The sequence below is a fragment of the Chrysemys picta genome, chromosome 1, assembly GCF_011386835.1.
Source record: "Chrysemys picta bellii isolate R12L10 chromosome 1, ASM1138683v2, whole genome shotgun sequence".
NCBI classification, from domain to species: domain Eukaryota; kingdom Metazoa; phylum Chordata; order Testudines; family Emydidae; genus Chrysemys; species Chrysemys picta.
The window spans coordinates 331191206-331263294 of NC_088791.1; the positions used below are offsets into that span (position 1 = coordinate 331191206).

Here is a 72089-nt window from a genome sequence, read left to right on the forward strand (position 1 = left end):
ACCCCCTGCCCCAGCCCTGAGCCCTCTCCCACATCCAAACTACTGCTGCTGCTGCTGGGGGCGGGACGGGACACAGTGGCCCGAGATTGCCCCAGTAACAGCCAGTGTGGCTGGCTCAGGGCTGCCTGAGCTGGTCAGGCAGCCTCGGAACCAGCTGCAGCAGCCACTGCAGAAGTCACAGAGGTCACGGAATCCATGCCCTCCATGACAGACACACAGTCTTAGTCGTCACTCACCTTAAATTGTGAAGATCTGCGATCCTGCTTCTCCGTTCTTACATGAGGAATACAAAAATGTTGGTATATAAATGGCCATCACTAGGCATCTGTGTTAACTCCTCACTGAGAAGAATGGGGCAGCTCAGAGCTTTGTGCAGACTCACTGAACATCTCTGCATCAGTTACAATCGGTTCATATTCTTGCGGTTTTCTTTGCAACCATGAGAGCTAGAGACTTCCTTAAGAAAGAAAGCTGAGATTCTGGAGGAAAAAAGACAGTAGCTTTGGAGGAGTTCTGGTAGGGCATATTGGTGCACACGAGCAGTTTCCAATCCTTTTGTAACACCCATTTACTGTCATGTAACTTGTTGACTCACTAACTTTATTGATTGATTAATTGATTGGCTTTTCTATAGCAATCATCACCATATTATCTGACCAATGCCTAAAATGAAACATCTTCATTCTACCCATTTCATTTCAGAAAAGCCAACTGCATGGAATTCTTTCAAAAGCAATTTGTGAGTGCTGTGATAATTTTTAAAAAAGGACCATGCCCTTCAGACATGGAACAACCTATGAATTCGATAAATAATTCAGCGTTAGGAAAAGAGGAGATGGTTAATGCTGATATAATCTTGTATTCAGAAAAAAAAGCATGATTTTAACTTAATGGTAGTGTCTTGCTGATGTACTGCTCTAACTCACGTAGAAAGTACAATGGATCATGGCCTTCCATACAAGTGTTTGCTCTATGGCATGATTTGAATAGCTAAGTGAAGTCCTCTCATCAAAATGGGTGTTTGTGTCAGGGAGCTTTTAATTCTCATTTTTAAAATAGGATTATTAATGCACTAATCTATTTTAAAATTTGGAATCTATTTCCACCTGATGTTTGGCTCTGTGTGGGAAGATCCCCTGCACATAGCCCCACTGATATCAATTAGTTCCATGCAGGGGCAGGATTTTACCCACAAGCCCTTCATTGCAGGATCAGGACCCAAGCTACAGTATTAAGTTACTTTAAGTCCTTCTCTATACTGTGACTTAACTGTGCTAGAAAAATGTTCCCAACCATTGTGGATAGGGGTGTTTCTGAGGTTAAATAAACCTTGCTATAGACTCCCCCTGAAAAATTGTCTATAGCCTGTTTTAGTAACAAAGTCAGAACATAATTCAGGGGAGGAAACTCATGCAAGCCACACCTCTGATAACATAATTTCAACTGTCATATGGACTAGGATTTCAATGTCTTAGTACCAATGCATGTTGAAATTCTAACCTACTTCAGAATAACCTTTGACACTTGACCACAGGAACAAATTAATAGCTACCTCTCTGGATTGAGCAAGAGATTGTTTGCATATTAATGCAAATGTCTTTTCTGATAAAATGTCTGTCTGCAAGTTAATTATAACTTAAACACAATAATTTAATCAATAGAGCTCTATAGCTGTGTTTGGTAAGTCAACAGCCATTCCATTACAGGTGTGTTTGACGAGTCAATAGTCAATTCACCCCAAGGAATGTCTTCATCAGAAGAACTTTAGAAATAGAGAGAAATCCAAACTAATGCAATCTTTCTTGTCTTAAGGAGAAAAGTGGAAGGAAATGCACAGCTTTCCCTAAAACAGTATATTTCTTGGTAAAAGGATGTTTCTGCTATGTGTTAGCACCCCCATAACAGAGTCAGTGAATGTGCCATGACAAATGAAGGAGATAATTTGTTAATGAAAGGTGAACTGTCTCTCTCTTATTTAGCAAGCTACAGATATCAAGATACAGCATAAGAAACAATCTATGATCTCAAAGTTTGGCAGAAGCCTAGGCTTAAAATTTCTTTTCTATAATTCATATTACTTTTAAAGAGAAAAATCTAAAGTACAAAATAGTACTGTGTCATTTGAGTTTTGTGTAAATCTTTTTTATTTTACTTCCTTCTCTGCTCTATATAATGCAAATTCTGTTGTATACTATTTGACTGAGAGCACAGTCCATGCCATCTAAGACATGTGAAGCAATCAGAAACTGCACTGATGGATGTTGTATAAAAACCTAGATAGGTAGTTAAGTGCATATGAGTACATGCATTTCTCATAGTCTCAATCAGTCTCTTTGACTAAAGCTACGGAAACCCAACTACTTTTGCATAAAGCCATTTCACCACCCAGGAAAATATTATTTACTTGTATTGCAGTAGCAACCAAAGACCTCGATGAGGATTGAGGCCCTACTGTATTAAGTGCTGTACAAAGACGTGATGAAATCCTGGGCCCAATTACTACTGACTTCAATGAGATCAGAACTTCATCCATGGTCCCTGGCCCAAAGTCTATGATCTCTGGCACTGATGTCAGAGCAATCCTAAAAAACACTACTGTAGACAGGATTACACATCTTCCCTCAAACTACTACATCTAGTTTGTTGCAGCTTTCTGTTCTTGTTATTTATAGAATGCCTGGCGTGTATGGAGCACCTACCAGGCCACTAAAAGTGACAAATTCCCACCACAAGGATTTTATACCTGAAACAGACGTAGCATAGCAAGAGATGACAATAAATATGGGTTGAGAATGGGGAATGCAAGTACTTGGATTACAAAGGTAAAGTAATATGAGAAACTATTATTGTCACATATGTTTTCATTTTTAAAATAATTTGTATTGACAATAAAATAATTAGTCTATATGTGTTTGTTAGAGGAGACACAGATTATTAAAAGCTGAACATTAAAGTACCAAATAATCTGATATTTTGTTTACAGTATGCTTATTCCCTGGATCTCATAGAAATAGACTGATGGACTAGTTAAGATGTATAGAATAAGGTCACGCACCAACAATAGAGAGAAAAGATTGTCTTGTGGTCCCTTCCAGTCCTACGATTCTATCATTTTTGAGTCTATTATTTTAAGAGGTCTCTGATGGCAAGAGTTTAGCAAGATTCAAAGAGGGATTGGACATTTTTATGACAAACTGGAATATCCAGCATTATAATAGCGAATACTAACAAGAATTTTGAAAGGGATATAAAACCTCATGCTTCAGGGCTTAAGCCAAACTCTGATTATTAGGGATTGGGATAAGACATTAATATGTGGCAAATTATCCTACCCCTACCTACTATGGAGTTTCTTGCACCTTTGGCCATTAGTATTGGCCACTGTCAGAGATAAGATACTGACTAGATGGATGCTGGGTCTACTCCAATATGTAAATTCCTATATTTCCTATGTTCCTAACCACTCTTTGCATCAGTTTTCTCGTCTGTGAAATAGGGTCACTAATACACCCTTCCTCACAGGTGTGTAGTGAGCACTTGGAGATCCTTGGCTGGTAAATGCTGTATAAGTGCAATTTATTTGTGTTCTAGAGATATGCAGGAATAAGAGTCACATGTTGTATACCCAAAGGTAACAATGCAAAGTCAATGCGTGGTTTGACAACACAGGATCGGGCCAAAGTTAACAACTGTTTGGATGGAGTATGTTGACTTTTCCCCTAAATTGTTGCCATTTCAGTCTGGCTGACTACAGTCAACATAGCAGCTATTTAGACTCTGGGTGTGTCCAAAACACAGTGAGGAGGGGTGATCCCAGCACATGAAGGCATACCCAAGCAAGCCGTGATTGAGACAGCTCACAAAAAATAGCAATGAAGCCAAGGCAGCACAGGGACGTTCCCCAGGCGGGCTTGTAAAGCTAATGCCATGCTGCTATGGCTTCACTGCTGTGTTTAGCAAGCTAGCCCAGTTAAAGAGAGGTATGCCACATGTGCTCAATCACACCTCCAATATACAGGGTGGGCATACCCTGTCAGTAAGATTTTGTCAGGCATATATTAAGTAAAAGTCACGGACAGGTCATGGGCAATAAAGAAAAATTCACAGGAGCCGTGACCTTTCCCTGACTTTTCCAAAAATATCTATGATAAAATGGGAAGGGGCTGGGCAGCTGGGGGTGGCTGGGAGCTCTGGGCCCCACCACCACTGTGGGGGCCTCAGAGCTCCAGGGTCCCCCCTGCCACCAGCGGTGGAAGGAAGCTGCAGGATCTCCCTGCCCCCTCCCCAGAGGTGGGGAGCTGTGGGAATCCCCCTGCCACCGCCACAGAGGGGAGCTGCAGGGTTCCCCCTGTCCCCGCACAGCAGCAGGGGAGCTGCGGGGGTCACCCTGCCCCACTGTGGTGGCGGGAAGCTGCAGGGATCCCCCTGCTGCTGCTGCAGTGGTGGGGAGCTGCAGAGATCCCCCTGCCACTGCTGCAGTGGAGAGCTGCTGGGGTCCTCCTGCCCCATGGTGGCAGTGGGATGCTGTGGGGGTCCTCCTGCCCCAGGGTGGTGGCTGGGGAGCTGCTGGGGTGCCCCTGCTGGCATGGCTGGTGGGGAACTGTGGGGATTCCCCCCCTGCCTGCGGCGGCGGCTGGGAGCTGTGGAGTACCCCCACTGCCCCTGGAGGCTGAAAGTTTGGGGTCCCGCTGCCTCAGGCGGCAAGGGTATCTCACAGCTCCCAGTGGCCAGGGCTGACATCACAGAGGTCTTTGGAAGTCACGGATTCCGTGCCTTCCGCGACCTCCATGACAAAGCCGTAGCCTATCAGTGTCATTGTTCCACATAGAAGGACTACAAACAAGAGTGGATTGAATTTTTTTGAAATAAAGGGTTTATTTTATCTTTAAAAACAAAAGAATTTCAAGAAAAACTATTGACTTTTTTGAAATTTTCCATTTTCACAAAAATTTTTGCAAAACTTTTAAATTCAATTTGTACAGAAGTTTTTATGAAAAATCTTATTGAAATGGTTATTGGAATGTTTTGTTTACTGAAAACCTGTATTTTAATAAATGAAAAAAATCACTAATCATTTAAATAAACATTTGGATAAAAACTTCTATGAAAAAATTTTAAAAAATTGAAAAAAGAATAAATGGATTATTTCAAACTTGGCAAAATGGAAATAACTTCAAAACTTTTTTTCCATTTAAATATTTATAAATATTCTCTATCAATCTATTTCCTATTTAAGTTCTCTTACCACATCCATTACCATATTTAAAAATCATCAATGATGGAAAATCCACCACGATCATTGGCAAGTTGTTCCATTTGTTAATTACTCTCATCGTTAAAAATTTACACCTTATTTCCAGTCTGAGTTTGTCTAGCTTCAACTTCCAGCCACTGGATTGTTTTCTACCCTTTTCTGCTAGACTGAAGAGCCCATTATTAAATAGTTGCCTCCATGCAGGTACTTACAGACTGTGCAATATTAATTTTATATCATTCTAGGTTTTTAATCAAAATGTTGTGTGGTACCAAGTCAAATGCCTTACAGAAGTCTAAGTATATTACTTCAACACTATTACCTTTATCAAAGAATCTTATAATCTCATCAAAAAAATATCAATTACTTCAACAAGATGTATTCCATAAAACCATGTTGATTTGCATTAATTACATTACCCTCATTTAATTCTTTGTTAATTGAGTCATGTATCAGCTGCTCCATTATCTTGCCTCGGATCCATGTCAGGCTGACATCCCATTTGCCCTTTTTAAATATTGGTACAACATTAGCTTTCTTGTAGTCTTCTAGAACTTTCCCAGTGCTCACAGACTTATTGAAAATCAGTATTAAGAGTCCAGTGAATTCCTCAGCAACTTATAAAACTCTTAGATGTAAGTTATCTGGACCTGCTAATTTGAAAATGTCTGTTTCTATTTAGTAGTTTCTATTTAACATCCTTCGGAGGTACTAGTGGAATGGAAAGAGTTTTATAATCACCATATAATAAGACTGTATCATCTGTTTTTCCTCAAATACAGAATAAAAATATTTACAGAACACTTCTGAATTTTCTGCATTATTACTGATAATTCTACCCTTTTCATCTACTAATGGACTGGGATTATTTTTGTTCTTAATATACTTAAAAAACTCCTTTTTATTGTCCTTAACACTGCTGGCCATAGAGAGCTTCTTGTGTCCCTTGGCTTCCCTTATCAATTTTCTACAATTCCTAACTTCTGATTACCATGATAGCTCTCAAAATGAAAGCCTAGGTCTCCTAGCCTAGGCAAATCGGACCACTCATACTGTGTAAAGTTAAGCATACATATATGTTTTTGCAGGGTTGAGGCTTTTGATTTTGGCAAACAGAGCAATGACCACCCACATCCATATTCTGCAATACTGTCCTGTTTCTCATGAGTGAAGTTTATCAGCATTCCAGGAAAATGCTGCTGGAACTGGTGTGCATCATGTTTCATTTTAGATTCCAGTTCTATGAACAGGAAGAACAACACTAAATCAGTTGTGTGGAGTGGCTATGAGCTTGTTTACCCTTAAACGGTATACAATCTTAACTATTCCAGTATAGTTAAAGTGGTACAAATCCTCTAATGTGGAAGCAGTGATATTGATCTAAAGATCATATATATAGTGGCGTAACTATTCCTATACGGGAAAGGGAATAAGTCACCTTTGTACTGGAATAACTTCATCCACATGAAGGCTTTTACTGGTATAACAATTATGCTAAAAAAAACGTGCATCCCTAACCATAGGTATATCAGTAAAACTTTTAAGTGTATACCAAGCCTTAGCCAAGCTGTGATGATCTGAAAGGAAATTTCTTTTTCTTCTTTTTTTTAATGCCTGGTATGTTGCGTGCTTGTTGAAACACACAGAGGGGGAAATATCCATTATTAAAGGATGAGTGTTCTTAAAAACTGCCTTAAATCTAATTCACACATGAGGGACTCTCGGTGCAACAAGCAGTGAAACATGGCCAGGGCTGTCTATTGCATTGTCTTCCATGCAAACCCTGTAGTCCCTGTGGTATTACTTAGCCCACAGACACCTCACACTAAACTCTGCAAAAAAAAAACCTTTATTGGAAGACTTTTCCTGCTTGATTTGCTCTCATATTTCTTTCATCCTCCAGCTCGGCTGGCTGCTGGATCTGGGCGTTGCTGCTTCTGTGATAGGGGAGAGAGCCTCCACCTCCCTTCACTTTTTCCCTCCCTGGTTCCTCACTCCCTCTCTCCCCCTCAGCCTGGCAGGATCCTACCAGCAGAGCATGCAATCAGGGAGCAGCAGCAGCAGGGAAGATGCAGAAGCCTAGTCAGAAAGAGCATCTCTACAAGCTACTGGTGATTGGGGACCTGGGTGTGGGCAAAACCAGCATCATCAAGCGCTACGTCCATCAGAACTTCTCCCCTCACTACCGGGCCACCATTGGGGTGGACTTTGCCTTGAAGGTGCTCAACTGGGATGCTGAGACGGTGGTACGGCTGCAGCTCTGGGATATTGCTGGTTAGTACAGAGGGGAAGGGAAGTGACAGAGGGAGGGGTCCAATTCCCTTGCTCCCACATCTGTCTAGTATTGCACAAAGTATTAACCCAAAACAGCATCAAGCCTTGAACTGGGAACTACTGATGCTTTAAAAACAATGGAGGAGACCTAGGAGAGAACATCTCAGGTTAGATCAAAACTTCAGAGCTCCCCCAAGGGTGGGGGAGGGAGGGTATGCCCTCCCCTTGGGGATTCAGTGGTAAGGCAGTTCTGTCTAGTCTCTCTCATCTTCTTCCCCAGCCATGTACATGCACACTGTGACAGGGGCACATTGACAGAGTCTCTCATCACTTTTATGATTTCCCCCTCTCATTCAAATTGTTCTCACCCACCTTGCCTGACAATCCTAAGAGGTTTTGGGGTTTGGGCTGTTTTTTTTTTGTGGGAGTGGGAAAAATGGTCTCCTCATTGTGCATTTTCTGGAGGAAGAAAAGGCTCATCAGGATTGTTCATGTGATTTTTGTAGTTATTAACCGAGGAAAAGCTATTGTTGGGTTATTTTAGCAAACTTCTTCGATTTTTTTCCTTTCTGTTCCTCCCCTCTCCCCCCCCACCCCGGTGCAATCAAATAGAGTTATTCACACTGTTTTTTAAAAAAAAAACACTATTTCTATCTGAGAAATAACCTCACTTGTCAATAAATGGTTTACTAATATTTCCTAGACATTTTACAGTAATATAAAGCAAAATTTGGTAAATTATTCTGCATCATGAAAAAAAGAATAAAAAAGGAACAACATCCTATCACGCCTATTTTATTTCCATTTTTTAAACAGAATAAGGCCACATCATTGCAATAGATATTTTGGGAAAGTTTTTTTTTTTTTTTGCATTGTCCTATATTTTGCTTCTAATTAAAATCATGAGTTTTCATTTTCACAGTCTCTCTTTATAACCATTAATTGGGTTTCAGTGTGCAAAATGTAAATATGTCTCAACTGCATATTTAGCATGTCAGTACCAATTTTTCATTTAGTCTATATAAGAGAGGAACCTTAAATACAACTACTATAACTCAGAATTTTTTATACTACTATAACACAAAGGAAGGCCTTTTTCATTCAAATGAATTAAGAAGTTATCTTTACAAGTAAGGAACTTCAGAGAAAATTTTATCTGCTCTACTTACATTCTGACTTCTGACCTGTATTTTAGGTTTATTGACTTACTCTAGAATTACACCTACTAAGGCCAGCGAAATAAGAAAATTCTTAGCATTCTTTTTGAATAAGGGGATTTTATATACTTGTGTATTTGGCATAGACAGATGAGCTAGCTCATATCTGAGCTCTGAATTTGGCACTGTACTATCAAAACTACTCAGGCCACAGAAGATGGTTTATGCACAATATTAAAACTGTTTAAATCCTTAAAAACAGATGCAGCATCTCTAATGAGACATGTACTCACCGTTTTTAAAAACTTCTTTTGCATGCCTTGTTCCAGAGACTATATTAAACTGCTAATCATGTGCTGTTGGATCATATGATGTAGCTTTCAGTCAGGCAGCAGAAGGTTTGAAAGCAATTACACCAAGCAGTAGTATTCAATGGCTAGCACAATCTCTGAGTGATCACACATGACAGAGAGAATTACAGTACTTAAACTTAAACTGAATTGCTAAACTCCAAAAATCTCAATGAAGGTCAGTACAGTGCTCAATAACAACCAGAAGTTACCATCTGAGTTCTAGTGTCTGGCTTCTAAGGAGTTTTAGTTGCTGACCAATGTAAAATAGAAAATAACTTCTGTAAGCTACACTTTAAATTCAAACCAGCACAATTCTGGTTTTAAAGCTACCATGAGTAAGGCAGCTGGCTGGTGTGAAAAACAAGTTGCTTGAAAATCAGAGGGAAATAAATTTGATTGGGGACGGACAGTAAACACAAGCAGTGTTTTGTTTTGATTTGTTTCTTTTATTCTGACTGCTGAGAACCACTGCAAGCAAAATACAAATATCCAAAGTATAAGAGGGGACAAATGAAATTCCAGAGCTGCTCTGGGTCTATTTTGGAAAATATCTTTATAAGGTAATGCTTAGCTTTGCAGAGGAAGCAATGCCCTTTATCCTACAAAACAAATGGATAGGTTTGGCTTTGTATTAGGGAAACACTAAAAGCAGAAGATCCTGCAGATTTATCAGTCTGAGTTCCTATACGCTCCCCATTTCAATGTCACTGAATGTACTACCAAACATAGTGCTTACTCGCATGAGTAGATCAATTGTCCATTTCAGTGGCGCTACACATGGTAGTAAATTGCAGGATCGAGCCCATAATTTGCTCAGCAGAAAAAGTAGCGTGGGGCTGGATTCGGAATGGTGCTGAGCATTGACAATTGCTATTACAGCACCACCGAAGATTAGAGCCCCTGGAGACTGCATTATTTCTAGCATGAATTTATACTTTCCAGTGAGGTGTTTGTGCACAGAATAGCTCATTGAGACATAGAAGTAAGAGATGGAAAAGACAAAACTACCTCATTCAGTGCCATCCCCTGCCACTGCAGGAATATCCCTGATGGTATATCTCTTAGTATTCTTAATGTAGCAGAAAAAAAGGCATAATGAGATCTAATAACTAGAAGCTGAAACTGGATTAAATTTAGACTAGAAATAAAGCACAAACTTTAAACAGGGAGGGTAATTAACTATTAGATCAATTTAACAAGGGATGAGGTGGATTCTCCGTCACTTGACGTCTTTAAGTTAAGATTGGATGCCTTTCTAAAAAATATGCTCTAGCGAAGTTATGGACTTGATGCAGGAATTACTGGGTGAAGCTGTACAGCCTGTTTTCTACAAAAGCTCTGACTAAGTGAGCATAATGGTCCACTTTGGCCTTTAAAAAAATCTATGAATTTAGTGTTTTAATCAAGGCAAGTTCTAAAAATTCCAAGCAACTGTGTTTCCAGCACATCCATGGGGAGGGTATTCCACAAACCAATACTCCAGGAAGTTTTTCCTAATACACAGCCTACCTTTTCCCTATCTTAACCTCATCCTATTACTCGTAGTTATATTTCAGAGTATGTCCCTACATAAATACTCTTGCAACTTGGATTTCACACCCTTCAAATAGTTGTAGTCTGTTATCCAATCCTCCTTTAGCTATTGATTAGCCAAGAGATAGATAATTAGCTTTGTTAATCTTCCAGTCCCTGCATGCCCCTTATCTTTTTGTTGTTCTTTTCTGAGCTCCCTCCAATTTGTCAGTATACTTTTGGAAGGTGGTGCCTAAACCTTAAACCAAAAATACCAGGCATAGTTTGAATCAGAGCCTTGGAGGCAGACACTATTATCTACTTGGCCTGCAGTGGTATGCTTGGCAAATACAGTCCAGAACTGTTTTGAAGCCACAATGTATTATGCTGCAAACTCATGTCTAATTTGCTGTTCACTATCACTCCCTAGGTCTCTTTCAGAATTATAGCTTCCAGGTTTCCCTGTCCCACTGAGCACATTGGTTTCAATATATTTCTCCGATATATTGGTTTGCATTTTCCTAGCTTGGATCGACTCCTGTTACTTTTGCCCGTGTCTGCCCCTCATATTGAAGACAGCAGCATTGTAGTACAAACGGGTTTGTTTCCCATCCATGCCATTTTCACCTTCAGAGACAGACACATTTGCACAGATACTGTTCAAATGTTTAAAAAGCTGTAAAGTCTATAACAGCATTAGGTTCTATCACGAGCAAACGAGCCTTTCATTAATGCTGAGCATATTACGTCCTCAGTAGATCATGCCCTTAGAAGGATGCCAATCATTTTGGGTCATATGCACAAAGAAGATAGTCATGGTGATTTCTCAGCTAAGCTCCCTTGAAATTACTGCTCTGCAGTCATAAAGAAGAAGTCCCATGTCCTTAAATGCGCTTCTTCTTTCACTCTTGCACAGAGACTGTCTGTGGTTTGTAATGTGATCTGTCATCATCTACGGGCCTGGGCCAGCCCACTATACTTGCAGCCTGATTTCCAAGCTGCTGAAGTCTCAGTTGATGGCAGAGACTAAATCCACTGCATGCCAATTTAGGGTCCAGTCCAGCCCCCACTGAAGCTAATGACAAAATTCCCACTGATTTAAATGGTGCAGAGTCTTCCCCATAACCAGAGAAAGGCCATTTTGAGGTGGAAAGTCCCAGACCAAAAGCTACTCACTGGGAAATGGGGGGAGAGGGGAGGGAGGGGAGGGGTGTGGAGGTTTCAGAGCTCCCTGAAGAAAGAAAGCTCTTGACCCTGTCCATTTTCCCAGCAAAGGTTGGTGGTTACTTAAACCATAGGGATGGAGGAATACATTTAATCTCTTGTAGCTCCTGGTGGGCAAGCAGATGGATCTGGGCCTGGTTTTGGACTGGATTTTTTGTTTTAATTTTTACTTGAAAGTGGAGGTAGAAGGAGATGTCCTGCCCCCCACTCGCCCCAGTCACCAGAGAATATGGGCAAAAAAGGGAATTTGGGCTCAACTATTTTTAAGCTGTGAGTGGAATTCTCACATTACCCTAGAGTCCATGGGAGGGGATTCCTATTTCCCTTCATCACCAACCATTTTATTTTCAAATCAGTGGGACCCTTTGCCTCTCACAAGGTGACAGGAACTGAGTTGTCTGAACCAGGAAAGCCTGATACATTCAGTCAGTGACCCTTTACATTTCGCTCCTTAGCCCACTGACTTTCCATTAGCTGTTCATTAGGGGAGGTCCAATACCCAAATTTACAAGTGGACTTTCAAAGGCTTTGAAAATGTGGCCACTATTGTAGTGTATAAGAATTAGATACTACCCAATTCCTGAATACAGAGACCATACAAACAATTTAAAGGGGTAATACCTGGATCCTATACACTACAACTACATTTTCCCTCAATATCCTAATGTAAGGAATGGGCATTTCTTAGGCTGAATGAATGTCCATGACCTAGCATGAGGCTTCGCAGTGAAATGATTTAAAAATGTACTGTAACATGGACAAAACAACATATTAGTCCCTAATCTTGTTTTCGCAAATGGCTGAACCATTTTTGCTGAAACTTGCCAAGAAAATTCAGCCTGATGCAGACACCCTGTATGAGAAATTTCAGCCCAAACTGTTAATTAATTTGTATTAATTAATGGAGATATCCCATCTCCTAGAACTGGAAGGGACCTTGAAAGGTCATCGAGTCCAGCCCCTTGCCTTCACTAGCAGGACCAAGTACTGATTTTGCCCCAGATCCCCAAGTGGCCCCCTCAAAGATTGAATTCACAACCCTGGGTTTAGCAGGCCAATGCTCAAACCACTGAGCTATCCCTCCCCCCTTAAAGTTTGGCAAAAACATAGGCAACTGAAAACAGGATCTTAGAATAGAAACTATCAGGAAACCTTAACTATAGGCAGCACTACTAGCTCTGCCTATAATGTATTTCCATTTTTTCTTTTGTTGTTGTTGTAATTATACAAATAAATATTGACTTCCCTCAACTATCCTTCAGTGTAGCCATCAACAGGTGCTGCAGAAGTTGCTCTTGGGAAGGGATTTGAAGAAAACGGGGGGGGAGAGTAGTTTTATGGCTCAGTTAAACAAGGGTATTTCATGTGAAAGAGCTTTTGTGGGAAGAGTGAATGAATGGGTGCTCAAAGCTGGCATTGTCGACGGAGTAAAAAGGGTGATGGGGTGATGTTATAAGAGGCAAGAGTGGACAAATAGGGAGGAGCAGAATTGTGACAGGCCCCGAAGGTGATGACAAAAAGCTTTATACTTGATATGAAGGAAGCCAGAATGTTGCCATAATCAACATGGGAGATGATGGCCTGAATGAGCTGTGTGGGCTGAAGGAAAGGGTTAGATTTTAGAAATGCTATGGCGGAAGAAGCAGTGGTGTTTGGATATGGCCTGGAATTGTTCAGGGAGATGGGTGAGGAGTGAAAGATGACTCCCAGCTCCCAGGCCTGGTTGAGAAGCAGGATAGTGGCACCAATGACAGGGAATGGGGTGAGTGGAGGTGGCTTTGGAGGAAAGATCAGTTCAGCTGTGACCTGGCTTTTAACCTTCCACAATCTCCTAGCCATGGAGATTCTCTGAAAAAGTATTTATCCAAGGACATTTGATATAGGGGCTTGAATGAGGGTGAGCTGACTGAAGCTCAAATCATGTAATATGGGAATGCTGATAACTGGCTGCAGGGAAATATCTGCTCTCCAGTATTTGACTTCCTCTTCACTTCCAGGTGCAATTGAAAAGGGTGCTAGTGACTTATATAGCACTGTGTGTTTGGGTACTATCTCCAGGGGCAGCAGGTATCATAGGCAGGGGAAGGCTGTGCCTTCCCAAACAGCCAGGCGTGGCCCTGCCCATGCTCTGCTCCCAGGCCCCCTCCTGCTTCCCGCTCTGGCTCTTCCTAGTTCTCCTGTGCCATGGCCCCAGCTTGGGCTGGGGCTGGGGCTGCATGCACCACCCGCCCTCCTGGAGCTCCGGGGGTGGGGGCACTAGCTTCAGGCAGGGGCCGGTGGCCGTGGGTGGTGGGCTCTGGACTCCGGTGGAAGGGGCGGGGTTGGGGATTAGCCTCCTTGAGCCGGAGGTACACACTCTGCCCATGACTATCTCCCCAAGAAGTCACCTCTCTCTTCATGATCTTCTGTTGCAGCCGAAATCAACTACACCGCTTGACCAAGATTTAAATGTCTGGGAATGGCTGGCAGGGGGTCTTTAGTGGAGGGCTCTCAATTCTGGAATTAATTTCCTCCACTGCTGATAGCTCAAGTGACGGCCTTAAGGGCACTGTGCAAAGCCTGCCTGTTCCACAGACTCTAGCCAGATACGCGATAGAATTGTGGAGCAGAGAGCGTTTGTTTTAACGTTCGGTTTATATTTTTCAGACTCTGAGCAGATACAGAGGCAGTTTTTAAAGTATAACTGATCAGCTACATGTTCATGGTTGCAGTATAAATTATGATGTGGTTGCTGGTGAGATTATGTAGGGTGCATTTTTAGAAATCAGTAAAGCCCAGATTTCGGTGTCCTTTATCTTTACTTGTGTCGAATGATACCTTACACCTCACTAGTGGTTCCACTGAGACCAATGGTACCATTTGTGGAGTGAGGTTGTATTCAGATCCTGATTGCTCAAGGTGTATATGACCTTACTCCAGTACCTTGAGCTCATTGGGGGTCACTTGTAGAGTAAAATACGTGAGTGAAGGTACTTTGAATATGGCCGTAAATAAATAAATTGTGTGATCTGGAAAGAGATGCACTGTTGTACCCATGAGCCAAACAAACAACTATTCCTTAAATTTCTGCTGCTTCTGATGACAAGTTACAGCCCAGCCCCCTTCTCCCCATCCCTGTAAAGGAGGAAACCAAAGATCCTGTGAGGAGCAGGAGATAATCCTGGTGTCTCGATCAACACTCCCTCTTGCAGTAAAACAGGTTCTAATGTTCAAGGCTGTGTTTGAGATACTGCTGAGTGCATAATGACTGGTCTGTTTGCTAACTCAGTCACTGCACTGTCTGTGTCTAACTCCCCACTTGTAAAGCCAGGTTCTGCTACCTACACTCACAATGAATGGGACTGTATTCCATGAGTAATCCCACCGACTGGGATTAGGTATACCTGCAGAGTAAGACATTAGTTGGTATATGTCAAAATCCTTGGGGTAAAGGAGTTTGGCTGGCACTCTAGCTATAACACCACTTCAAAGCACCATAAAAACATTAATGTAAGGGATCACTTTTCCTTAATGAGGATCACATCTTAATAAAACACATGTGTAGTTTGTGGAGAAACCTCCTTTCCCATTCACAATTATACAAAATCCTTACGGCATCTAATGTAATTGGAAAAAGAACATCAGGAAAGAATTTAGGTCCAGACCTTCAAAGGTATTTAGGCACCTAACTCCCATTGCCGTTCAGTGGGAGCTAGTTGCTTAAATAACTTTGAGGATCTGGGTCTTGGTTACTTTGCTCAGCCGTTGGCTCCAAGTCTGCACGGCTTCTTTTTCTCCTCCTCCTAATGTAATGAGGTTGCTAATGTGGTCTCCGCTTTGTGAATAGCTGCTTTCACATGCATCCAGGCTCTTCTTTGCAATGAAGAACTTGGACATCTGTTAAAGCAGCTGGAGCAGGAGGCAGGGTCAACACTGTAGCACTTGCCAGTTCTTCGGGGACCACCAGTGGTGAATGGAGCACACTTTGAGAGCCTCTGCATTAAGTAATTGTTTTGATTATTAGTGACTTTGACCCAGGGACCCCTTGATGCCAACCAGCAGCAGATACAGGGGAGTGCATAGGGTTTTACAGGGATTCCCTGGGTCAGATATCTGCATAAAAGCTCACCGAAGGGTGGCATGTGAGGCCTCTACCAAAAGTCCATAGCCAAATGGTCGTCATAATCATTGCAAAATGTATGCATAGATAATATTTAAGGACTTATGTATCTATACTGAAAATTTTGCTCTTAAGGTCTTGGAGATAAGGCAGGTCACCAGGAGCTGACATACCTGTGAGATTTCTTTTCAGTCAGCAGGTAACTGACACCTATCTCTCTGTCTGACCACTTGTGTATTGTATGCCTCACGTTGTATGACTATTTGCATCCTAAGCCAATTGCAAACTGAGACACTGTGAAATCTACAAGGAAGGAAATCTACAGGATGAAACAAACTGCAGAGGAGTATCCCATTTATGAATAAAGACAAAGGATGGGGTGGTATATCTTGGAGTGCAAAAAGACATACCTTCACCTAAGAGGCAAACTGATTACGTGCATGTCTCAGGAAAGAAGGGTCACAGCCTGTCTAGCTGTAAAGCATTGTAAGGGTTTGGGGTGAGCATGGGATTAGACATGAGAGTATCTTAATTAAGTCTAGGCTCTAGAATGTGTTATGTTGTATATAACCATTTTTTCCCAATATTTCTACTTCTTGCAGCTATAGTACTTGAATGTCCATGCTTTGTTAAATAATCATATACTTTATTTCACCATTAACATATCTAAGTGCTGTGTGTTAAGCGGAGCAGAGATCTGAGTTGGAACTGGTAAGCGGTGGTGTATTGATTCTTTGGAAGAAGTGGATCAAGTGTCTAAGGGTTGGACACTCCAGGGAGATGCAGGGAGGGATCGAGGGTTGGAATGTGCCAATTGCTAATCTGTAGAGTGACGGTGGAGCTGCCAGGCCTAGCGGGGAATGCTTGTGTTGCTTGCGGACAGTGGAATTGGGGAGCTGACAGATTCGGCTTCCTTATACTAAGGGCAAGAGTAGCCACATGCCTCACAACCCTGGGTAGCCCCAGGAAGCATCACAGTGACAAACAACCTTATGCTGCAACTGCACTACTCACAAATAGATCATAATGGATTAACTACAATAAAGTTTTCAAATTTAGCCCATAACGTCAGTGATTTATCCCAACAAAGTTTTTGAAATACATGCAACAACTGGACTGAATAATGAGGCCTTTAGTTACACTATCGCAACAGGAACAGAGTATATCTTGTGCCAATTTACCAGTCATTAGTGTTACACTTGTCAGTTTACTGGTACAATGACTTGATACAGTCATGGTGCAGTACTTTACAGTGTACAGAATATTTAACTCATAGTTTCCTTAGAAAATAATTGGAGTTTAGTGAAAGTGGTTTATTCTGTGTATATGATCACACTGTTTGGATACCTAGGACACAATTCTTGCCCATTGGTTCATGGGCTGGTGACCACCTAGGTTTCAAAGAAATAATGTGATTGTATGAAAGATGAAGGACAACCCTCTTTTTTTATGACACAAAAATGCATACTACCTTACATGCTCTTGCCAGGAGGGACTTGTCTGCTAGGAAAAGGACTTTGGCTAGTGGCTGCAGAGTAGCTGCTTCAAAAAGACTGAGTGGGTTATTGTGCACAGACCTGTGCTCTCAGTTGTCCAAGGTAACAAAAGTCCAGCTCATATTGTTATATTGCATTGTTTAGAAAAAGGTCCAAAAGTTAAAAGACAGACTAGATTAGTCTGAACAAAAATGTCTGCTGATCCCACCCAAGGATGGTGTTAAGAACATCACCAGTAAACAAGAGTCTGGAACTGGAAATTAATGGCCCAAAATGGCACGTCAGAAATTAGGCCTAATTGGTGAACAAAATTAGGGCATGGACCATTCCACCCATCGTCCCTTTTTGGAGTCTTTAAAAAAGAGATTTTTTGGGGGGGAGGAACAAAATGTGGAGGACAAGTGGGACAAAACCAGTGAGCTCTACCATGATGATTGCCATGCCAACCATCTCCTGGGACCCAAGGATCCACCATGACACTGTTGGGCCTTCATTGTCTTGACCAGACCGGGCCAGAGAGAGGGACCTAGATGATACTGCCACCTCCACCAGTGTTAGCTAAATCCTGAACACCTAGAATGTGAGCCTTGGTTTTCCTGCTTCCACCTCCTTCCTCATGTGTCATTTTCCTTCCCCACTTTATTTCTTCTCTTTCCCCTAACTCTCTTTTTGCCTTTTGTTTAATGAACACCTGGCTTAGCTGGCCAAGACTGCACCTTTTGCAACACTGCTGTGAGCCTGTGACTAGACAGGCAGCTAAAAACAATGCCCTAAGCAGACCAGTGCTGGTACAAGTTTGGCAGGTCTTGGTGTGTCTGACCAGACCATGTGTTGTGCCTGTGTTTCTCCAGCAATGAGGTTGTAAGTTAGAGTCAGCGCCAGATAGAAGCTGCATTTTCTGTCTTTGCTGCTCCCCTTTTGCGTGTGTTTATCTTCTTTTGCCTTCAAGGAAATGGAAGAACAGATTCATGAGGGATTCCCTGCAGAAAGGCTGCCAGGCCTCTGCCAGGCCTCTGCCTCTCTCCAGAGACTCTGTCCTTCATTGGTGAGCCTCTTTGGGATGCCCAGACCATCATCACACCAGTGAGGATGCTTGACCATCACCACTGGATCATGAAAGACCCCAGCCTCATACATGTGAAACCCTGCTCTGTCTTCCCATCCCTCGTGTTCCTTTCTATCCCCCAACTTCCTCCGGTCCTCTCTCTTGGCTTTTCACCTGATCCTGAGACCACCTATACTGCACAGCAATGGCACAATGGGATGAGTTTGCCCAGCCTGGCAAGGACCAGTGAAGGAGAGGAACCCGGTCAGGCCAGCCAAATGGCATCCCAGACTGGGGACATCAGGCAGGGTCCAGAGCAACAGTTGTCATGGCAGCTTACCATCCATGACTGACCAGCCACTTTGTATAGCCCTATTTTCCCACCTTCACTAGACTATCTCTTGTTTTGTGTCTGTCTGTTTTGTCAAAAGCAGGAAAAATAACCACTATTCACAGCAGTCATCTCAAAAATCAACGGAACTAACCCTTTCTTCCCCACTAAGAAGGATTGCTTGACAGAGTAAGGGACTGTAACTGACAGTCTCAGTCTGAAAAAGGGACTTTGATACATTTTGATTAAGTTTGTTTTGCATAGCCACTAAGTTTCAATTTCAAAATGTTTTGTTTAGTTTGCGGGGGGACCCAGTAGGCCAAAGCCTCTGTACTCAACCCCCTGAACTAGGGCTGACTTTTTTATTATTCTATGGTGACAGGATCATGTTAACAGCTTAGACTTGCTTTTATTCCATCAAAATTAACACACCAGGGAGTAAATCTCTTGGTCTGGAATTCTCACATTTTTTAGAACGTTGGCCAATTTTAGAACGTTGGCCACTCCACCCCCCTTCCATTTGCCAAAAGGCCGCATCCCTGCATCGTGGACAGGGGGAATGCTGCCTCAGGCGGTGGTCCATGTCTTATCCACAGTAAGTCTCCTAATGTGCTTCTGAAGTGGTAGCCAATGACTTGAAATCAGGTCTGGAGATGACCTCAGTTTATTAAAGGTGACCTGTGAAGGATTTTTAAAAATTGATCTTTTACCCTCTTTATGCTCATGATGTTTAATGAAGGCCTGACAAGCTTGTTTTTATCTTAGAAATATCAGGAAGCTCAACTCTGGTCTCCCCTAGTTTTGCTGGTTGACTCGTTAGAGACTATCTCAGAGGATGTAAATTGTTCTCCTCACCCCTGGTTTGAAGAGGTGAGAGGGTGCTGAATTTTTAACAAGGTTTCCACATCTTCAAAATGTTCATTAACCAAAATTTTAGGCAGCCTTGACTAAAGTTCCTTCCCTCTCTCATTTGTTCAGCTTTCACACGCTAGGTTACTGTGACATTATCCTTCGTTCTGCAATCAGAGAGTTTTCCAGGAAATTTTAATGTTAAAACACAAGCAGAAAATAAAACTTTGAAACAAAACCAAAAACCTTTCAGGCTTTTTTTTATCCCACAGAAAGAAGCAGAAAAAACCTCCTAAGTCCAGTTTTTTTTGTCCCACCCTCCCTGCTTTGCCGGACAACTTTTTAGTCTTCCATTTCTGACCCTTGCTCAGGGAGCTAGTGAGAGGCTTTCTGCCAGCGTAGATTCTTTGTCCAGCCAGGTTAGTGAGGCTGGTGGAATGAGACAGGAATGCCACACAGAAGCCTGTACCAGAGGAGAGGAAAGGCTCTTCTTTGCAAATGGCCATGAAGGTGGGCATTGACTGAGCTAGCCAGGGAAGAGCCATAGTGGTGAGCTGTAGGGCCATCATGGTGAGCTTCCCAATGCAAGGGCCGGAGAGGTTCATTGTGAAGGGCACGGTAAGCACCCCAGTGTTAAAGATCAATGAGGCCTTATTTACCCCTTGATGCATCAATGAACATTCATTCACTTTGCCCAACGTAGTCCAGTTTGCATTACTAGTTTTTTCCCGGGAAACAAGTCAAGGTTCTGCAGTATATTTTGCAAACGTAATTTAGTAACGTGGGGCCTCCCTCCTTGCAGCACCTTGCTGTGAAATCCTCACTGGAAGGTGGAAAGAGAGGCCAGCACTGGGGGTGAGTGAGATCTGCAGTAAGCACATAAGTGGATTTGCAAGGTCCTACTGGGACTGGAGGCATGTTATTTATATATTGCACTGAATCAGGGCTAGACTGCACTGCAATCAGGGCTAGACTGAACTGTTAGGCTCAGCCCAGAGTAAGAAGTGGGGAGGTATCTGCACCGCCCCAGGAGGAGACCTGGGAAGGAAATGTGCCTTGGAGGCACAGTCCCTCCCCTCTTCCCTTGCTTGCGGAGGAAGGAAGTTACTGCCCCCTGTGCTCCCACCTAATTACTCTGGCCAGTGAGTGCAGGGAGCAGGGTGGAACCAGGGGTCCTCTAAATCATTCTCCTCTCTGTCTCATCCCTGCTAACTTAGTGCCGAGGGGCATTATCTGGCATGCACCCTCATGGCCAGAACTGCAGTCTGAGCAGTCTTTACTCAGCCAAGTAGAGAGCATAGAAGGCAGGGAGACTACTTCCATGTGAAGGAAAGCAAGGGCTAGCCCTTGGCGAGCAAGAGACCATGAGCCTGGTGTATCGGTGCGGTCTATTCCCAGCTCTGCCATTGACTTGCAGTATGACCATTGGCAAGTTTCTGAAGGTGGCTGGGCCTCAGTTTACCCATCTGTAAAATGGATACAATCGTTACTCCCATCAGAATGACACTGCGAGGCACAAGTTTACTGATCTAGTTTTTATTTCATGCTTATCACCAGTGCCAACCCCTTGAGAGCCTTCCATGAAAAATAGGAAGTGTTACTGAGCCATGATACATGAACGTTATTTATATCTGTTGCTGTTGTCGATCCTAGGCTGTTGGACAGAAATTAACTTTTGTCTGAAAAAAAATCTTCCCAACAAGTAGATTATTGAATAACACATGACAGCCACTCATCTGATTAGCCCATTGAGAGAGATCATAAGACACTATTATAAAACATGTCCGTAATAATAGTTCAACATGACCTTATGTTTTCCAGCAATATGTCCAAGTCTTCTTTCATCAATGCAGAGCAGTGTTTGTTTAAGGTATACGAAACCAAGACTAATTTAGAAAAGATGGAAGTTCACTCTTGGCTTCTGTATCATGTGAATGAAGATCTCCTTGTTAGCCTGAATGTTAACCTAGAAAACAAAAGCTAAATATCACAGATCTGTGGTACTGTCTGCGTAATACACATTCTCAGAATTCCATGTGCTAGTGCTGGGTGTGCTTGCTCAATGTGACTTCCAAGAACTGGAAGATAGCATGGAAAGGCAATGGGGCCTAAGGATGAGAGTACGCGTTCCAGGAGCCAGGACTCCTGGGTTCTATTTCCAACTCTGTGGTTCAGGTTCAGGGTATGTCTCCTCTGCAGCTGGTGGTGTCATTTCTAGCCCAGGTAAAAGTAACCACTCAACCTTTGATTGCTCTAGTGTGCTAAAAATAGCAGTGCAGTTGCAGAAGCACAGGCAGTGGCTTGGGGTAGGCACCGAAGTACAATCCTGTCCAAGGTATTTGGTGCGTACTTGGGTGGCGAGGCTGAGCTGCTGCTCGTACCGCCATGGCTATCCTGCTATTTTTAAGTATCAGAGGGGTAGCCGTGTTAGTCTGAATCTGTAAAAAAGCAACAGAGGGTCCTGTGGCACCTTTAAGACTAACAGAAGTATTGGGAGCATAAGCTTTCGTGGGTAAGAACCTCACTTCTGAATTCGCACTTGCATCTGAAGAAGTAAGGTTCTTACCCACAAAAGCTTATGCTCCCAATACTTCTGTTAGTCTTAAAGGTGCCACAGGACCCTCTGTTGCTGCTATTTTTAGTGTTCTAGCTTGATCAAAGCTAGTATGTGTCCATCTACGTGAGCTGGACATCACATCTCCCGTGCAGTGGAGCCGTACTCTGCACCTGACCGCACTGTGTGACCTCACAAAATCCCTTCATGCAAAATTCTGCCTTGTTCTATGTAGGAGCAAAGAGCTAGGGAGGCTCCATGCCCTCCTATGCTACCCTCAGACGCATGCAACAGGGACAGGGCAGATTAGATTGAGCATTCCTCTGAGTGCTAGACAGGGCTCTGGTGTGATGAAGCAGGACTTTTTTGTAACATTTTGATGAAGCCTATTTGTGCCTCAGTTTCCCCCCATACTTTGCATTCCTACCCAGGGGTGGGGTAGTAGCATGCCCTGAAAACAAACTTCATTCTGCCAGGAGAGGAGGGATGTGTGTGTCACCTAGCTGTCTGAGTGGATTGAATGTGTCATTAAAAAAAAAAAGGCTGTCTGACCCTGAAAATCTGAGAAGACAATGGGAGCAACTAACCAACAACCCAGAGGGAGGAAGATTTCTCCACCTTTCATCAGGGAAGCTAAATACAGATCCCAGCTCTAGAACAAAGGACTGGGTGGAATGAGGCAGGATAAGTGCGAGCTCTGGAAGAAGCTTGGGCTCTCCGACTTTGGAAGTGACTAAGGTCTGGTCTACACTAGAAAATTGTCAGCTTTACTGTCACCCAGGCGTGTGAAAAATCCATACCTCCTGAGCAGCATAGCTGAGCCAGCCTATTTCCCAGTGTAGACAGTGACTCATAGACTCATAGACTCATAGACTTTAAGGTCAGAAGGGACCATTATGATCATCTGGTCTGACCCCCTGCATGCTGCAGGCCATAAAACCGTCCCTACCCCTTCCCTGGACTCTGCTGTTGAAGTCCCCAATCCTGTTTTTAGTGACTGCAATCGGCAGAGACCCTCCTGCTAGAGATCCCTGCCCCATGCTGCGGAGGAAGGCGAAAAACCTCCAGAGGCTCAGCCAATCTGCCCTGGAGGAAAATTCCTTCCCGACCCCAAATGTGGTGATCAGTAAGACCCCGAGCATATAGGCAAGAGTCTCCAGCCCGACCCCGTTAGCCATTATACTATTTACCCACCATTGCTTGGCTTTCCTTGACTACTATGTTTTACCATTAAACCATTCCCTCCATAAACTTATCTAACTTTATCTTAAAACCAGACAGGTCCGTCGCCCCCACCGTTTCCCTCGGTAGGCCGTTCCAATATTTCACCCCTCTGACGGTCAGAAACCTTCGTCTAATTTCAAGTCTGAACTTCCCCACGGCCAGTTTGTATCCATTCGTTCTGGTATCCACGTTAGTACTAAGCTGGAATAATTCTTCTCCCTCCCTTGTATTAATCCCTCTAATATATTTAAAGATAGCAATCATATCCCCTCTCAGCCTTCGCTTTGTCAGACTAAACAACCCAATCTCCTCTAGTCTCCTTTCGTACGACAGCTTTTCCATTCCTCTGATCATCCTAGTGGCCCTTCTCTGCACCCGTTCCAGTTTGAGTTCATCTTTTTTAAACATGGGAGACCAGAACTGCACACAGTACTCCAAATGAGGTCTCACCAGCGCCTTGTACAACGGAAGCAGGACCTCCTTATCCCTACTCGATATACCTCGCCTAATGCATCCCAAGACAGCATTGGCTTTTTTCACCGCCACGTCACATTGTCGACTCATAGTCATCCTGCGGTCTACAAGAACCCCTAGGTCCTTCTCCTCTTCCGTTACTTCTAACCAATGCGTCCCCATCTTGTAACTAAAATTGTTATTAGTCATCCCCAAATGCATCACCTTACACTTTTCACTATTAAATTTCATCTTATTTCTGATACTCCAATTCACAAGCTCATTCAAGTCTCCCTGCAGGATATCCCTGTCCTCCTCCGAATTTACAACGCCTCCCACCTTCGTATCATCCGCAAATTTTATCAGCCCACTCCTGCAATCGGTTCCGAGGTCAGTTATAAATAGATTAAATAAAATGGGTCCCAAAACCGAACCTTGAGGCACTCCACTAGTAACCTCCCTCCAACCCGACAGTTCACCCTTTAATACAACCCGCTGCTTTCTCCCCAGTAACCAATTCCTTATCCACTTCTGGATTTTCATATCGATCCCCCTGTTTTTCAGTTTAACCAATAATTCCTCATGGGGTACAGTATCAAACGCTTTACTGAAATCCAGGTATATTAGGTCCACCGCATTTCCCTTATCTAATAAATCCGTTACTTTCTCAAAGAAGGAGATCAGATTAGTTTGGCACGATCTGCCCTTCGTAAAACCATGTTGTAATTTATCGCAATTGCCACTACCCTAGGTCTATGGAAGAATTCTAGTGACCGCCTCTTGATGAGGTGGATTACCTATGCCAACTAGAGAACCTCAGAGTCTGCAAATGGAGTGTACCACAGCTTGGGTGGTGAATTGCTATAAGCTGACCAGAATGGACTATACTTGAATCTTTATTTCTCTCTGCTAACCTACGCACTGGCAATGCTGTGTTCCACCTGACTAAAAAACCCTACTCTGTTTTGAAAACAGTTTGGGGTGTCACTGTAAACACTGCCTGGGGTGCAGGCGAAGAATGTACAAGTCTCTACCAGGAGTCTCTCTCAGATGGACTCACTGGACAGAGCTCACTGTGTGAACAAGGAATGTGGGAGCCCAGTATCTCAGTCTAGGAGGCAGTGGGCTTGTATGGCCTACCCTGAAAGAAGAGTGAATCCTCTTGGTTCTTCCAAGAGACTGTCTAGAAGCACAGCACAGATACTGTGGATCCACAACACTTGGCTATTATAACAGTAGCACTCCAGATCTTCAAATGCACATGAACAAACAATTTGGCAGCATGACCAGGCATTAGTCTTGCACATATGCTCTTATTGTCATGAGGTGCATATTACTCCTTTTTGGAGCAGTAATCAGGGGCTTTACTATGGAGCACGTTGCTCCCGGGGCCCATGTGAACCATGCAACCCTTTGGTTAACCACGGCTGCTCTACCTTCCACAGTGCGTTTTATACTGTAAGGCTAGAATTTTGCCTTTAGTTTCTCTAGTACTTTTGTTTTCCCATCTGTAAAATGGGGATAACATTTATATGCCTTGTGAGATGTATTAATATCTGTAAAGCCTGCTAAGATCCTTGGTATTTTCCCATAGGCCTGGAAACCTACTGGCTTAATAGAACTCTAGCACTATTAATATTTGAGCTTATGATAAAGTTATTACATTTCCTTAGACTCTAGCCCTATTAAACGCTTTCTGCTCTCTACACTCACTGGCATTTTCACACAAATGAGTCTATCACTCTGTATTATTGTTTAGATGAATTGTAGCTTTCCAGCTTTACAGCATTAAACTGCAGGCTAGATAATGTTCTGCCAGATAACACACGGGCATGTGAAATATTGACTCAGCCTGGAAGTGATGATTCAAATGATTTTTTTCCCTCCCATCTTCATCATCACAGGTCAGGAAAGATTTGGAAACATGACAAGGGTCTATTACAGAGAAGCCATGGGAGCGTTTATTGTCTTTGACGTTACAAGACCAGCGACGTTTGAAGCGGTGACAAAATGGAAAGAGGATCTGGACTCTAAGTTGATTCTCCCGAATGGCAAACCCGTGGCGACCGTTCTCTTAGCAAACAAATGCGACCAGGGAAAAGATGTGCTTACGAACAACGGTCTCAAGATGGACCAGTTCTGCAAGGAGAATGGGTTTGTGGGATGGTTTGAAACATCGGCTAAGGTAATTACATTTCTTTTTTAATAAACCAAATGTGTGAGAAGCATTCCCCAAATGCAGAGACATTAACTACTAAAATGGGTTACTCAGTTGCAATGTGTACCTTGCAAAGCTCTTATCGCTGCTGAATTAATGAAGGGTAAACGGACGCACTTTTAAAAAACAATAACACCTTTTGAAGAGAATGTATATCTATACTGAAGCTTTCATCTCAAAGGATCTCACAGCACTTTAGAAGCTACATACAGCACTCTGAAATGCAGCCACTGCTAAGGTGTGTATCTGATGCACAGCATATGCATAACAGTGTGAGGAAGAAGCAGGGCCAGCTCTAGGCACCAGCAAACCAAGCCCGTGCTTGGGGCGGCACATTTTCAAGGCGGCATTCTGGCCATTTTTTTTTTTTGCTTCCGGCGGCAAAAGCTTAGAGCTGGCCCTGGCAGCTGCAGTGCGTCGTGCGCAGGGGGTGCCCTAGGGCTGCTGCGGTTCACGCCGCGGGGGAGCAGCGCCGCACCTTGTGGCTGGGCCGGGCAGGCTCTGAATGGGAGACACTCGGGCTGGGGCCCGCCCCGCGGGGCACATGGAGCCGCCTGCAGGTGCCACAGGGCAGCCGCGCCCCAGCGCCGCAGCCGAGGCTGGGTGAAGAGGCCCGAACTGCCCAGGGACTGTAGCAGGGCGGCCAGAAGCAGCAGCAGCAGCGGGGCCATAGAAGGCATGGCGCTGCTGTGCAGAGGGTATGGCGCTGCTGTGCGGGGCCCGCGTCCCGCTCTCCAGGGCTCCACTCCCTCTGGGGCTACCCTGCCCTGGCTCCTCAGCCCCATGCCGGGGCGGTCTCCCGGCTCTGCCCTCCCGGGTCCCGGCCGGTCCTGGAGGCGGGAGCCCTGGCTGGAGGGACCCTGGGCTGAGGCGCGGCCCGGGATCCCTGCTGCTTACCCCGACCCTGCCAGTGCCGGACTGGCTGGAGGCGAGGGGGGAGCGGGCAGAGTCAGCACTGGTGGTGGGGGAGCCCAGGGCTGGGGCGGTAGGGGGTGCGGGGGGCAGGGGAAGAGAGAGTCCAGCGCTGGGACGGCAGGAGGTGCGGGTGATGGGGGAAGAGAGAGCCCAGGGCTGGGGTGGGGGGGGGCAGCCAAGAATTTTTTTGCTTGGGGCGGCAAAAAGCCTAGAGCCGGCCCTGGGAAGAAGGCATATTGGCAATGGAGCTCCTCTTATGAAAGATGCCGTGAGCTCGTTCATTCCCACACAGAGAAGAGACAGCCTTTTTGTAAGCTATGGCAGTTCTAATATTCCCATCATTGTAAGTATTCAGTCTGAAAGATCTGAGCTGTCAGGTCCTCACATACAGAGAGAGTTTGGTTTTGTGGTAAAGGCATGAACTGTTTGAAAGGCATGGAGCACCTTACAAGCCTTGGGCTGTTGTTAGCACTGCTATTTACTGAACTATCTGTGTATTCAGTACTCCATAGTCTTTATCTTGTTAATAAGTAGATCATAAAACTAGTTCCAGTAGCCTGCTTTAAGGCAGTGGCTCTCAACCTTTCCAGACTACTGTACCCCTTTCAGGAGTCTAATTTGTCTTGTGCATCCCCAAGTTTCACATTAGTTAAAAACGATTTGCTTACAAAATCAGACATATAAATAAAAAAGTGTCACGGCACACTATTAATGAAAAATTGCTTACTTTCTCATTTTTACCATGTAATTATAAAATCAATTGGAATATAAATATTGTACTTACAGTTCAATGTACAGTATATAGAGCAGTATAAACAAGTCATTGTCTGTATGAAATTTTAGTTTGTACTGACTTTGCTAGTGCTTTTTATGTAGCCTGTTGTAAAACTAGGTAAATATCTAGACAAGCTAACATAGCCCCTGGAAGACCTCTGTGTACTCCCAGGGGTATGTGTGCCCCTGGTTGAGAACCACTGCTTTAAGGGAATCAGTTTGGCCAAAGTCTGTAGCTTGTCTTCTTACTTGTTAGAAGTATTTTTCCAGTGCTAAAATTTCTTGCATACTTAGGACTAGATACTCAGCTGGTGTAAGTTTGTGTAGCTCCATTGAAGTCAGTGGAGCTCTGCTAGCTTACTCTAGCTGAGGATCTGGCCACTAGAGTCCAGTGTTTCACTCCTGCTGGTGGTGGCAGTCGTTCAATAGCATCTAGTATTAGAGGGGTAGCCGTGTTAGCCTGAATCTGTAAAAAGCAACAGAGGGTCCTGTGGCACCTTTAAGACTAACAGAAGTATTGGGAGCATAAGCTTTCGTCGGTAAGAACCTCACTTCTTCAGATGCAAGAAGAAGATTGCATCTGAAGAAGTGAGGTTCTTACCCACGAAAGCTTATGCTCCCAATACATCTGTTAGTCTTAAAGGTGCCACAGGACCCTCTGTTGCTTTCAATAGCATCTAGTTTTTTATGGTATTTTGACACATCCACTTCCAGGCCAGACTGGAAACCAAGAGAAGAAAAACATGAAAAAGAAGTGTTATCTAAGTGTTAACAATAAAAATTGTTTGGGTTAGATTCAAGAGATGGGTGAAGATGTCTTACACAGGCTTCTGCACAATAACATTGGCAAAAGAAGAGAGGCCAGACAACACGTCTCGTGCATTCAAAAAACAAAGACAATAGAGGCATTAAGAACAGCAGCTGAAACAAGAAGGGGTGGAGGAGTTAGGGGTTTTAACTCAAGGGGAATTAGGCATTAGGCACTTTTGAAAATACCACTAGGTACCTATCTGCATCTTTAGGCACCCAAATACCTTGGTGTTTAGGGCCCAACTCAAAGGTGATGTGTAAGGTGAGGTATGCTAGACTTCTATAGACTCAAATTGTCTTACAACTACTTCCACCTTCGTACTGATGTGCCTGGGAATCTAAGGCTAAGTCTACACTACCCGCCTGAATCGGCGGGTAGAAATCGACCTCTCGGGGATCGAATTATTGCGTCTCGTCGGGACGCGACAATCGATCCCCGAATCGACGCTCTTACTCCACCAGCGGAGGTGGGAGTAAGCGCCGTCGACAGAAAGCCGCAGAAGTCGATTTTGCCGCCGTCCTCACAGCGGGGTAAGTCGGCTGCGATACGTCGAATTCAGCTACGCTATTCATGTAGCTGAATTTGCGTATCTTAAATCGACTCCCCCCTGTAGTGTAGATGTACCCTAAGTTCATATCATTTGCATGCTAGGGACAAGACATGTAAGTTTAAGTTAATGTCTGAAGACAAGAAAGACTCAAAAAGACTGTGATCAAGTATGAAAAGCAGCTAAATTTAAGTTCCCTGACCTAAAAGGCTTACTAATGAATATCAGTAGGAACAGGATGAGCCAAGTCATAATTTTTTAGACTATTCTGCCTTTCTTAGTTACAAACCTCTAGGTTACCAGTTCAGGTTAGCAAGGTAATTCATTTGATCACTGGTGTTTGACATGTGAGAAATGAGTTTGTGGTGTTAATCTGGTTCCTAGAAGTCAGGTGTCCCCATGGTAAAAATGAACATGGCAGTCGTCACCCAATTGTTGGCAGTCTGTTCAGAGAAGCCAAGCAAGCCCTCTGAACTCAGCATTCAGTCATGTTGATGGAGCATGAATGTACTGCTGAGCTCAAGGATGGTTCATCTGTGGCAAAGTTGAGCTATTTTGCCAGGGTGATGTTGGGAAGTTATTCTGGGTGGAACCTGGAAGAGCAGAGGACAATGAAAATGGAAGAATACCATGGGCGGAACATTAATCCAAACTCCTTTGAACCAAAAGAGGTTGGATTTTTATCTAATTCTAAATTAGAGAAAGCTCTGGTTCAGGCCTTATATTATTTAGTTCCCACATCTCTAATAGTCAAACAGTTCCCAAAGCATAGTTCGAACCATGTAGAGGTGGGGAAGACATCAAGTATGACTGAGTTTTGAGTCCTGCAGCCATGTTAAAGTGGACAACCAATTATTAATGGTCAGGGGGCACAACGCACATCATCCCTATCTTTTGTACCTGTAGACTAACGGATGACGATCTGATATCTTGAAATGTTCAGATACTTCCTTCACTCCCAACTGTGATTGGACACAGAAGTGCCACCATTATCCTGATAAGCTGTTCTTTGTAAATTTCCACACCAATTTTTCAGGCTTCGCTGGTAGAAATAATTCAGATAAACTTTGGATTTGTATCTGAACTTTGTGAACCTGATTGATTCATCTTAGGACCTCATCCTGCAAACACTCGCTCATGTAAGTAGTCTCATTAAATCCAATGAGACTACTCACATGAATAAAATGACTCACATGTTTACAGGACCTTAGAAAGTTTCAAATCAGGAGTGACTCCACTGAAATCAGGAGAGTCACACCAGTGTATAACTGGTGTAAGTGAGATCAGAATTGCTTCCCAGTTTGGTCTTAGTTCTGAATTTAAGGCCACGATGCAACTTTTTTTTTAAAGTTATGATTACAATTACTTTAAAACCAGGAAAGGCTCTAGTCTTTTTCAGCCAGGGGCAAATTAAATCATTGAACTCAGGGGTAGGGGAAATAAAAATCCACCTACATTTTACATAGCGAATAGAAATTATTTTCTGAAGTAGAATACTACTGACTGAGAATCCATCATACAGCAGCTAGCAGTTCAAACAGGTAATGACTCTTTTTTGCTCAATTCTGGTGTAATTAGCTCTCCAGAGGATTTTTTGGAAACATGCTTGGAATTGTTATAGCTTTCAGAGCAGAGTGAATATGATTCATGCCTTTTGGGAAAAGAAAGGTGATTATTTATAAAAATGCCCCCTTTAGTTCTGGATACATTGCAGAAGGCTGTGTGTTATATACATACCGATCATCTTTCAGGCTGTCAGGGAGTTTAAAAATCCATTTGAAACTGTTGGAGAATTATACCATAGGATATTGTTGTATCATTCCTTAGTGCTATTTTTTCTTAACTTAATGATCTTAAAAACAAAACATTTGGGGACACAGAATGTATTCATATTTTTTTTGGTTCTTTGATATTTTTAAGGGAAATATTTAATCCATTTCCGTTTTCAGGGTACTGAAAGGACTTGGAGATTCACTCTGACAGGGTGCTTTGCTGTGTAAGAACACAGTGCAAAACAGTGATAATTGATACTTATTGCTACATTCTCACTTGAGGGCCTGGTCTCTCTTTGATGTATGCTTATCTCCCAATATTTTATTTAGTTGTATAGATTTCAGTCTAAAAAACCCTCCACATTTTTTAGGCAATCCTGTCATAAATTTAAAGCCACAATATCATAGCAGTTGCAAAAGATGCATTGTCCAAAGCAGCAAGACTTCTCCTTCCTACCACACACCATTTAAATAGCCCTCGTATAACCAATAAAGCTGAAAACCTCCTCCATGCTTTGCTATCAGACAGAGATCCATGACTTTCAGCACACACCTACGCATCACCACTATTGCCTGTTCAAATAGATGGGCTTTAAACTGTGCCCGCAAGGGCAATAATTTCAGCCTCATTGTCACTTCCCAATGAAAATGGACATGATTTGTATGTGGAAACAAGCCAGGTCAGGCAAAACTAGGTATACTTTTAAGTCTTGGCTCGGAAATCACTTGAAAATGTATTGCAAGTTGCTAAAGTTTTGTGTGTGCTGTTTTGCAAAGAATTGCTCTAGTTCTAGTTTGATTACCTCCTCTATCCCCCTCCCCCCTATACATAATATCCGGCTGGCATTACTAATTTATGCAGGAGAAAGGAAATTAATTTTTGTCCTAAGTTGTCCAGTAAGTCTATTAATAAAGCGTTGCATATCTATAGTAACTTTCATCCAAAGAACTTTACAAACATTGAGTAGGTGTGCATTCATTCCATTGAGGTTATACATAGGTAATTTGAGGTTAAGTAACTTTCCTAAATTCATATAGTGACAAAGCTGGGATTATACCGAGGTTGACTAGTCCCCTACCCTAACCACTAAACAAAACCCCTGAGGTAAGAGTAGGAAGTGTGGTTAGGGTACCAGACTAGCAAGTGGGTGATTTGGGTTCACGTCTGGGATCTGCTACTGATTCCCTTGTGATCTTGGGGAAGTTATATAATTGTTCAGCTCTTCATCCCTAAACTAGGGATGATAATGGTAGTTCATTTGTCTATCAGGCTATGCACTTCCTCTCCATACTGTGTGTCCTAGTAGCAGCTAGTGTGCAAGACTGGGACTTGGGGGACCTGTGTTCTAGTCCTGTCATTGACCTACTGCGTGACTTTCAGCAAGTCACTTTCCTTAGAGCCTCAGTTTTCCCACCTATAAAATGGAGATTATGTACTGACCTCCTCTATAAAGCATTTTGAGATCTATGGATGAAAAGTGCCATATAAGAGCTAGGTATTATTTATTTAAGTAGTAAGCGCTTCTAAGTAGCAAACATGACTATTAAAAACAAGCCACATCGAAGATTTTCAATGGAACAGGGTAGCTAGTTTTGATTTCCACAAAGAAAAACTAGGCTGGGACATGTATTTGTCACATCAAATCTAATCTGTTCTTCAGTTAATTGAAACCAAAGTGTCCCATTTGAAATTGCCAGGCTGGATTCATGACACTCTCTTCCCTAATTTCTCCTTTTTAATTCATCCAAGGAAGTTTCTAGCACATGTGATCGCAAAAGTATCAGCTGCTGCTGTTATACACCGTCTACTGGAGCCAAACCAGTAACGGGGACTCTTTCATTTCAGCGGTACTCTTTGCAGAATTCCTGCAGACTCTGTTTCCCTCAAAACACAATATAAGAGCAAAAATCTCCTGTTGAGACCACAGGCCGGGTGGCTGCGCCACCCTGCCCTGGTGATTCTCTGCTGCATTTCTTGAAAGGGAGTATTATCTGGTTGCAGTGGGGACCGAGATCATGGGCTCCCAGGTGGCTGATTCACAGTCAGTCTGTTCCAGTGTTTGGTGGAGAAACTGTAGGAAAAAATGGTTAACTTGCACTAGATGAGTATGAATGTGGGTCTGTGCCCCCATCTAGTGGCTGGAGGTTTATGCATCTGCTACTGCTTGCAGTTAGAGGGAGGTATTTTCCTATCAGTTCCTTTAGCTCAAGTGATACAGGCTTGTACTCTTACCTCTGAAAGTCCAAAGGCCAGACCCAAGTGGGGTCAACTACACCTGCATGTGTCTAACTCTCATTTATAGATCCCTGCCGATTTCAGAAGCAACACATTTGCAGTCATAGAAAGAAGCTACTTGACAATAGAAATCTAGGAGTAATTTTGCACCCGAGGGCAACCCAGGCAATAAATCCAAGCTCTCCACATTGCAAAGAATAAAATGTTTCATTGGAAGTGTGAAAGGCCCATAAAACTAACAAAGGTCCTTTTTCATCAGTAAAGAAATAAAAGCCAGTCTAGTCCAAGCGGATTTATTTCAGATATTAAAACTGAATGCTCTTGATGTTAATGGTTCGCATTTGTGTTAGAATGAGATGACAGATGGGGGGCGGAAACAAGTCAGGAATACTAAGTAGCACGCTGAGACTGTGCAGTGCTCGGAGACCCTTCAATAAAGTGTTTATTTTCTCATTCGTTTAATGTTACATTTCTAGACAGGGACATTATTTCCTGTAGCAATTGGCTAAAAAGTTGTAAGTCATGTAAAACCCACAGAAAGCAGCACACAAATCCTTCCTTTATGGAGTTATAGTTAAAGGTGTACTGCAAAGCAAATTAAAATTTGGTATATGCCCTTTACTGCTCCCTTCTGCTGTTCAGCAATGGTCCCAAGTTTTTTTTCTCCTTGTTATTTTTAACATTAAAAATAAAGACTATCAGGTGCTAATCTTTACGGTTATATTCTTTCCTGGCAAAGTAGAGAAGAATGGAATATGTAGGGTGCTAGCCTGGGACTTGGAAAACCTGTGATCAGTTCTGTTCTGCCAATGAGTTCTTGTGTGACCTTAGACTGTAGACAAATCACTTAAGTTCTCTGTGCATGAGTAGCTCACCTGGTCAATGGAGATAATAGTACTTCCCTCGCTCACTGCGGGGTTGTGAGATTCTGCTATGGTGATGGGGCCATAGAAGTATCTTAGATAGCTAGAACTTCCATATTCTTTGGACAGCCATAAAGGTAACTTCACAGGAGGCTAAAATGGGAGTGGCAGCAATCCCAGGTGGGGAGTAGCATTCCCCACAGTATCCATGGGGCCAGGTCCATGATGATCTAAAGTGGCACTATCCCAGAGATGGGTTCTGTATTGCACCCTTTAGAATGAAGGGAAGAGCATACTCAACATGCAATTATAAGGTGATTAAAACATAAGGAAAAGCCAAGGGTGGTCTGAGTGTTTCAACATTTCTTTGTTTGAATTGCATTCAGAAGTGGGATTCCTGTGGCCTGTATTGTACAGAACAAAGGCAATCAATAAGGGAATGGTAAAGGAGGAGAATGGGAAGACACCACTTCAGTCTGTCAGTTGCTCCTCCTATGTTTTTTGTCTATTTTAGAAGACAATGAATGTTATTTCTTGTTATATTGTGAGCTGTTTCAGTACCAGCACTGGGGCATGTTTGATTATTCTAACCTGTCCATCATCACCATCTTATTGTGTGTTGTCTCTGGTAGTTATCTTTTCTTTTGCTTCTTTGAACACACCCTTCCCCTGATTTTTCAGCACATCCGACTCTCTAAAATCCATGAACCTGTGGGTGCCCATGTTGGGATAGCAGATCACCTTCTTTTGTCTACAGCTGCTTTGCAGTCTAGTGGGCTATTGATTTAGTTGCAGAACACATTGGGGGTGGGGGTGGAAATCAATATTTCATTAGGCAGACCAGAAGGCAGAAGTAATACAGCAGAGATCAATCCACGGCCCTAAGATGCTGGGTCAGGGTCACAACAAAAGGTTATATAAACGTAAGGAGGCAAGTGGTTAAGGAACTGAATTGGGACTTGGGAGCACTGGATTCACTTCCTGGCATTGCTACAGACTTCCTGTGTGACCTTGGGCATGTCACTTAACCTCTCTGTGCTGCAGTTCTCACCTGTACAATGGGGATAGGTAATACTGCCCTACTTCACAGAGGTGACATGAGGATAAATTCATTAAGGTTTATGAAATGCTCAGATTGGGCCACAGATATACTTGGGGGTTAATTAAAGTGGGTGGTTTAAGAGATATTTTGTGGTAACTAAAATGTTAATAAAGATGTTTAGAAAATTATATTTGAAAAATTAAATGATTAAAAACCAAGGACTCATTCTCTTCATCAGGCCACCGAATGTAGTAGCAGGGTGTTTATTTATGCTTTGGTTGAATTCAGAGATACAAAAGACTAAAGGCTGTATGGGGGCAGATGGTGTGTGAATGGTATATTTGAAATAAAATTAGGCACCTATTGTTATAATGAAACCGCTCTAAAATATACACCACCTGTCTAGAGCATATGTGCAAGGTACAAAATAAGAGGCCACCAGCTGTATAATACTGAGATTTGCAGGTTTGTTTATCCTCCAGCTTAGGGGCTGATCCATGAAGTCCATGGGAGTTTTTCCAAAGACGTCGATGTCTGAGACGCTAGGCACGTACTTGAGGCAGCTAGCCCCTCCCACTGCTCCATCGCTGTAGTGACACTCTATTTTTAGCATGCTAGCTCAATAGGAGCTAGTGCAAGTATGTCTCCTCGAGCCGGGAGTCACACCCCCTCTGCAGGTCAAAGTGTAGACACACCCTAAATCGACATATTTCAATTTAGTGTAAATGTGTTCCTAATTGACTTCATCTAAGTGAAATAACTGATTTAAAATGAAACCCGTGTGCCTGTGTAACCCACACACTTTCTGCATGTGGTGTTGTGTCCCATCTAATGGCACTGAGACCACTTAGAGAGAAAGAGAAAGCAATTCATGAGTCTGCTCTACAGCCTTAGCTAACAGCCAGTTGGCTTTTAGCTCATGCGCTAAGCTCCAGAGCAGGGCCGGCTCCAGGGTTTTTGCCGCCCCAAGCGGCGGGGGGGGGGTGGAGGGGGAAAGCTGCGATTGCGATCCGCAGCAGCTCCACTGCGCCACTTTCTTCTTCGGCGGCAATTCGGCGGCAGGTCCTTCCCTCCGAGAGGGACCGAGGGACCCTCCGCCGAATTGCCGCCAAAGAGCCCGAGATGCTGCCCCTTCCCCTTGGCCACCCCAAGCACCTGCTTGCTCAGCTGGTGCCTGGAGCCGGCCCTTCTACAGAGGTCCCAAGTTTGATCCCACCCACTGACAACCGGGGTCTGTCGACGTTACACATGTAGCCTGTTATGCCAATCTATCAGATTGGGTTTAAAATAAAATCTTGAGTTACAACAGTGGAATGCTGTATGTAGACAACCCTGCGTATCACCTCTGTAAAGCCAGTATAAGTAATGGTGCAATCAGTCCCCCACTCATCCAGAAACATACTAAGCATTTGTGTCCAGTAGACAGCACAGGAATATGCTCATCCTCAAAGAATGGACAAATATCAGGGTTGGAAGGGACCTCAGGAGGTCATCTAGTCCAACCCCCTGCTCAAAGCAGGACCAATCCCCAGACAGATTTTTGCCCCACATCCCTAAATGGCCCTTTCAAGGATTGAATTCATAACCCCTGGGTTTAGTAGGCCAATGCTCAAACCACTGAACTAGCTCTACTCCCACTTACTTAAACCTCACTTTATGCCTGTGGTTGCAAAAAGCACGTCTTCAGTTGTTTTTACAGAACGGGAAACTGAGGTAGGGAGGTTACTCCCTTTAATAATTTGCCTAAGGCCACAGAAGGAATCCATGAAAGGTTGAGACCACAGGCAGATTTTGTTTACCTCGTCTACTCATAGTGGAGATTCATCTTACGCCAGCAATAGAGTTCTTTTGCTGGTATAGCTTATACCAGATTCCCGAAAAAAAAACAAGCTATATATCAGCAAAAGGCCTTTTTTGCCAGTCTAACTGCATCTATACCAGGACTTTTGCCAGGATATTTGTTGGCTGGGGTATGATTTTTCCCCACACACGCTCCTAACTGATGGAGCTATGCTGGCGAAATATTCACACCTCCCTCTTGCTCATTTCCAGTGTTCCCTTCCCTTCTATCATCCCCTTAGGAAGCTTATTTTAAGCCACAAATAATGAGGCGTTTTGTTTACTGTTTTTAAATATTACTAGAGTTTAGGTAATTTTCAGATAGTTGATGAAGTATTCCTTAGAACTTCGTCCTGCCTCTCCAGAAGGGAGGCAGCCTGGGGGTAGATGGAATGTTTGTCACTTTATTAAGGACATCACATACCATGTGGCAGAAGTGTGTGTATGTGTGTGTGTGTGAGAGAGAGAGAGATTCTATTTCATCTTCTTTTTTTTAAACTGGCACTTTGAGATCATTTTCTTGTTGGCTATGTCTTCTAATTAAATTTCACAGTGCCCTGAAAATGACTTGTTGCATGGCTGAGGAATTTAGGAGTCTGGTCTCAGAAAATCATGTGATGCACTGTAGTTCTGAGGTTGCAGGTGGTGTATATTGATTCCCAGTTCTATACTAGCTGTTAGATTTATAAATGTCTTGTGTTATGATTTGTTTGTTTACAATCAAGGGATATTATTTAGAGGTCAAAGTTTAAATATTTAAGCACAGTCGCGCGCGCGCGTGTGTGTGTGTGTATGTGTGAGTGAGTGAGTGAGAGAGAGAGAGAGAGAGAAAAAGAAATCCTTTAAAACCCAGGAACCAATTAAAAGACTGATCAGCTCCCTAGATTTCAGCTCTTTATTGTAGTACAAAGGGATGAGACCTGGTTCCATTTTATCTATGGAGTGTTGCCGTCGGCTACAAGGGGAGCAGGACAACTAAAGACGTGAAGGCAAATGTATAAAGATATGCCGGGCTTCTGAGCCTAACTCCTCAGGATCGGGATCTCTATCTCTGAAGCTGGACTAAAAGTGATATTGCTTTCTGAGAATTCAATAGGTGCTAACTCTGTATCTATAACAGACAAAACAATGAACCCAAATATTGCATTACAGCATACTTGTATTAGGAGAAACTCAATTCTGTATCTGCGTATTCAGGGATCTTGTTCATCACGTATCGTTTTGGGCACTGGGCAGAAAAATCAACTGAAAAAATGGACAAGATTTTAAAACACAAATGCGATAGAAGGCAGTAATGACGGCTGAGTACTCAAGACTTTTGAAAATCAGGCTACTTATGCAGGTGCAAATATATGGCTATTTATTCAGGTGTACCCATTTTTGAAACTCTCTGCTGGTGTGTTATCCTTCATAAAGCAATACAAATGACCAATGATTTTCGTAGGCTAAATGGTATTGATGTGTGTTATTTAATAGATATTTGAGTGACAATGTATATAATGCCTAATTAATATAATCTGTACAAAACATTATTACATGCTGTCAATTTTTAAAGTCTGCTTTTATAGGAAAGTAAACGTTAGATGTTGCCCAGAATTGACCTTAGAATATAGAAGATATCCGACATGGTGTGCCTACTGTTTGGCTAATTAATTTCTCTCTCTCTTTCACCTGCAGGAAAACATAAATATAGACGAAGCTTCCAGATGCCTGGTGAAACACATAATTGCTAGTGAGAGTGATCTAATGCAGCCCATTGAACCAGATATTATAAAACCACACCTGAATTCTTCTAATATTGTCAGTTGTTCAGCTTGCTTTAAATCCTAAGGGACTCCCAGACTATTCCTGGATACTAGAGCTGAGCAAATAGTTAACAATGAATAATTTATCCAAAATACACAACCTGTTTTTCTGCTCACAGAATATCCATGAGCAGACTGCAATTTTCTCAAATGTATGTGTTTTTTAAAATTATTCAATGATTTTTTTGACTCTTTGGATTGATTGTGAACAGTTCACTTTAATAGTAACTATTCAAATTGTTTTGGTTAGTTGTGATTGGTCAGATAAGTCACATGGTGGTGTTCCTACTCCCTGATTAAATGAGTGAGCAAGACATGCTCAGGCAAGTGATTTTAAAATTTGGTTAGGACATAAAAATGGCCATACTGGGTCAGACCAATGGCCATCTAGCCTAGTATCCTGTCTTATGACCATGGGCAGTGCCAGACGCTTCAAAGAAAATCAACAGAACAGGGAAATTGCAAGTGATCCATCCCCTGTCATCTACTCCCAGCTTCTGGCAGTCAGAGGCTGAGGGATACCCAGAACATGGGGTTGCAGCCCTGACCATCTTTGTTAACAGCCACTGATGGACCTATCCTCCATGAACGTACCTAATTCTTTTTTGAACCCAGCTATAATTTTGGCCATCACAAATTTCCCTGGAAATGAGTTCCATGGGTTGACTGTGCGCTGTGTGAAGAAGTACTTCCTTATGTTTGTTTTAAATCTGCTGCCTATTAGTTTTATTGGGTGAGCCCTAGTTCTTGTGCTATGTGAGGGGATAAATCACACTTCCCTGTTCACTTTCTCCACATCATTCATGATTTTATAGACCTCTGTCATATCCCCCCCTAGTTGTCTTTTTTCTAAGCTGAACAGTCCTAGTCTTTTTAACCACTCCTTGGTTATTGCAAGTACTTACTCATACGACTTGGAAATTTGCTTTCTAACCATAATTTTCCAGTAAAACTTAAATGCATGAATGTTGACAGAAAGTAAAAACAAAGGGGGGCTGGAGTGACTATTCATAGGATGTTTTTTGCAGTATTTACCTAGCTCTCTTGGGTACCTATTATGAACACCACAATAACACATGAAATCTGAATTGTGGCAGTGTGGTCAAGTACATAGCGCCTGGATTCTAGTCCAGCCCTGCCACTGACCTTCTGTGCATCCTTGGGGAAGTCACTTCTGTTTCCCATCCAACTCTTTGCCTATCTTATCTTTTGGGGTAGTAAGTTATTTGGGGCAAGGACTGTCTCTTACAATGTGTTTGTACAGTGCCTCGCACAATGGGGTCCCAATCTCACCTGAGGCAGTTAGACACTACTGTAATATAAATAAGAATAATTCAACTGACTGCCGAGGTGGAGGTGAATGGGTGGGACACACAGAGGCCCATGCTTAGGTCGTGTATGGAGCAAAACAAAGTGTCCTTAAATTATGAAAGAGGTCTTAAATTTTGGTCTGTGACTGAACCATCTCTTATTATTATATATGCATTACAGAGCAGATCCAGGGACGGAGCTGTGACCAACCACAGCTTGCTAGTATTTGGTTTAAAGCCTCAAATTGTAAATATATTTTAGAGTAAGAAACAAGTCACAGCTTTTTAAAACCAAAAAATGCCAGTGCAGAACAGTCTGTACTGTCTGTATTTAGGGACAGGTGTCATGCATAGGGAATTGCTGAATTCAAATCCAACCTCCGACATAGGCTCCTGCTGCGGCCTCGGTCCAGTCACTTAACCTTTCTGCCTCAGCTTCCCCATCTGTAAAATAGAATTAATAGAATTTGCCTACCTCACTGGGCTTTTGTGCAGGTTATCGTCTGCATAGTCCTTTGGAGATTAAAACAGCTGTATAAGGGCTAAGCTTTATTAGTGCGAAGCATGATGGCTACTGCCCTATTGCATGACTACATGACTCTCTGATGTCTGTAAATAAAACTAGGGTTTGTCTTCACGGCAACAGCTGGCTCGAGTTTCTCCACTCCAGCTAGTCTAGTTTAAGTGACAAAGGCCACACTGCGAAATAACAAGCTACACACCGATTGGATTAGCAGCTGATGAGTTGTGCTACCTCGAGCTTTGGCCTGTGGCTGCATCCCCACTGCATTACTAGCTTGAGCATCAGCAGCACTCAAGCTTCAACCCACATCTCCTGCTAGGCCAGCTAGCTTGAGCTTAAAGCACTGCTAAACTCCAGCGAGAGGTTTCTGTATGTGGCCAGGAGTCAGGTCATCATCACTCGAGTTATTCCTTGAGTTAATGCAGTGAGGTCCAGACTTCCTGGGACTAAATACTTTTTGATCCTCAGTGCTTTAGGTAAGGAACTAGATGTCTCAATGGGACCGGAGACATATGATGTCTTGCTTTTCCAGAAACTAATATGTATGAGATTGTGGAGCTAAACTGTGGTGTAACTTGGTCTCCAAGTATCAATGGGCTCTAGCTGTCTTCATCTTTACTTGTCCACAGCAGATTCCAATCAGTGTTCCTGAAACAGAAATGTAACCTCCTCCCAGATGTGCCTGTGGGAGAGCTTTGCCTGACCAAAGAGTTAGACATAATCTTTCCTTGTTAAAAAGAAACAAAAATAAAACATTGAAAAACTAGTTTCTTTCCCTTAATGTGCTGTCTTAATGTCTGGTAAGCTCCCCACCTCCCATCCTTAGTTCTGCTGTGTGCTTTTTGATCAATCAAAGATTGGGGCCTGACTTTCCATGTAGGACAGATACAGATCCATTACCTCATCGATCAGGGCCGAATTCTGCCCTGACTCTATGGATTGCATGACATGTACGTCAATGCTGTGGTCATAAGTAGTTTCTCTGGTATGCTGAATAAAACACTGCAGTGCAGTGAAGAATCAGGCCCCTTTACGGTGTGTAAAGGTAACATCATTCCAGATTTTTTCCTGATGGCTGTGCACTGTTTTTATTTTACTTAGATGATGAGTAACCACTAGGACACTTGCAATAAAACAAGAAATGCACAAACACCACCAGAGTAAACAGAGATGCCGCATGCTGAGAGGATATAAGCACTCCAGAGAGAATGCATGAATGTGATTACGTTGTGACTAGATCCTTTCAGGACTGAGTACGAAATTTAGTTTATTGTTTAAATCCCTGACTGGATGAGATTTCCTTGCGTGTTACTGATACATTTGGTATTATCTTGTCCTCTCCAGTGTTGGGGAGTGAGTTTTTGAATTCCATGGGCATTGTGAGGCAAAAAGGCTTTCACTCTGGACTTCTGGAATGCCCTTGCCCCGCTATAAGAAATGAAGGGTGGGTAGGGTGATCAGACAGCAAATGTGAAAAATCGGGACAGGGGATGGGGGTTTATAGGAGCCTATATCAGAAAAAGCCCCAACATTTGGGACTGTCCCTATAAAATCTGGACATCTGGTCACCCTAAGGGTGGGCATGATTCTCCTGTGCCTTGCACATTGTGTAGTTATTGGCATCTGTGCAAAAGCAGGGTTAAAATGATAACAGATTAGAATACACCACTCACATCTCACTGATATTTTTACAATATCTTTGCACAGGTACAAATGAGCATGCAAGCTGCTAGGCAGTGGAGAATCAGGCTTCAAATCTCCTGATAAGGAGACTTTTCTCTTTATTCAGAATTTTGGGAACATTTTGATATTTTAGTGCCAGACTTTGCAAGTTTCCCCCTGCCAAATGTGGTAATGTCATTTTGCATTTTTTTTGTTGCTTTATATCTTTAGAGTTCTGTACAATCAGGATCTAACTGATTCTTATACACTCTTGGAGAAGCACATAAGTATCATTAACACCACATTTCAGAGGGGGAAATTTACACACAGAGGGGCAAGTTTGGCTCTCTTACACCTGTATGACCCCGGTGAATTTGGTGGGGTAAACTCCCATGGGAGCATCAGGCATTTGGCCCTTTTAAAATCAGGCTTCATTCTTCTTATGCATTATGACTGCAGAGAACAAAGTTGTCCTTAACTTTTGCCAATCAGAAATCAGCTTATTCCCAACAATACATGTTTTGGCCATTACATCCTTCGTGTACATATCCTCAATTGACTGCACAGCTGATATTTTGTTTCTGGAGCCCATTGCTTTTGGTTTAAATCTACAAATAATTAGACCTCTTTTTTTTTTGGCTGTAGCTTGGTTGCCCATGGATTTTTAAAGAAACTTGTCCATCTGAATTAAATGGAAATGGCAAATATATTTTAATGCAGGGAAATGCAATTTATGTCAATTGCTGGGAAACAGTTAATGCAAATACATTTAGTGCACCTGCATTCAAGCATATGACAGAAGGTTCTTATGGTAATTAATAATAATAAAAACCATTTCTGGCAGAACACAGAGTATGTATGTTCTATAAAATTAATCAAACAAAATAAATGTACATGAATCCTTGTTTAACCCTATGCAAATTCAACTACTCTCATGCAACACATCTCTGCTTCATGATTTTCTTTTTGGAATTGTTTCCTTTTGACTGTTCACTTGTTTTAACACACTATATATCACCTGTCCCTTAATCTTTTAAGATAAGTGTTTGGCATTAATAAAAGTATTATATACTTGAGAAAGAAGCTTTTCCTTCCCTTTTCCCCTCCCTCCTGCTGCCCCAATTAATCTTTTCCATTTTAAAGAGGCAGTTTAAGTCCCCGATTTCTGAAATGGCCTCAATTCAGCTTCTGTTTTTACAAGCATATTTTTGCGTCCACAAATAAATGCACCCGCAGTTTCGTGAGCCTATCTGAATGGAGCATGCAGTCATGGAACTCAGATGGGTAACACATTGCCTGTGTTTGCAAATCAGGTAGCTCTTAACTGGACCCATCATTAACTGTGAATGCAAAATTGTGCTTGCAGAACTATTGCCCATCCCAACCATACAAAAATGAGTCAGCCAATGAGTTGATTCTCTTCAAATACGAGATTGGCTAAAAAATTGTGAGTTTTTAAAAAAAAAAAAAAATTTAAGGTAGGGTGCCTTTGGGTTTTGAATCCTTTAGGGCTTGTATTTTCAAGCTTTTTGCAGCCATGAGGGCTAGAGATTTTATTAAAAAAAAAGAAAAAGAAAATGGAGATTCCCACATTACACCGTGACTCCAGAAGCTGGGGCTTTAAGTAAAACAGTAAATATTGTGAGACTTGTGATAAAACCACAACATGTGGCAGCACTGCTGCAGTATTAGAGTGAGTCTCAAAATCAGGCCTTAGCCCCATCAAATAATTTGGGAATATTAATCTGATGAAAGCAACAAACAATTTATTTGCCACTGCAGCACATAAAGCACCTAACTACTGGGCTGAAGGCCATGTTCTTTTTTGTTTTGAATATAGGAATATCAGTTTACAAAGATAAGGAGCTAATCCTAACAGAGCTACAGCAACCTACTAACCAGTGTCAAAGCTAATCTGATGAACATGCCCTGGTAGACTTGGCTGCAGTTCAACAGTGACACAAAGTTATTTGCCAACAGTTGTGTGTTTTCCTATCGGAGATGAGCTGGGGGGGTGAGGGAGAGGGATATGTCTCCGTCCAATTCTCAGAGGGCTGGTTTTCACACCAACAAAAAGTACTGTGATCACTCTGGTTGGCCAAGGTTTAAATGGACATAGAGCGGTGGCTCTCAAACTTTTGTACTGGTGACCCCTTTCACATAGCAAGCCTCTGAGTGCGACCCCCCCTTATAAATTAAAAAACACTTTTTTATATATTTAATACCATTATAAATGCTGTATGCAAAGCGGGGTTTGGGTTGGAGGTTGACAGCTCGTGACCCCCTATGTAATAACCTTGCAACCCCCTGAGGGGTCCCGACCTCCACTTTGAGAGCCCCTGACATAGAGTATGAGCTACATTTCCCCTAAAAATGGAACCTCAGCCATGGATTGCACACAAAGACGACAGATCCAGCGAGTGTGTACAAAAGAGAAGTTAAAATTACAGAAGTCCTCAAATAGCAGGTAAACCTAAGGGTTGGGGAGGAAGTGTCACTAGTAGTATAGAAGTACTGTCAGGGTGGGAAGAAGTCTGCAGGAGTTCCAAGAAGACCAATGTGAGGAGCAGTACCTGAGGAGGGAAAAGATCTATCAGTTGTAATCTTAAAATGTTTTTTCCCATTGAGTTTTCTCTTACTAGAAGGCTGCTCCAAAGTGCTCTCAGGTGATTCACTGGGCTGAGCAACTAGCTCAATATACAGTATCTATGAACTATGGCTTGCCGTTAAGCAGCATTGTGGCAACCTCAAATGTCAACTCAGGAAACAATGGAAGACATTGAAACCTCTGGAAACTATCTACAATGACAGGGTGCCTTAAAAATACAGTAGAAGAGCAATAAAGTAGTGCTGGGTTTAAATGACTTCCAACGCTACATCTACACGACGAGCTTCAGGTGCGAGTCCGAAGTTGTGTACCCAACCTTGCTCTAGCTCTCATTGATCTAGTGCGAATATAAATAGCAATATAGCTGCAGTAACATAAGCAGCAACAGCAGAGGCATGACTTAGCCGTGCTGAGTATGTACTCACCGGTTTCTGGCAGGTTTGTACTTGGCACAGCTAGCCCGTTCTACCACAGGCTACATTGCTATTTATATTACCACTGGTTCTTGCCAAGCTAGCATGAGTATGTGTACATGAGCTCTAGCTAGTAGTGTAGATGTAGCCTTTAAAAGATGCTGTAGCTCAAACACAAGATGCAGGAATCACTGGATGAAATCCTCTGACCTATGTTGTGTAGTAGGGCAGACTAAATAATCACAATAGTCCTGGCTTTATAATATATGTATCATCCAGGGCATAAAGAACTACATTTTATCCCATTTCCATAGGGACTTTGTTCACTGTTGGCTATCTTGAATACACCTGCTATTTTATTCAGGATTTCTCAGAACAGCTTGCAGTGCCGATGAATATATATTTTAGCCTGCCATCAGCCTTACTTTTTCATCTCCGTCTCTCATCCATTCAGTGAAGAAGTTTTGTCATCCCTGTTAGCATTGGGTCTTTTGATCCAGTATGTTTATGGCCTCTGCTCTCAAGTTCACCCTACTCTTCTGCATTAGCCTTTCTGCTCTACAAAGACAATCAACATCATTGTCACACCTGATTTACAAAGCACATAGGGAAGCCTCATTATGACAGTCCATCAACCAGTCTGCAAGAAAAGGCTGCTGATGTCAATGCCCAATCTAACATAATACTAAGGCTTGTCTACTATCTGCCGGATTGACGGACAGCGATCAATCCAGCGGGGTGTGATTTATCGCATCTAGTATAGACGCACTAAATGCGCAATAGATGCACTCTCCCGTCGACTCTGGTACTCCACCAAAATGAGGAGTGCAAGCGGAGTCGACGAGAGAGCGTCAGCTGTCGACTTACTGCAGTGACAACACCGCGGTAAGTAGATCTAAGGACATCGACTTCAGCTATGCTATTTGTGTAGCTGAAGTTGCGTATCTTAGATCGACCCCATGCGGTAGTGTAGACAAGCCCTAAGAAATGCCCTACCATAAAAATACACTAAGAAAGCAGGACAACTAGAAGAAGCTAAAGACATAAGTTTCCCAAAGGCAACTGCTCATTGTAGCCTATAGGTTACATTAAGATAAGGGGGATGTAAGACATCCCTCAGACTGGCTAACATGGTATTTTTATTATGGGATTTAAAGTCTTGCTAGAAATATTGTGTCCATTGCCTACCAGGATAGGGTAGGCTGGGAGGGATGCCTGGGACGAAAACACAGGCTACTGCCAGTGGGTATGGGGAAATGTATATACTCTAAACTAAAGAATGTCTATGGTTCTGTTTTTTTCTTTTCCTAGCTGACTTTCTTTCATTTTTGTGTGACCTGCAGCTCAAGCATAAAGGCCTTCCTCTGACATAAGAAATATATTGGGGGAAAGTAGGATGTTTAATAGGGCAATCTTTCCACGCAATTATGTATATAAAAGGTGATAAAAGTACACACTTAAGAGGCCAGTTACTCATTATATTATTAAACCCAGAGACAGATACTGAGCTACATATTAATTGATAAAGGGTACCTTATTTTGTTGTTTGCAGTAAGCTGATTAGATGTTTATTGCAATGGGATGGCCAGTGAATGCTACACTGTTGTTTAGCCTGGATATTTCTTTGCATTCAGGAGCTCCCTATAATGAAGACACAGAATGAAGCTGGGGGCAGAGGGGTTATAACTAAAACAGAGGAGTGAACCCTCTCATCATCTAGCAGTCATCTTGACAATCATTTTGTAGTATTCTGGGAAATGTAGTTCAGTCCCACTGTTGTAGTCATGTCTGCCCATTGTTAGGTAAATAAGGAATGGGAGTCTATTTTAAAAATAACTAAATAAATAAATAAATAACTCTTTTCAATGAAGGATTATGGGGAAACCGCCTCCTAAAAAAAAAAAAAAAGAAGAAAAAAAAAAAAGAGGACTGAACCGGTTAGCCAAGGAGGAAGAATAGGTCTGTCTCAGCACTTAGGCACCACAGTGATCCATGGTATTGAAAAACAACAGATAGAAAACTTGGGTGATCCTAGATATTCCTCACCTGCAATGTATTGAGCACCATTTTAATGCTATGTAACTAAAAAGGTGTATAATCCACAAGTTATTGGGCTCAATGCAGGGGTAACTGGATGAAATGCAATGGCCTATGTTATACTAGAGATTAGACAAGATGATCTAATAGTCCCTTCTGCCCTTAAAATCTATGACTATATCCTAGTAATTGACCATCGACCCAAGACTTGGCCAGTTCAGAAATTATGGCACATAACACAACATTTGGTTCTCAGTAGGATCTTTGCTAAGGTCATTTTGAGGCAAGGCAGACAAAAACTTAGGCCTAAGTGACTATCTGAAATGTTGCAACTTCTCAAGGTGCCTTTGGAGGGCAGCTACTTAAGAGGTAAACAGAACAGGACATAAGAGGTAAACAGAATCCGTTGTGTTTGGAATGAAGGGGGAATACAAATGAAGATCACATCGAAGTGAATGCCAAGAGGAAGAGAGAAATTAACAGATCAAATGAAATTGTTTTGTTAGGTTGGTTGATTGGCAGGCACTGCTTATCCAATTAGAAAATTGATGTGCACACAGCTCACAGAAGCCAGCCATTGCCTGTCAGACTTGGGAGGCTGACATTACTGTGAGGTTTGTTGTTCATTTGGGATCAGATTGTGCCAATTAAGCCCCAAGTAGGGGGCAGTGCAGAAGGGCATCATTTCAAGGAGAGTTCCATGTAGCATTGCCACTCTGAGAAGCTTTCTGAAGCTCCTGAGGAGTACAACCCTTGTGCCAGGCCCTAGGAGGAGACAGCATGCATTTCTCTTTGTTTCACAGGCAAAAAACAAATAAGTCAATCAAGTAGTCTGTCGCCATGCCACCTGGTGATGTGATCTCATCTATTCTATACACTAAGCATTGTTGGGTCTGCCCAGTAGTTGGATGGGAGACAACCCAAGAAAGCCCAGGGTGCTGCAGAACAGGGCTATTGGGCAAGAAGTAGCTGGTACACTTGCCTCTGAACACCTTGGTCTTAGGGGACACTGTGCTGATTTAGAAGTTTGGGGGAGAAGAGAAGTCAAGTTTCTTCTGGCAGCCCAGTCCTATCCTAGGGAGAGAGGAAGGTTCCTCAACTCTGATGTGGTATGTGAGAGCTGGGTGACTAGGAGGAGTGGGGGAGTGAGAATTGGGGATCTGGGGTGATTCAGAGAAGGGTATTGAAAGATACTGGAGGAAGAGATTGAGGAGTGATTTAAATAGGATCCAGATGGAGAGGAAGGAGGAACATAAAAATACAGAAGAAGGAAAGACAACCCATACAGAGAAAGAATGAGGGAATGGCAAGAGAAAGAGAGAGAGAGAGAGGAAATCAGGTTGAAAAAAAGACACAGGAAAAAAGTGCAGTAAAAGATTGGAGTGAAGAAACTTAAATGACAGGAGAAAGCCAAAGAGTGTTTTGAGGTTTTATTTAATATTAGATTAATGATATAATGCTTGCTATATATAAATACACATAACATTGCACTAATGTTTGATCTATACAGTATTTACACACTTACACATACAGTAATGCACTAATGTTTGCTACACATGTATGTGTGTATTCAATGTATGGATACAATTTTGCTCACAATTATTTGCACTTAAGTTACAGACATCTGGGTACCATACTGCACCTTCAAATCAGATACTTGGCGTGTAAATAGCCCTAATTGCACTCACACAAGTAATTGCATGTGTGTAATTTTGCTCAATTTTTGCAAGCACAAAATCAGTGGAGTCTATCATGGCTATACCACATGCTGGCCTCCTACTCTGTTCACAATAAATCTATTTGGGATATGATTTAGCACCTAATAAGGCAAATGAGGGGGAAAAGATTAAAAAAATGGAAATTAGAAAAGGCAAATGAGGACAAATTCATTGCAAAATGTCTTTCAGATGTTAAGGAACATATAAGAGATTATCTTAGAATGGAGATTCATACATGGCTAATCTTATTAAGAAAACAATTTCAAGTGTGAATACGTGCATATGTCAAACAGATGTGGTTGTCAGCAGGAGCATAGTGGAGCTATGTGTCACAATGAGTAAAGAAAAGACTAGGGCCTTGAGGAAAGTGAAAAATGACATGCTAAAAATGATTTCTATTTAAATGGAAAAAAGACCACACTGCATAATTATTAGGGAAACAAAGAGAAGTTACTGGAGCTTTTATTGTAAGGCAATGAGTAAAGGCATATCAACAGTACTAAAAAAGAAGTAGATTATTTTAGACTTGTGGTATCTGTGAGAGGAGAAACTAGAGGCCTGATCCGAACTCAGTTGAAATAACTGTGCTTTGGATCAGGCCTAAGACCACTATGCTCGATGCAGGTTGTTTCAAGAGACACATGCCAGCATTTCTTAGGGTTAATGATCTAAATCCATAGTTAGGTACTTAAATGAAAATAGACTGATTTTCAAAAGTGCAGGACATCCACTGAACTCAATGGGAGCTCTGCCCTTCTGAAAATCCGGCCTTCCACATAGGTGTAACAGGGATTTTAATCCCTCACATTAAGCATTTAGGATTGAAATTTTGGCCACAAATTATAAGCACACACTTCCCTTTAGCTAGAAAAACATTACGCAGAAAAGTGACTCACCCATTGAGCGAGAGAGACCCTAGTTTGACCACAAGTTGAGATGCAGGAATCCCTTGGAGGAATCCCAGTGCCTGTGTTGTGTAGGAGGTCACACTAGTGATCATGGTGGTCCCTTCTGGCCTTAAAATCTATTAATCTGAAAATCACGAGTTTTAAATTGCAATTTAAGCCGGACATTTTCAAATTGGCTACTGATTTTAAGAGACACAAATTTTGGGTGCCAAATTTGAGGCACCTAGGCCAGATTTTTAGAAGCACTTTGATGTAGCTCTGGCTCCATATTGCAAGGCCTAAGGGACTTGGACATCTAATTTTCAAAAGTGACTAAGACACTTAGGCCCAGATCCTCAAATGTACTTAGCATTGTTCCCCTTGCTATTGTGACACCTGCCTACCAGGCCATCTGCCACCTACTACTTGACTTCAAGTTAGGCAGCCAGGCTTCCCATACAATGCATGGGGAGTTAGGTGCCTAGGAAAGGGATCCTCAGAAGCCAGGAAGTTGATTGGGAAAACTAGCCAGGAATGAAATGCCAAGGAGATGGGAGGGATGAGGACACCTAAATGTCTGACCTGGTGTGCCCGGCTGATGTGAAGGGACGCTCTCTACAAATCAAGTTGAAGCTCCCCAGTCTAGTTTCGTAGTCCACATTTAGTAAAATGAAGAAAAGTAGATTTGATATGAGAGATCTTTGCAGTTTTAATAATCTAAAGTTAATAGTAACTGTTATAAGGGTGTTTTTCAATATGATTTTTTATCTTGAAAATTTATCTTTAATCTCTGAGAACTACATTTCCTCCCCCTAAATAAATTAGTGCTGATTTCCATGTCTATTTGTTCTTAATTTACTCTGCTATTGTATCTGGTTTGAGGCCCTTTTACAAATTGAAGATAGCCATCAAGTTGTTGCCTTTAGAGTGAGTGTGTGTGTGTGTGTAATAGGTGGTTATATGTCATTTACCATAATGTCTTTCGTCTTGTATGAAAGTCAGTAACGGCTGATGGCTAAGAACCTTTTATTTATTTTTTCAGTCTAAGAAGAAAGGTTATAGCCAATAATCACACACTGCAATGAATATTCCCCTGCAGGCCAGGACACACATTTTGAAGTATAAGCACTTCTGAACAACCTTATGTGTGTTAAGTCTGTGATTATATATCAGTGGTTGTTTGGCTGGTCAGTCTAAAATAAAAATAGAAGCTACTGGTCCAGTCAGTGACACAACCTTTGCATGTGTTCCTCCTGTGATTGCATTTTATTTATTCCTTCCTGTCTCACTTTCCCCTTTATATTCTGTACAGTTTGGACAGATGCTGTTGACCCCTTTACATTGATTTAATTGATTGCCTGAATTATGATGACCCAACAGCTGCATTAATCAACGTAACACATCTGACTCATTTTCTCATATTAGCCATCAGGGAAATCCTCTAGCAAATTATGTCCACATGTTAATCTCCTTTGAATAATCAGTTCATTTAAAGCCTCAGGCACTAAAATCAATGTATTTTCTTATAAATCAGCTTCCTAATTTAAAATGACATAGCCTTTTTTCTTCATCAGGTGAAAGACAAATTATACACCTAATTCATATCCAAACAACACTCATTTAAGGCAGGGGGACAGGATGAGCATCATATCCTTAAATGAATGTGAATTGTAAGCTTTCAGAATCTAATGAATTTACCTACAGCATTCAAGTTCAAAGAGCATTCTCATCCTTAATCTTCTCCAATAATGAACTGCAATACTGATAATCATCAAGATGAAACAAAGGTGCTCACGGTTCATCATCTCCAGGAAATCTTTTCCTCTCATAATCTCATGTTGTGTTTCAGATGCAATACCAGTAGCCTGAGTGAGGACAAAGCAGGTCAGATTACCTGGTTTATTGTTTCTAGTGCCTTCTACAAGGAATTTCAAAGGTCTCACTTTGTGAACTCTTGCACCTAATTTGCAAGTACAGTTACTGCAGTTCTGTAGGCATATTGGGCAGTTGTGCAGTCAGATGACCAGTTAGATGCACAAATGTGTGTGCAAATACTGGATTTGCATAGATCAGTGGTTCTCAAACTTTAACAACCCGCGAACCCCCATTTCGATTTAAAAATTTCCAAGGACGTCCCACGCTGACTTCTAATTTTCCCCTGGGGGTGCTCAACCCCGCTCAGCCCCAGGCCCCACCCTCACTCGACCTCTTCCCTCAAGGCCCACTCCTGCCCCACCTCTTCCTGACCCGCTTCACCCCTGCCCCTCCTCTTCCCTGGTTTTTTCCACCCCCTCTCCCAAGTGCCCCCTGTCCCTGCCCCTCCCCTCCCTGCCAGCACCTTCTGCAGGAGGCACTGGGATGGAGGGGGAGGAGTTGATCAGTGGGGCTGGCAGCCCCACACATGACTCGCAGACCCCCTGGAGTCCCCGGACCCCAGTTTGAGAACTGCTGGCATAGATGATTGTGGTAACTGTATATGCAAATTAGGGATGAAACTCATCACCTCCCAGAGGGCCAACACAAGGTCTATGCATTCCTTAATTGGCTCATAAGTCTTATTCTGTCTAGTTGCATATGAATGCATCTCTCTCTAAATGCACAAATTAGAAAAATCAGGCCCTAATTTTGCCATAACATGTTTGGTAAAAGTCAGTGTTTAGGTGGGTATCCATTATCAAAACTCTCCTTCCTTCCTGGACTATTGAATACGGATTGTTGTTGTTGTTGTTTTTGCACTTGACCCCAGAGATGCCTGCCTTTCAATGGAGTGTTCTGTGTATAAGCCATATGGTACTTTGGATGGAAGACACCATGTAAGCATCAAGTAGTCTGACTGAGACAGGAAGCAGATAGACAAAGTGATGGGTTATTTAACAATAGATGTTTTTAAGGATCTGGCTGGAGAAAGATTTAAATGAATCGCTGCTCAAGCATGGTGAGACATCAGTAGTTCTAGCAGTGATGGCACAGCATTAGCCAATCCATTAGGTATGGGCTTTTGTCAGAGGCACAATGCTGTACTAGGTGGACCAATGGTCTGCTCCTGTATGGTAAATCCTATGTTCTTATGCTAAATACATGCAATGAAAGTAACTCCAAAATGAATGAACAGTTATGGGCCCTGCCCAGTGATGAGCTCCCAAAATCCTAAGAACCAGTTCCCTACCAGGTCCTCGGCAGCACTTAGGCGGTGGGTGGGGTCTTCACTCGCTTCGTGTTTTCAGCGGCATTTCGGTGGCAGGTCCTCCACCCGGAGCGAGTGAAGACACCCTCCCTCACCCCCCCGCTGCCAAAGTGCTGCTGAAGACCCGGTAGGGAACCGCGCGGTGAATACAAACCCCACGTGCCTGTCTCCCCCACCCACCCACCCATCTGACCCCAACCCACGTCCTGCCCCCGACTGCCCCCCTCAGAACCCGCAACCCATCAACCCCCCCACACTCCTTGTCCCCTGACCACCCCCTCCCGAAACCCCCCACCCTAACTGCCCCCCAGGACCCCACCCCCTACCCAACTCGCCCCGCTCCCTGTCCCCTGACTGCCCCAACCCCATCCACCACCACTCCGACAGACCCCTGGAACTCCCATGCCTACCCAACCCCCCCATTCCCCGTCCCCTGACCGCCCCCCCCCAGAGCCTCTGTCCCCTCCAACCGCTCCCTGCCCCTTGTCCAACCCCTCCTCCCAGCCCCGGCCCTGCCCCTTTACCATGCTGCTGTGTAAGGATGCCGCGCGGCCGCTGGAGCTCACAGCCCCACCCCCTTACCCTGCTGCTCAAAGTGGCAGGAGCTGCAGAGCTGCCCAGAGCACTGGCGCTGGCAGCGTGGCGCGCTGGGGCTCTGCGAGGGGGGAGAAAGCGAGGGAGGGGCTGGGGGAGCCTCCCCAGCTGGGAGCTCAGGCAGGTCGGACAGGATGGTCCCGTGGGCCGGATGTGGCCCGTGGACCGGAGTTTGCTCACCCGCCCACCCCTTTAGGAACCGGTTCTACACCGGCTTCTAAATTTAACAACCGGTTCTTGCGAACCGGTGCGAACCAGCTCCAGCTCCCCACTGGCTCTGCCTCCAAGAGCTTACAATCTAATTATAGATGTGGCATGATGAATGAGAGTAACAAACAGAGTCTGGGGAAGGACAAGTGTTACAGCATTAGGATCACATGGTTTCTTATCATAGGCATGTGAATTACCTGCATGTCTCACTTCTAAGAAAGCTTCTTTAAAATAATAATTATTGTTACTTTGTTTCTTACGGGTATCATGGAAGCAGTGATTCTTAAGGAGGGATCTGAGAGAAAAGGCAAATTATTCAGTATCCGTTACCTGAAAAGAGTTTTTGATTCTTCCCTCAGGGAGAGGATGTTTTTGGAGTTACTGTGGATAACTCCCTAGACAAATTATTCAGCTGCTCTATTCTTCCTAGGAAATCTTCAAAATGGCATTGAAATGTTAGCTCAGTGTTTTTTTTTACTAATAAAATTGCTCTGTGCGTGTCTTGTGTGTGGTGAACCAAGAAGAATTAGGAAACATCTGTATGGTAATATTTTTACTCTTGAGTAAGCCTACAGTCTAACCTACTGTTGTAAAATTTAATAGATTCCTCACTCAATAAGATGAAACTCATGTTAGCAGAAGTGGTTTGGTGCTAAGTGCATATAAAGAAATATTGACAGTGGTTTTAAATCCCACAGCGTCTTCATGGCAGGAAATGTAACGGGAGTTTTTATAAACCTTCTCATTAGAGTATCCATTGAATTACTCTAACAAGTTTTCCTCTCTGTCCACATTAAACTGTGAATGGAGGTGTTCTCTCATTCTCTATAAACAGGTTGTTTCAAGTTCTAAGCAATAAGAATAGGTTTCCTTTGTTGGATTGATACAATGTTCGGTATATTTTATAGATATTTAAGCATCAAGTGCATTTTCTCATGGTTATAGCAGATGACTGAGGATGAAATCTTGTACCCATTGAAGTCAATGGGAAAACTCCCCATTAACTTGAACAGAGACTGAGAGAAATAGGACTTCGGGGTTCTATTCCTGGTCCTGCCACTGACTCATGGGACAAATCTCATAGGCCTAACTTTTCAAAGGTTCCTGTGCAGACATGCAATTTCAGATATCAAAGTTTATTTACCTGCATGCACAGGATAGTTTCTCTTTTCAAACCATTGAGCTGGTGGGAAATTAGGCCTGAATAATTCATAGACATGGTATGGCTAATCAGTGGGATGTTGAAAAGATGCTTCTGTGTGACAATCACTCTCATCTCCTCCCCTCCCTGTTTTCCTCCCTCATCCTCTCTTCTTGCTGTCTCTCTTCAGCTCATTTTGGATCAACTGCAAGGGATGCTGAAAAGCAGACACGGGCCTGAAAACAGGCAGCTATGAAATAGAGTTTAAGCACTTTGATTTGCTCCAGTGCAATTTTGGAATGAGGATGACGGGGCAGGCTGGACAACACAGTGTATCTACACAAAGGATCTTTTACTGTGCATACTTTCCCGTGACAAAAGGGTATTTGCTTCTAGCCTGGTGGACTAGACACATCGCACCGACAGGACCTCTTAATTGAATTTAGTTGTAGGGGAAGGCTGAGCAACGGAGATAAGGAAAGCACTTGCCCTTGCACAAAATATCCCTCATTCCAAGGAAACTATGGGAACAAATCCACTCTCCACCCCATGGAAGCAAGTTCCTAGAGGGATCACAAACCTGGTAATGTTCTAGCATCAGACTCTAAGCAGCTCTACATCATCGCAAAGGATTGTCCCATTGTGGAAAGCTTAGACTGCACAGGAATCTTAATGGCAGCCCAGCCTATGGAAGCTGCATCAGGATTGTGAGAGATCAGCATATAGCTTGTTCACCCTGGCCCCACCGGCACTGTCCTATTTTTGTGCTGTGCTACTCAGCTCTAGGGCTCCCAGGGTCAGTGGGATTTGGGGGTGTCTTGTGCCCCTGCAACCCTTCTTCAAGCCTGAAAATGTGAAGCAAGTGAATCCGAAAAGACTCAGAAACTGGAAGGCAAATAAAAAGATTTCAAAGTTCATTATTTAAAACAAGCTACTAGTTTTAAGCCAATCTCAGGATTTTTTGGGAGCCTGACTCATGATTTCAGGAATTGTGGGCCTGGCAATAATGTTACCGCTTTTCAGTCTGACCAGTTAACCAATACTCAGGGCTTTGTGGGTTGTTCCCATTAGGAGGAGAAATGGGCCTTAGAGGCAGGTAGTTCTTTGATACAGTCCTGTTTGTTGACCAAGAATGTTCATGAATCAAACCATAGGAGGACAGATAGGGACCTCCCAGGTCATCAAATTCAGCAGGAGTGGCTGAGGGAGCCCCACATACCATAGGCAGTGGCTAGGGCACTCATCCCTCTTGTGAAAGTGAAATGAATTATATTAAAGAAATAGAATGAATTAAATAATGCTGTATGTGCCTTTAAGTAGAAATGAGAAATGCTGCGATCCAGGTGTCAGGAAAGCAGACATTAAGATAGAACAATTGCTCCACTTAAGGGCGATTGGTGAAGTATTAGCCTTAGATCGATAAGAGTTAGTAAGGAAGTAGGATATGCATGTTGTGCCCCAGGTAAATTTTACAGTTTTGCTCTCTTTGTCCCTTTGTTTAGTTTGCGCCCTTTTATCTGTATAAATAAGACTTTTTGGGTCTTGCATGGGGTCTCACATTATCTGAATGTATTAGCAGAGTGCTGGGCTAATAAAACAGAGTGGTCTAACAAACTGTGAGTCCAGAGTCTAACTTTGACACTTTTTAGATCCTGTCTCCCCGTCAAGTGGAGGATGGACGTGAACTGGATGTCTCCCATGATCCAGGTGAGCATTGTAATCACAGGGCTTGTAGAGGAATGCTAAACTGTATTACACTTCAGCCAGTAGGTGGCGCTGGGTGAATCCTTATTTAAGCTAAACCTCAGTCAGACCTCATAGAATATTAAAGTTATGAGGGAGGTCATGCGCCGCACCCAGCCTCTTGCATAAACAGTGCAGGCAGAGGCTGCTCTAGCTATAGGCAGACAGGCAGCTGCCTAAGGTTGGTGGTGATGGGGGATGAGGCTGGTTGGGCGGCTGCTAGACTGGGCTCCAAGGAGCAGGCTGCCAGCGAAGCACTTGCCTGCCTGGTGTGAGTAAGATTATAGCTGCAGCTTTGGGCTGTGCCTGCCAGCACCAAGGCTTTGACCACAAGTGCAGTGATCCGCCTGACTACATCAGCGTTGTGCCCGGGAAGTCACTACTCCAACTCTGTGTCCAGGCTTTGGAGGGGTCACCACTAAGTGGGTTATGAGTCTAAAAGGGAGGAGCTCATCCGGAAAGGTGTGGGGATGTCGGCTGGGCTAGGTGCTGGAGTTGCTGGGCAGGGCTAGGCCCCAGTGTGGAGACCCCACAACCTGTCTAGTGGGAAGGAACCTGCCACTTCCTCTGTGAGGGGGAACAGCACAGGATGGGAAGTTCATTCTGCCCGTTACCTGTTAAAAGTTATGCTCAGTGTCGCTACGCCTCACTGCCCCAAGTGTCTTTGTGGATCTAGCCCTATGTGTCTAATGAACCAGTGAGCATTTCCGGGGAGTAAGAAAGCAATCCTCACATACTGGAAAGATTTATGCCTCCTATGATGGAGGTGCATTTGTTTTGCTCGTTAATTAATCAGGGTTGCGATTCCACAATTCTTATATTTTTAAAACTCCTTCACCCTAATAAGAATGGATGTGAGCACTGGTGGATGCGGTGTCTTATGAAGGGGCAACATAAAAGTTACATTGCTCAGCTCCTCTGGAAATCATTTTTATTCAGGAATCTAAATATGGATTGTGTCCAGCTTTAGACATTGACATCTGAAAGTTTTGACTTAAGTGACTTAATTCACTACACTTGGTGTTGCACCATTTTCCATTTGGAGAGTGAACTCTAAATCCTGTATATAAAAATTGTTGCCTCTTTGCATATTTTGGTGGACAGGTCACTTCTTATCTCAATAAAAAATATTGGAACAAAAATTAAAATAGGGGCTAGGGAGAAAGGTTACATGATATGGACATTTTTTATCAAGTGCACATATAACTCATCCCATCTATTTATTTTTCCTAGGAAAGGTGACTTCTAAAAAAATAAGATACATTTTTCTTGGCAGCATTCCTCTCCTGCATGAGATGAGGCACCATCTTACCTGAGCATTGTACCAAAATAAGCAACATGCTCATCAAAATGATCTTTTGTTACAATTTAATGTTTTGATAGAATTTATCGCAACTATCAGTGTAGAACGTCAGTGAATATTGACCTCATGTGTGCAGTACAAAACAGTATGTGTAAACATTATAAACATGACCTTTCTGCTCCATATGCATCATGTATTCTTCAAGTAAGATGGCTGTTCAGGCCTGCTGATTGAAGACTATATATATTCAAAACAGATTTATATTGTAAGGTCTTTGAGGTAGGGACCATCTTTTGTACAAAGGAGTCCTGGTCCATGACTAGGGCTACAAGGCTAAATAACAGAAATTCCCTTTCTACTTCACCATCCACGGCCCCATTTCAGGAAAGCATTTGAAGTACAGGTTTAACTTTAAGGGTGTGTTTTCCCATTCAAGTCAACGGAATTTGAACACATGCATGCATCCCATTGACTGAAGCATGTGCAGAACCTTCACTGCTTTTCCTGAATCATGGCCAAGCCTGACATTGCAGATGACAACCACCTTTTCACTCAAAATTAGAGCAATCAAAACTTTTCCATGTAACTGTATTTTTGATGGGAAAAGGCTGATTCTGTGGGAAAAAAAATCAGTGAAAACCATTCCCCCCCCCCCAAGCCATTAGCTACCAGAAATGCATTTCAACAGAAATGCTTCAACCAGCTCTAATTTTCAATAAAAATGGTAATGTAACAGAAAATAAATTCATTTTAATTGATATTTTTCACTGAAAAAGGGCAAAATTCCCAACCTGATTTACCCAAAATAAAACAAATTAACTTCATGCAACATCCTCTCTCTCCTTCAGAATCCACCAGCCCCTGCACACCCTTGAACTTGCCAGCAGACAGTGGTGGCAAATAGCCAGTTGAAGAGCCATACAGTGACCACAGAGACATTGCTTTCTGGGACAGGAGGTGACCTCCTGCAAACACACCTGAGCTCTAACAAAGGACAGCCAACTGCGAGAGGGGTGCAGCGGAGGCAGAGGAGAGTGACATGTTAAAAGGGACATTCGTTTGTCGACTTTCCCACTGCAAGGTGGGAAACTGAGACAAAGTACACTGCCCAGTGCATTGTGGGGTTGGGTTTGCTTATGGTTGAATGCTTTTGAATGTGGTTATGGTGTTTTTCCAAATTAATGCTTGATTCCCTTTCCCTTTTAATAAAAGTTCTCCTTTGTTCTACGCTGACTCAGCACTTGCAAGAGGGGAAGTATTGTCTCAAAGAGGCACCCAGGGATGGGGTTAAGTTTTGCCAGGTTACTGGGTGGGGGCTCGAGCCAGTTCTGTTTTGTATTGTTCAAAGGAACCCCTAGATATTGAACCCAGCCCTTGTTGCTTCCGCCTCCACCTGGAAGAAGGGTTACATAAGCCCATGTGTCAGTGCTTTGCTGAATTGGGGGCTGTGGGATCAGATGCGGTAGGTGCTCAGTGCCTCTTATAAGGTGCTATATTCCCTCCACAGCTGCTGATACAAAATGTTCTTCATCTGGCTAGATTTGTCCTTATTCCATAGCTGGCTGTGTGACAGCTTCTCAGAGCCCAAGACATTTATCACTTTTGCATCATCACTCTGTGCTTTTGCTGTGCCGTAGGAAGATGTGTGCTATTTATCACCTTCAAAATACAAGAAACAATTAAAACGTCCCCCTCTATTAATGAGATGGTTCTTCTCATGTCAGTTTTTAGAAATGACTATTGCAAACTCTTTTTAAGTGCGCTTGATTAGCATTCATCACTCACTGTTCTCAAGGCTCGAGGATCATGCTCCTGACACTTGCAGAATCTGCACTGAGCCTACCTATTGGGTAGCTGTCATGTTTAATTATTATCAGTCCCTGCCACTGAGTCTACTTCTAAGCCCTTGGCCAGATACAGTGAATTGCTTTTCTAGGTACGAATGTATTCACAGTGTGTGTTTCACTAACTTGTATAAATATATGACATGCCAATCTACAAAGCACGAAAGCTAGAGAAATGATTGCTTTCTTGCCATTTAAACTATTTAAATGTTGTGCATGACAAAGAATCTATCTAAAATTATCTAAGCATATTGCTGGTCTTGTAAAGAAACCATTGGCATATAAGTATGACCCTGGCAGATAAAAACCCAAATAAGCACTGAAGAAAATTCAACTCTTTCTCATTACTCAAGCTGTGACAACTGATCATTTTCAAATACTGCTGTGTGTACTAATTGATAAATGTTGACTTTTTAAAGGCAGCCACTGTATGTATTAAAGTGACAGAGAGAAAATGTTTTGGACTCCTTAAACAAAAGGATGAATGCGGTATATTGACATCTAGTAAAGACTTGATATGGCTGATTCATGCAGAACCAGAATTATGTAAGCTCATGAAATTGCCCTAGCAGTGTTTGAAGGAGACTATTAATTTGTTGTGTTGTGGCAACAGAGACCTACTGTATCTCTTTATGAGAGCTGAATTTGTCTAAGCTACGTCTCTATTTAACCCCTTGATTTATGAAACTGTATGAATATACAATATGAAACTGGAGAAAAGCCTGTTGAGAGTCTTTGGGTTAAGTTTAGAGGCGAGAGCAACAAGGATGATGTTGTGATGGACGTCTGCTATAGACCACCAGACCAGGAGGATGAGGCTTTCTTCGGACAATTAACAGAAGTTTCCAGAGCACAGGCCCTGGTTCTCATGGGGGACTTCAATCACCCTGACATCTCCTGGGAGAGTAATACAGCGGTGCACAGACAATCCAGGAAGTTATTGGAGAGTGTTGGAGACAACTTCCTGGTGCAAGTGCAGGAGGAACCAACTAGGGGCCATGCTCCTCTTGACCTGCTGCTCATAAACAGGGAAGAATTGGTAGGGGAAGTAGAAGTGGATGGCAACCTGGGCAGTGACCATGAGATGGTCAAGTTCAGGATCCTGACAAAAGGAAGAAAGGAGAGCAGCAGAATATGGACCCTGGACTTCAGTAAAGCAGACTTTGACTCCCTCAGGAAACCGATGGGCAGGATCCCCTGGGAAGCCAATATGAGGGGGAAAGGAGTCCAGGAGAGCTGGCTGTATTCTAAAGAAGCTTTATTGAGGGTGCAGGAACAAACCATCCCTATGTGCAGAAAGAATAGCAAATATGGCATGTGACCAGATTGGCTTAATAGAGAAATCTTCAGTGAGCTTAAACACAAAAAGGAAGCTTACAAGAAGTGGAAACTTGGACAGATGACTAGGGAGGAGTACAAAAATATTGCTCGAGCATTCAGGGGTGCAATCAGGAAGGCCAAAGCACAATTGGAGTAGCAGCTAGCAAGGAATGTGGAGGGTAACCAGAAGGGTTACTACAGGTATGTTAGCAACAAGAAGAAGATCAGGGAAAGTGTGGGACCCTTACTGAATGGGGGAAGACAACCTATTGACAGATGATGTGGAAAAAGCTGAAGTACTCAATGCTTTTTTTGCCTCGGTCTTCACAGATAACGTCAGCTCCCAGACTGCTGCACTGGGAAGCACAGTATGGGGAGGAGGTGAGCAGCCCTCAGTGGTGAAAGAACAGGTTAAGGACTATTTAGAAAAGCTGGACATGCACAAGTCCATGGGGCCGGATCTAGTGCATCAGAGGTGCTGAGGGAGTTGGCTTATGCAGAGCCATTGGCCATTATCTTTGAAAAGTCGTAGCAATTGGGGGAGGTCCTGGATGATTGGAAAAAGGCTAATGTAGTGCCTTTAAAAAGGGAAGAAGGAGAATCTGGGGAGCTACAGACTGGTCAGCCTCACCTCAGTCCCTGGAAAAATCATGGAGCAGGCCCTCAAGGAATCAATTATGAAGCACTTGGAGGAGAGGAAGGTGATCAGGAACAGTCAACATGGATTCACCAAGGGCAAGTCATGCCTGACCAACCTGATTGCCTTCTATGATGAGATAACTGGCTCTGTGCAAATGAGGAAAGCAGTGGACAGGATATATCTTACCTTTAGCAAAGCTTTTGATACGGTCTCCCACAGTATTCTTGCCAGCAAGTTAAAGAAGTATGGATTGGATGAATGGATTGTAAGGTGGATAGAAAGCTGGCTAGATCGTCGGGCTCAATGGGTAGTGATCAACAGCTCGATGTCTAGTTGGCAGCCGGTATCAAGCAGAGTGCCCCAGGAGTCTGTCCTGGGGCTGGTTTTGTTCAACATCTTCATTAATGATCTGAATGATTGGATGGATTGCACCCTAAGCAAGTTCGCGGATGACACTAAGCTGGGGGGAGAGGTAGATACACTGTAGGGTAGGGATAGGGTTCAGAGTGACCTAGACAAATTGGAGAATTGGGCTAAAAGAAATCTGATGAGGTTCAACAAGGACAAGTGCAGAGTCCTTAACTTAGGACAGAAGAATCTCATGCACTGCTACTGTGACTGGCTAAGAGGCAGTTCTGCAGAAAAGGACCTAGGGGTCACAGTGGATGAGAAGCTGGATATGAGTCAACAGTGTTCCCTTGTTGCCAAGAAGGCTAACAGTATATTGAGCTGCATTAGTAGGAGCATTGCCAGCATTTCGAGGGAAGTGATTATTCCCCTCTATTTGGCACTGATGAGGCCACATCTGGAGTATTGTGTCCATTTTTGGCCCCCCCCCCACTATAGAAGCGATATGGACAAATTGGAGAGAGTCCAGCGGAGGGCAACGAAAATGATTAGGGAGCTGGGGCACATGACTTATGAGAAGAGGCTGAGGGAACTGGGGTTATTTAATCTGCAGAAGAGAAGAGTGAGGTGGGATTTGATAGCAGCCTTCAACTACCTAAAGGGGGGGTTCCAAAGAGGATGGAGGTTGGCTGTTCTCAGTGGGGGCAGATGACAGAACAAGGAGCAATAGTCTCAAATTACAGTGGGGGAGGTTTAGATTGGATATTAGGAAAAACGATTTCACTAGGATGGTGGTGAAGCACTGGAATGGGTTACCTAGGGAGGTGGTGGAATCTCCATCCTTAGAGGTTTTTAAGGCCCGGCTTGACAAAGCCCTGGCTGGGATGATTTAGGTGGGGTTGGCCCTGCTTTGAGCAGGGGGTTGGACTAGATGACCTCCTGAGGTCTCTTCTAACCCTAATCTTCTATGATTCTATTTAGCCTCTGCACATAGATCCAGATTCAGGATCATGACCTAAGTTTGTAAAGTCTTTTGGGAATCTTTCAAAATGGAGAGTACTACCATATGAGTCAACAGTGTGCCCTTGTTGCCAAGAAGGCTAATGGCATTTTGGGCTGTATATGTAGGGGCATTGCCAGCAGATAGAAGGATGTGATCATTCCCCTCTATTCAGCATTGGTGAGGTCTCATCTGAAGTACTGTTTCCAGTTTTGGGCCCCACACTACAAGAAGGAGGTGGAAAAACTGGAAAGAGTCCAGTGGAGGGCAACAAAAATGACTAGGGGGCTGGAGCACATGACTTATAGATTCATAGATTCTAGGACTGGAAGGGACCTCGAGAGGTCATCGAGTCCAGTCCCCTGCCCTCATGGCAGGACCAAATACTGTCTAGACCATCCCTGATAGACATTTATCTAACCTACTCTTAAATATCTCCAGAGGAAAGGCTGAGGGAACTGGGATTGTTTAGTCTGCAGAAGAGAAGAATGAGGAGGGATTTGATAGCTGCTTTCAACTACCTGAAAGGTCCCTGTGATGGGTTAGATCACAGAACCCCTCTTGGGAACTGCCACCTGCTGTGCCAAGACTACCTCTGCTCTCCTTTCCCTGCCAGCTCGGGACCCCAGCACCCTGTCTTGCTAAGCCAGACACGCCCGTCTGCTCCAACAAAGACCCAGGGTCTGAATTACTTGCCCCGAAGCTGCAGACTTAACTGAAAGCAGCTTACAGAAGTGTTCTTGTCTTTAACACTCAGATGCTCAACTCCCAATGGGGTCTATACCCAAATAAATCTGTTTTACCCTGTATAAAGCTTATACAGGGTAAACTCATAAATTGTTCGCCCTCTATAACACTGATAGAGAGGTATGCACAGCTGTTTGCCCCACCCTGAGGTATTAATAGATACTCTGGGTTAATTAATAAGTAAAAAGTGATTTTATTAAATACAGAAAGTAGGATTTAAGTGGTAACAGACAGAACAAAGTGAGTTACCACGCAAAATAAAATAAAACATGCAAATCTAAGCCTAATACAGTAATACATTTGAGTACAGATAATATCTCACCCTGACAGATGTTTCAATACATTTCTTTCACACAGATTGTATGCCTTTCTAGTCTGGGCACAATCCTTTCCCCTGATACAGCCCTTGTTCCAGCTCAGGTGGTAGCTAGGGGATTTCTCATGATAGCCCTTCTTTTTGTTCGGTTCCACCCATTTATATATCTTGCATAAGGCGGGAATTCTTTGTCCCTCTCTGGGTCCGTCCCCCCCCCCCCCCCCACACACACACACACGTTCTCAATGGAAAAATGGATTCCAGTTCAGGTGACATGTTCACATGTCCCTGTGAGACTACATTACCCACTTGTCAGCACACATATACAGGAAGACTTACAGGTAAAACAGAGCCATCTGCAGTCAATTATCCTGGTTAATGGGAGTCATCAAGATTCCAAACCACCATTAATGGCCCACACTTTGCATAATTACAATAGGCCCTCAGAGTTATAGTTCATATTTCTAGTTTCAGATACAAGAGTGGTACATTTATACAAATAGGATGATCACACTCAGTAGATTATAAGCTTTGTAATGATACCTTACAAGAGACCTTTTGCATGAAGCATATTCCAGTTACATTAGCATATTTTCATAAAATCATAGAGTGCATCGTCACAGTCCCTTCCAACCCTGATATTCTATGATTCTATGAAATATAATTAACATTATTATTACTACTAACTGCTAACTCATTATATCTACCAAGAAGATAACTTTATGAATGTACTGTGAATAGCATGCATAACATTGGTTATTAATAATTTTCAGCATGATGCTTGTGCACCAGCACTAAAAATATGCTGTAATTGGCTACAAAATCTGCCAAGGCCAATGAAACCCTGAACTGAACAACAACAGGAAAACAATTAGTCCAACATCGGCTGAAGCAGAAGGTACCACCATGTCAGAGCTCTGTTTCCTATTTAAGAAGCATCGCCTTGATTATTCCATGACAATGTTGGCATGCTTTCGAAAACCAAGGCAGGTGGTATAATGACCTCCTCTTTCTGAAAGCAATTCAAAGCCAGGGAAAGAAATGTAGACCTCCAATTGCCAAGAAACGGGTTTTACATAGTGTGATGCTACCTAGCTGGCTGCCAGCTCAGACCAAGGCAACAGGTTAATTCACTCGCATGCTAATAGAAACCAAAGAAATGAGAAAAGGTCATAATCTGTTCAAGCCGATTCGCTTGTTAGGATAGGTCAAAGAGGGGTGTTATCACATTACATGTACATGGCATATGCCCGATAATTACATTTGCCCTAAATGCTTGAATACTAGTGAAATGCTAATGTTATTGTCTTCACCCATCTGAAACTTATTGATTTACATTGTATTTAGTTAGCTCTAGATCAAATGGCTGTATTAGCATTTAGATGTGAGTTCGCTTAATATGTAAAACTTCCTGAAAACTAATGAAGGATTGTTTCGGGCTATCACATTACTCCTGTAAACTAATGAAAGATTGTCTGGATGGCTGTAACTAAATGCATTATGTATAATTACCCATGAAACGGGATTGGAGCCTTGGAACTGTAAATGAAGTCACATGTTAACATCAAAGCATGGGTCTTTGCAGTCAGCAATGGAAAATCTACAAACTTTGTTTGCATTTAGTCAACAAAGCAAGAGCCCATGCTATGCTGAGAACATTTGCCACACTGTTTTCAACTATAAGAAGGAACCCTGGGAGCGATTCTGCTTCTCTGGACTGATGGATTCTGACAGAGGGAAACCTGAGTGATTGGATAGAGGTCCCCAGAGCCTTTTGGGTAACCCTGAGAGACTTATGAAAAACCAGCAGATTATTATACCTCTGGTAATCATTTGGATTTACAAATTCTGACTCACCTGTAATGTATTCTACCTGCTTTAACCTCTCAATAACTTTTTTTCTTAGCTAATACATCTTTAGTTAGTTTACTAGAGAAATTGTCTACAGTGTTGGCTTTGGTGTGAGATCCTGAGTATACGTTGACCTAGGGTAAGTGACTGGCCCTTTGGGGCTGGGAAAAACCTAATGTGAGGTGATTTTTGGTTTGAATAACCTTTCATCTCTTAGATCTCTTAGTCCAGTTTGCCTGGGTTGCAAGATGCTCCAGAGAGCCTAAAGGGGACTGTTTGTGACTCCATGATAAGATTAATATAGTAATCCAGGAGTGCACAGCTGTCACTGGCTTGGTGAAATCTAATTATAGAATATACCACCAGTTTGGGGCATCTGTCCTGTTTCCTGACAGCCTGACCTAAGATTGGCATTCTCAGTTGTGCTACATAGTTTTTAAAATAGACCCCTACTACATAAATATATTACAGTAAACGCCATTAAGACTTTCATTGCTTTCTAAACCCCAGATTGTATGCTTTTTAGGCTATGTTTTCCTCCAAGTTTCTGGCCCACATAAGATTATAAGAGTTTACTGCTAGCAGTTAAAGAAGTTACTCCTTACATTCAAGTAGCAGAGGCTTATGCTTCCACTGCTGGAGGTCTCAGGTTCAGTTTCCAGTAATGACTATTTATGGTAGCTGTTACAAATAGGGATTCATCCAGAATTTGAACTGGTCATGGACTTCAAGTCCACAGAATGAGCTCGCCCACCTGGGCAGCATGTGACCCAGTGTTCAATGTTTTATATTTCCCTCCAGTGGCTGGTCCCATTATCTACTATGGTTACCAAGTTGAGGGGTTACTCCTTCAGCTCCCTGGTAAAGATTCATGATTTTCACATTGGAGGGCTTAGGTTCAGTTACTGGTGATGACCCAGGATGGAAATCATTACATAGACACAACATTATTGTCTATATTACCCACAAAAACAAAGGGTTTGGGTTTTTTAAAGTTAAAATTAACAGATTATAATAATTGGTGCTCCAGAAAATGTTTGCAACAAACCTACAGTCATCAACACCTCCTCTGGGTTCAGGTTTCGTTAGAAACTCAAAACTCAGTACAGGTTCACTGAATTCCCAATGTCAGACTGGTAACATTACAGTCATGGAGAAGTAGACACTACTGGCCATGATAATAGTTTACGCATCTTGGTCTTGCTGGTCATAAATGGGATGTCTCATTCTTTGAGAAGAAAGTACAGCAATTGACACCATCTTTGGGAGTGATTGTTTTCCTCTAGCCAAATCTTGAGGAGACCCTAATGCATGGGCCATTAAGGGGTATTATCACTCCCGCTTCTCACCCAGAGATATTATGAGGAGAAGGAAGCTTGCCATCAACCTATAAGTGGCTTTGGAATTAGTTTTATGCTGAAACCTTCTGTGATGCTTCCCAGGAGTACCCATGGCTGTGAGACACCTTGCTACCACCTGCCCTTAGCACGGGGAAGCCTTGTCTGTGCTTGCTGTGGTTCAGCTCCCCAACTCCACCAGTCACAGGCATCACAAGCACCCCCCCTCTGGGCCTCGCAAGCTCTGCAGTCACTGTACAGGTTAGCAGTCAGCACCAACCCCCAAGCCCACTGAGCATCTCCTTGAAGTGTCAAGCCCTGTTCCTCTGGACACTTGCAGTATTAACAGATGCGCTGCTTCCAAAGAAACAATACACCCCAGCTTACCAGTTCTACCCCCGATCGCTGCTCATCTTAATGCTCAGCACTGAGGTATGTTTATAGTGAAGTCAAGTATAATTAACAAAGCACAGAGATTCAAGTGATAGCAAGTAGAAGTATTGGAAACAAAGGGTTACATATAAAATCATAACACGCATTCTAGAGCCTAGGCTTCATTAACAAGCAACTCTCGTGTCTAATAAAATATTGCTTACCCCAAATCCCTGCAGTGCTTTACAGCCAGACAGGCTGTGACCCTTCTTTCATGAGACATCCACGCTGTCAATTTGCCATCTAGGTGAAGGATTCAGCATCTCTCTTTTGAGACCCATCCTTTGTCTTTATCCATAAACAGGACACCACTGTGCAGTTTATTTCATCCTGTAGATTTCCTCTTGTAGATCGCACAATCTCTCAATTCGCACAGGGCTCAGTATGCACATAGTCATACAGTGTGATGCATATTATACACAAATGGCCAGGCAGGGAGATAGGTGTCAGTTACCTCCTGCCTGAAAGGAACATCTCCGAGGGATGTCACCTCCTGGAGACCTGTCTTAATTCCAAAACCTTAAAAACATAATTTTCAGCATAGATACATAACTCCTTCAATATTATCCCTACATACATTTTGCATTGATTAGGATGACCAGTGGGCTACTGGCTCTCAGTAGAGACCTCACATGCCACCCTTTGATGAACTATTATACATATCTGACCCAGGGGATCCCTATACAACCCTTGTGTCCTTTCCCAGTTTGTGTCATGGGGTCCCTGGGTCACACCTACTATAGATTCCTTTCTTTCATCTTCTTCTGGGAGAAAGCTCCATGTTTGTGGACCCACACTCAGCTCCTCACAGTATTTAAACTTCTGAGGATTTGGGTCTCAAGTCCTCAGGTTATAATCTGTTGTTCCAAAGAACCATGCTAGGACTAGTATTATTTAATATAGTTAATGATCTGGGGAAGAGGGGGAAGAGTGAACTACAACATCTGCAGCTCACACAAACAATTTTAGGTTGGAGAAGCCTGAGGCACTCCAAAGGAACCTAATAAAGCTAGGAGGATGGACAGCGTACAGGCAGCAGACCAGCTCAGATTTTTCTTTGACCTTTAGATTCTTCCTCACTGCCTCACCCAACCCACCACTCTAATGGCAACTTGCAAAATGTTGATGGGAAGTGAGTGAATGTAAGTGGGAAGAGAATCAGTGTTTCTGAGAGAAATCCTGTAAAGTAGTTGATGAACAAGTACTTCTAATGTAATGCAGTAGAAAAAGAGAAATTGCTAAGAAACACAAAATGTCTGTGAAATCCTACAGATGAGGCAATGCAGCCCCCTTTTTTTTAAAATCAGACACCGTTCAACTGTATTTGCAGAAATCTAGGGCCAGATCCACAGCTAGTGGAAATCAGCATAACTCCAGTGACTTCAGGGGAGCTATGGCAGTTTATACTACTTGAGGATCTGGCCTGAGCTTCTGTTTCTATTTCAGACATTATCAACAACGGAAATAACAAGTTAGTATACAGGGGTGACTGGACTCCTTGTGGCATCCATTATCTGCATGCTCATTGTAGAACCTCTTGCAGTTTTCATCTCAGTGCTCCCCTTAAGCTGCATCATGGCTAGCAGCTCATTGCATTGCTGCTGAGATATATTAATGATGCCCTGCTCTCAGGCGATAACGGTGTCATTATTTTGTGTCACCCGAATCTTTACAGATTTCTATAAAATATTCCCATAAAGCACAAACAGCAGTTCTAAAGATCGATATTTTCCAAGAAACATCTGCAGCACAATAGCAGTAAACTTTCCATACTTGCCATAAACTGCTCCAGTGCGCCCATTAAATTTAGTAGGAACTCAGCACACGGGAGCACTTGATTGCTTCATTACTGGTTTTATATCATTTTAAAACCTGCTCACTGCAGCAACAAACAACCAAACAAACCTTTTAAAGATAAATAGAGAAGTTCTGCAGAAGTTAATCTATCACCGGAACCTTTAACACACACTGTGTTACATATGGCATATTTGTAAGCAGAGTGTAATAAAATCACTTGGAAAGTGCGAAGGAAAACGTTACATTTGACAGTTTAAAAAATCTGATTAAAACCACACAGAATTGATTGGACCGTGGTACTGTTGTTTGCATGTGGTCTCCTAGACAATGATGTGTAAGAATCAGGGAGCTAACCTGGCAGACTGCAAATCCTGGTGCATAATTGCCCTGGGTGCTGTGAAGATATGGAATCCGAGAAAGGGAAAAACTTCCAAACCTGATTTTCAACTGCCAGGGTAGTTCTATTTACTTCAGTCTGGAGAATCATGCTCCTTGTTTATCAGTTTTGAAAGACTGGTATGTTCGGTGGCAGAGCTTGCTTCATCTGAACATCTCATTTACACGATGTGACAGGGTGCAACTCACCATGCTAGCGCCTCCTGCTGGTCCCCTTGCAGATCAGCTCCACAGGTCGGTACGCCCACTCTTGGTGGTGTCTCACCTGCCATCATTTCTACTCCTGGACCCATGGCGTTCCAAGGACCACGGCGTCCTCTTCAGGACACAGCCCTCCAGCTGTGCCACAGTGTGTGCTCCCTGCTTCTGGGGGACAGTACCGAAGTCCAATGGTCCAGCCACTTCCTCAGTGGAAAGTGGGGGTGGGGACCCAGGTCCGCCCACTACTCTGAGTCCCGGCCTAGGGCAGCTGCATGCTGCATGCTGCGTCCCCTCCAACCTCCCAGTCTACTTCCCTAGGCCACTTCCTCACAGCCCCAGCACCATCTCCACCCTTATCTCTGGGCCTCAGCATGCCAGTCTTAGCAGCCAGCCCGGTGCTCGCTCTCACTCCCCTGGTCCTGCTCAGAACTGCCCTGTCTTCTTCCTGCAAGGCAGCCAGTGCTCCCTCCTGGAGCTCCAGAGAGCAACTGAATCTGCTCTGCTCTGCAGCTCTTCTTATATGGGCCTACCAGGCCCTGATTGGCTGCTCCTCGCAGCCCCTCTCTAATTGGCTGTCTCCTGCGCAGCCTCCCTTGGGCTCTATTAACTCCTTATGGGCCTGTGTGGGGTAGAGACTCCATTACACATGATTAAAGACATAACTGAAGGTGCTAATGTGATACAGGAGGGGGTTATATCTAAAGGAAAGCAGAGATGTGAAAATGACACATCCATGAGATCACTAGGGTTGTGGAGACATGGCGCATGGGCAGTGGTGGTGAAGGCCATGATTTTGTTTCTGTAAAATATCTCTTTGTTGTTTGTCCTTTGTGTTTGTTGCTTTTTAAAACTTTGTTTTGTGACGTTATTTTCGTACTCAGTCAAGAAACCCATCTCCAGATCTTCCTCAAATAGCAGCCTGGAGAAACACTCCTCACAGCTGCAAATCACTACCCATACGTAGCTTCTCCAAAGAACCTTTAGCAGCTACTAAGAGCGCTGCAATCTCAAGTGCATCTAGTTTTTTGTTTCATAGATTTTTCTGCCTCCTGCCCCAGGGGAGACACAGCATTAGGTGTTGTGAGATTATATTATCCCTGCAATCTTTATGCTCTTTCACTTCACTCCTCATCATCCACTCCTATTATCTTCATAATAGTGAAGGTCTTAATCTTCAATATTATCTTCATGTCATCCTGGCTGAGCCATGGCTCTTAGTCAGAGACTATAAAGGGTTATAGATAGCCAAGACATTTCAAATGACCAACCCCATTCCCATGCATATGCATGACAGGATCTTTTGTGTGACCGGCCATTACCCCTTTACGAGTGTGAAAAAATTTGACCAACCCAGCTATTTCAGAATAACTCTTCCACACGGACACTATTTTCCAGAATAAAACTGGTTTTAATTTGGAATGATTACTTGGCTTAGTGAGCAGAGTTATTATTCTGAAATAAGGTCACTTTCATTCAAGAACAGAATGTTCACATGATAGCTGTTCCAGAAGAGTTATCTGCAGTTCCGTAATGGTTGGAATAGCTTTTCTGGTTAATTTCCCCATGTAGACAAGCCCAGAGTGTTTCTTTCATCTTTCCATTATAAAGTAACATACAGCACCCTCACCCTCCCATATTCCACTGCATTAAGTGTATCAGACTATTTATTTGCCACAACCTAACCTAACATGGAAAGGTCCTATGTAGCCATTGTGTTGCACTAGCAGATTAAAATACTTATAGTATATTTATTCAGATCCTTCAGAATGAAAAATTCTGTAAGTGTTTTATAAGAGAGAAAGACAGACACAGAGACACGGTAGAAGCACAGGTGGGTGGGTAAGGCTCAGCACCCCCATATCTGAGCCACCCTCCTGCCC

The 72089-nt window shown here is 43.0% G+C and overlaps 1 protein-coding gene across 1 annotated transcript; it reads left to right on the forward strand.

Annotated features, from left to right (window-relative positions):
* The first annotated feature begins 7222 nt into the window (after positions 1-7222).
* On the forward strand, positions 7223-41244 carry RAB38 (RAB38, member RAS oncogene family). Its single transcript, XM_005304071.4, has 3 exons — positions 7223-7528; positions 25730-26010; positions 38520-41244. The coding sequence occupies exons 1-3, from the start codon at positions 7324-7326 to the stop codon at positions 38670-38672; spliced, it is 639 nt and encodes a 212-aa protein (XP_005304128.1). The 5' UTR covers positions 7223-7323; the 3' UTR covers positions 38673-41244.
* Positions 41245-72089: the final 30845 nt, after the last annotated feature.

Bases quoted from the DNA above. Each gene is read 5' to 3' on its own strand.
- RAB38 (XM_005304071.4), top strand. From the start codon at position 7,324: ATGCAGAAGCCTAGTCAGAAAGAGCATCTCTACAAGCTACTGGTGATT. The intron at 7,529-25,729 runs GTTAGTACAGAG...TCATCATCACAG, and splicing joins GCAGCTCTGGGATATTGCTG to GTCAGGAAAGATTTGGAAAC. The intron at 26,011-38,519 runs GTAATTACATTT...TTTCACCTGCAG, and splicing joins GGTTTGAAACATCGGCTAAG to GAAAACATAAATATAGACGA.